This window comes from Pelobates fuscus, chromosome 7 (genome assembly GCF_036172605.1).
Source record: "Pelobates fuscus isolate aPelFus1 chromosome 7, aPelFus1.pri, whole genome shotgun sequence".
NCBI lineage: Eukaryota > Metazoa > Chordata > Amphibia > Anura > Pelobatidae > Pelobates > Pelobates fuscus.
The window spans coordinates 18088084-18160172 of NC_086323.1; the positions used below are offsets into that span (position 1 = coordinate 18088084).

At 43.5% G+C, this 72089-nt stretch overlaps 1 protein-coding gene across 2 annotated transcripts; it reads left to right on the top strand.

Moving 5' to 3' along the window:
• The first annotated feature begins 7582 nt into the window (after nt 1–7582).
• LOC134568980 (potassium voltage-gated channel subfamily C member 3-like) lies at nt 7583–48608 on the top strand. Of its 2 annotated transcripts, none has more exons than XM_063427746.1 (3): nt 7583–7632; nt 26959–27478; nt 47755–48608. In XM_063427746.1, exons 2-3 carry the CDS (start codon nt 26990–26992, stop codon nt 48559–48561), a joined length of 1296 nt encoding a protein of 431 aa, XP_063283816.1. In that variant the 5' UTR covers nt 7583–7632; nt 26959–26989; the 3' UTR covers nt 48562–48608. The 2 variants fall into 2 exon arrangements, with proteins under 2 accessions (XP_063283816.1, XP_063283815.1); XM_063427745.1 differs by lacking the exon at nt 7583–7632 and adding an exon at nt 7857–8091.
• The last annotated feature ends 23481 nt before the right edge of the window (nt 48609–72089 follow it).

The window sequence follows — 72089 nt, forward strand, 5'->3', positions numbered from 1 at the left end:
TTCCAGAAGGTCAGTTGTTGGGTATTTGACAATACCATTCTCCTGTAGCTGTTCTTCATCCATGGTGGCCCATAGCTTTGCCATGGGCCCAAGATCATTCCATGATCTTGTCTTCAATTTGGTAACAGGAATATGCGGGATAGCAGTATCCCAATGGCGGTAGAGGTAGTTAAGTTGTTGAGGTAGTTGGATCAAGACCATGCTATTGCCTTCAGAGTCACAATAGAAATCTTGAGCAGTGAGCTTCACATCAGTCCAGTGGTAAAGCTCATCTTCATAGCAAGGTTCGGGAGTAATGTCTGGTTTGTACCACATGGTACAGAAGGCGTAATCTGGGCCTTCACAGAGAGGCTTCTCATCTTCATAAAATGTTAAATGTGGATGCATGACTTTCTTGATACATCCACAAAGTAGGTAAATGTAGGTTTCATCTGTGATAAATCCATAATAGGTACCCCCCTCAGGGAGTGGAAGAAGAGTGGATGGGTTAAGAACTTGACATCTTTGGATGGAAATGTTGTCAGGTAGAAGAAGATGGCACTGGAGGCGTAGGTGTCTGGCTGGAGACACGTGCTTGAGCTGGACTTGGTTGATGATGGCAGAAATGTCATGAGGAGCCAAAACAACCAGAGGGTGGCCAAGGACCAGGTCTGAGGTTCTTTCTATGAGCTCTCTTGCAGCAAAAACAGCCCTGAGACAGGAAGGAGTCCCTCTGGCCACAATGTCCAGTTGACATGAGAAATATCCAATAGGCCTCTGGCGGCCTCTTAAGTCATTAGTTTGGGTGAGAACTCCTGTTGCGTGGCCTTGTCTTTCAGAGACAAATAACTTGAAAGGTTTTGAGTAGTCAGGTAGGCCCAAGGCAGGAGCAGAAGCAATGGCACGTTTGAGAGCATTGAAATTGTCCAGAGCTTCATTAGGCAAACAGAAAGGGTCAGACTTAAGTGCGTCATAGAGAGGCTGCATGAGCAGGGAGGCTTCTGGGATCCATGCTCTGCAGTAGGAAATGAGGCCTAGGAAGGCATGGAGAGACTTTGAAGTCCTTGGGGTTGGAATATCCAGTACAGCTCTCACCCGGTCCCGGGTAAGATGTCTGGTACCTTGAGATAGGCAATGTCCAAGGAAAATTACTGAGGGTTGGCAGAACTGTAGCTTGATGAGCGAAGCTTTGCATCCTTGTTCTGCCAAATAACAAAGCAGACTAATTGAGCACTTTTCAGTAGTGGGTATATCATCTCCACAGAGCAGCAGATCATCCACATACTGGAGCAGAACAACTTCTGGGTGCTCAGCTTGCCATGGGTCAAGGATGGTGGCCATGGCCTTTGCAAATTGGCTTGGTGAATTTTGTGCCCCTTGGGGCATGACAGTCCAGGTATATTGTTGCATTTCATGGGTGAAAGCAAACAGGTATTGGCAGGATGGGTCCAGTGGAACACTGAAAAAAGCATTTGCTAGGTCAATGACTGTGAAAAATTTTGCGGATGGTGGGACTCCAGAGAGCAGAGTATGGGGATTTGGTACAAGAGGGGTGTCCAGGACGGTAGCTTCATTAACAGCACGGAGATCCTGAACCATCCTGTACTTCTCAGGCTCACCTTTTGGAGTTTTCTTTTTCACAGGGAATAATGGGGTGTTGCATTCAGATTTACATTTCACTAGAGCACCCTTTTCTAAGAGTGCCTTGATGTGGGTAGAAATGGCAGCAGCCTGTGCTGGTTTTAATGGATATTGTGGTTTTCTTGGTAACTTAGCTCCTGGAATAAGCTTTACCACCACAGGGGGAACATTTAGGTGACCTATGTCCTCTGGGCCTGAGGACCATAACTTGGCGGGCACCTGTGTTTTTAATGCCTCTGGGAAATTGGACCTTAATTCTGCTGCTTTCTCACGGGGCTTTTCTAAATGCAGCATTAGAGGCAAGGAGCACAAGGCTGAGGTGTCTGATTCAGATAGGGGTGTGGACATTTCTACTTGCCCATCCGGGGTGAAGGTGATAGATGCTTGCAGGCGTGAGAGAACATCAGCACCTAACAGGTTAATTGGGCATGTGGAGGATACCACAAAGCGAGCTAGCAGGCTGGAGCCAACTCGGAGTGGAGTTGTTAAAGGGCTATGTCTCGGCTGGCCATCCACTCCAACACAAGAGACATCAATATTTGACAAAAAGGATGGGTCTGGCAGGTCTTGCTCTCGCAGAACACTACGGGCTGCACCTGTGTCAACTAGGAATGTGGTAGGGTGGCCTTCAATGGGCAAAGTCACTGTGGCAAGTGGCCCCCCCTTATCCCCTGTAGACACTGCCATTACAGGGGTTACAGACACAGGCTTGCCAATTTCCTAATCATCGGGTTCCTCAATTATCGGAACCTCTTTCTCGGCTTTGGGGGCCGGGGCAGGCCTGGATGGTTTTCTTGGCTCTCTCTTGGGTTCTGGGCAGTCACTTTTAAAATGTCCTTTGGCTTTACAATTAAAGCAGAAACCATCCTCTGGTTTGGTGCCCCTGGGGACAGGGGTACTGCGTGATACCATAAGAGGGGCAGAGCTTGGCCTTCTGGGGGTCTGGGCAGATTCTAAGCCCCTAGCAACCAAAAGTAGGGTATCCAGGGGAACAACCTTATATTCAGGGCGTGCAGCAATGATTCCCTTGCGTATAGAGTCTTTAACACCTTGGACAAACGCACCTGACAGCATTTGTGAATGAATCTTGTCAGTAAGATCAAACCCCAAATCTGTAAACATTTGATACAGTCTTGCATGAAACCTTTCCACTGATTCTCCTTTATCTTGAATAACATCAGTAAGGCCAGCAGCCTGATCTGCAAGTTTGTCCTTAGCCCATTCTCTCAATTGGGTGCAAAAAGTTACTCCAGAGGGGTAATCAACATCGCTGCTGAGCAGATCTGTACTGAGGTGTCGGGCCATGCTTGGCCAATATGCATCCCCTGCTTTAATAGCACAAATGCTCAGTAGATCACGCCATGCGGCTGAATAAGTCTTTTGAATTTGAACTATCCCTCGGTAGAAGGGCATAGGCTGTTTTTCTGGGTCAGGGAGTGATTTCATTAGAGCACTAGCTTGAGTGGGATTGAAAGCAACATATTTAGGAGGGGCCCGTTCTCCCCGACCCTTGTGGCCGAAGGGATCATCGATAGAACGATGAGTTGGGGCTCCTGCAGCAAGCTCCGATGAGACATGGGACACCCTGTCCATCTCGTCATCATCGAATTCTATGATATTGGCTCTCCTGCGCGGTGCAGGGCCCGCATGAGGTGAAAGGATCGGTGGTTGGGATTGAGCCCCAGATGCAGGGGTGGCTAGCGAGTCATAACCTGGGGACAGGTAGTCACCGGGGATTACCGGCATCAGGGCTGAACTGGGGTCCGCCATATTGGAGGCGGGGAAAGGAGTTGCTTCAGGATTAAGGGAAGAAGCGGCGGCCATGTTTGATATGGGCACTTCCGGGGCAGACTGAGCCGGACTGGGCATGACCGGAACTTGGGGAGTGGCTTGGGGAAAGGGAGGGTAACCAGGGTAGGGCAGGGCCATGGGATATGGGAAGGGGTAGGGCCAGGCAGGGGAGGGCAAAAGAGTAGGGTGGGCAGGTACGGTTAAGGAGGTAGGATATTGGACTGGGGCGGAGCTGGTTATGGGAGGAGTCAGGACGGGATTAGTGGGGATGGATGCAGAAAGAGGAGTAGCAGCAAGGGAAGGAGGGGTAGTTAGTTGGGCGGGTGCTGATGGAAGGGGATTAACCATGGAGAGGGATTGCAGGGAGGAGGTGGCAGATGAGATGTTAGGAATAGGCATAGAAGGGAGCGTGGGGATGGCTGAGGATGATGGGACCGTTAGAGAAGGGGAAGGGGTAAAGAAAGATCCGTCAGAATTCAGGACCGGGCAGACAGGGGAGGTGATGGGATGGGATTCGGGAGGATTGGGAGTGGGGAACATGGTCAGCTGGCTATCACCTATGGCTGACTGAACCTTGGGGATAGACATCCCCTGGGCGCCATTTTGGGGCGCTGGCTGAGGGTAAACCCCAGCAACACAATTTTTATGATACACAAACAATTTCACACCTTTGTGATTTATCTCTTCCTCAACCCAACCTTCTAACTGAATAGCCTTCGCCACTCTGTACCATGCTTCAGCAGTCTTTAATAAATCATTATCTGTAAGCTTGCCTTTCATTTCTGCTAGTAACTTGCGCCAACTTTCTGGTTGCAATCTTCCACATGTCGGTACAGCAATTTTACATACTTTTGCAATCTTTTCAACACCTTTTACCATCTCTTCACCCTCTCTGTTCTCTACTAAATCACATGCTAACCAGCCCTTACTGGGCTTATCTAAATCCTGTCCCATAGTCCCTTTACCCCTATACCAGCGTCCTAGATATAGAGAGAGAGAAGGAAAATTGAACAGGAACGTCTACAATGCTCGACTGCCACCTGAGAATCGTGGGACTTTCCCAGGTGCGTCTTCCCAAAACGTAGACTAGTCACTGAATCCGCCTACCCGGGGTGGTAGACACGGATTGGAGCGAGGTGAGAAGTGTGTGACCAATCACTTCTCTTTTAAGAGGAATGGGAGTGGATAGTATAATAATATAGAAAGTGTAGGAAAGATGAAAGGCAAGGAAAAATCCTTAGAGACAGACACAGGAGTACATGAGACTCCTCATTAAACAAACAAGACAACAATACAGTTGAAATACAGTGCATGCATCACAGTTCAAATAAAACCAACAGTAATTCCTTTCCTTTACTCGTGTGCTTACTCCAAAGTCACCTCCCTCAATCCCGTAGTATCTTACTACCAACGGCCAAGGATAACAGCTAACACCGGTCCGAAATCCATATGCCTCCCTCGACACAGCAGCCCACTAATAGTGTCTGCGCTACCCTCACCCCTGTAGTGCCCCTATAAAAACCCACTTTATAAGTCCCACTACTCCGTGGTGATGAAGACAGCAATGCCTGCCCGAATTCACACACCACAAAAATAAAAATTGGAATAGCTCCAGCTCAGCGCTCAAAGCTGGAGGGTACCACCACTCTGCAAGCAGAGTAACGTGCACAGAGAAGCTAGCTAGGCTATCAAAGTGACACAAGAAGGATCCCCAGGAAACTATGAGTCTACACAATCTCCACAGATCCAACACACCTCTTTTTCCCTACAGCCCCAGCCACGAGGCTCCTAAAAGAGTTAAACAGGAAAAGATGACCCCCAGGAACACATCCACAGGTCAACCCCCCTTTTTCCCTACAACCACAGCACCGTGGTTCCTAAAAGGGGTAAAACAGGCAACAGAAGACCCAGGCAAATCCCCTCAGGTCCACCCCCCTTTATCCCAAAAGGGGTAAAATACAAACAGATAGACAGATATACTGAAGACCCAGGCAAGTCCCCTCAGGTCCACCCCCCTTTATCCCAAAAAGGGGAAAACAAGCAAGACAGAACCCCAGGCAAATCCCCTGCAGGTCCACCCCCCCTTTATCTCAAAATGGGGAAACAGGCAAACAATTCAAACACAATTCAAACACACCCAGGCAACAGATAGACTAAAATGCAGGTAAACAAGTGAGTAACGAGACACCGGGCAAGATATTACCTGTCTTTGATGTCCTCCCGGGAAGCAGTCACAGACACGTGGACGGGTCAATCAAAGGGGCCGGAACATACCGGTGGCTCTGCAGAAGTCTCTACCGTGTACCTGGAGGTGATCAATCTCCTTTCCTTCCCCCTGGATTCCTCCGTCCACCCTTGTCTTCCTTAGGACGGCTCACCGGCCGGACATAGCCCGATGCCCCACGTTGGGCGCCAAGTTGTTATGGTACTTTTTAGCAGTAAACCAAACTGTTTAAATGTCTATCTGTTCCTGTCCAAATCAATAAAATAAATTGCGTATATACGCTGAAGTAATTAAGTCTGACACACAAGGTTCAGGTTAAAATAACTTCGAGAAAATTTATTGGCAAGTGATTAAAAAGCGGACGCGCAGGTCCTTTTAAGAGACATTTTACGTCATCATTGATTATTAGAATATCAGCAAATAAACATCATTAATTGGATTAATTGTTAAGTGTCGGGATTAGTGTCCACCTATCAATATTATTAATTGGCTTGAAGACTAAGTGGTTAGTCCCGTGTCCACCCACCAAGAGGTGGGATTGTTCTGGACACGGGTGGGGGACAAGGGGTCTTGAGCGTCATTTTACACGGTCGGTGATCTCAGGCCTCGTGGCCAGGTGCAAGGTCTCTTATGAATAGAACATTTCATTACTACTGTGTTCTCATGGCCTTCAAACTATACTATGTTGCAAATCTAAGGAAAAGTCAGCAATTTCTGTGTTAATCATGTCTTTATAGAAAATACAGTCTTTGTTCTATTGTATTAGATGTGCTGGGAAATTCTGTCATGTAAGGTAGTTTTAAAATGAACAAGTTAGGTTATGAGGACAAAATGGAGTATTGAAGAAGTCAGGTTAGGAGGACAAAATGGAGGATTGTCACAGTATGAAGTTAAAATGGAGTTAGTGCAATAATTGAATACAAGTACAATAAGGTTTTTTAAATAATCCCACATCACTATTAACATTACATAATAATATGGTTGCTATTCCCATGGTGCCCTTCCTGTTATATTCTTATACCCTACCTCCTCTGGATTGTATGCTCCTTTGAGCAGGGTCCTCATCAACCTATTGTTCCTGTAAGATTTTGTAATTGTCTCATGTAATTGTTAAATTTCACCCTTTCTAATATATTAAATCGCTGAGGAATAAGCTGTCACTATATAAACACCAACATTAAAAATAATAATAATGCTCGCGCTAGTTCTTAAGGAATGTTTAATTTGTCCTGAAAAATAAGAGTTTGTGTCGGTCACGTTTCTTACAGTTTGCTTTAGCTTTGTAAAGACTTATTGTCTTTAGTGTTATACTGAAGACCTTTACAGTCTCTGTTAACATTATTTGTCTATCTGCGGGCAGGAAGGGAAGATGAACAGATGGATGAGTTCATGACGTTTCTGTGATTTTTCCACAATATCTGTATGTTAAAGTTAATTAGAATCATCAGGAATCTTACGATGAGAACTTTCTAGGGTTAGTATTTTAGCCAAAGTTTTGCGATTCTATTTTTCAATTCACTACAAGTCGGTGTTTAATAGATAAGATAATTCCTAATTTAATTTTTTTTGGGGGAAAAACAAAACATCGAGAGAATCGAGATATTAGAAGTAGATGATTTAGCGTTAGTTATTCTGTAGGCTCGTTGTAGTATAAAGGTTGTGCCCAGCTCAAGTTATGAATGGGTTAATACACCAACGTGCTCAGAGATCTCAAGCAATGTCTCACTAAGCGATTGCATTTGTGCCTCTTATCCGGGTATTCCTAACATTCCATTCCTTCAGCCCAGCTGCGTTCATTTACCTTAATAATTACTACAGCTGTCCACAGTCCTGTGTGTGTGTGTTTGTGTAATACATTTTTGCTGATTTGCTAGTGGGCGTAGTAAGTCACATTTCCTGCAACTCTGTTTTTGCCCCCCAAAATATTTTTTTTCCCTTTTTCAACCCCCCCCCCCATTTATTAAATCTTACAACACAGATGCTCCAATAACAGGAAGGTAAGAGTGCAAATTGCTCTACTTGTCCCTCTCTGTTTGATGCTTGATAGAAAGCTCACGAATTTTGCATCACATAATTATTTGCTAAGGGTTAATTGCATCCCAGTAGACTTCAGTGAGAAGATTGTATATCCTTTGCAAGTTTTTTTTTTTCTTCAGTCACGGGTCGGGCAGGGTTGTAAATCAGTGGTTCACAAACTAGTCCTCAAGGCAGGGCACAGCAGTAGGCTGAGTTTTGTCAGTATCGCCATTGGAACAGACTTGGAACAGATGCTCATATCCCGCACTGTTATTGTGCTTGGGGGACTGGACTGGGAACCAAAGCTGTACAATACATTCACTAACCTGGAAACTCGGGAGAATTGACGAGAAACCTGCAACTTTTTGGACCTAAATAGCTGATCCGGAAACCTTGTGAAGTGAAATAGCGATTCCCTTACAGTTCAGACTGTGGTTTTGGTAAGTGCTTCACACATTTTAGTGTTCAGAGTGGGGTTACTAACTTTGGTCCCAGCTGGGAAACAGTCCCTGCTGGTAAAATAACGCATGGCAGAAATTGATGTCATGGGTACTTAAAGGACCACTATAGTGCCAGGAAAACATACTCTTTTTCCTGGCACTATAGTGCCCTGAGGGGGCCCCCACCCTCAGGGACCCCCTCCCGCCGGGCTGGATGGAGAGGAAGGGGTTAAACTTACCTCTTTCTCCAGCACCGGGCGGGGAGCTCTCCTCCTCTCCTCCCTCTTCTCCTCCTCTTCGGCTAAATGGGCATGCGCGGCAAGAGCCAGTCTCATAGAAAAGTATTCTCAATGCGTTCCTATGGACGCTGGTGATTTTCACAGTGAGAAGCGCCTCTAGCGGCTGTCAATGAGACAGCCACTAGAGGCTGGATTAACCAATTTATAAATATAGCAGTTTCTCTGAAACTGCTATGTTTATAGAAAAAAGGGTTAACCCTAGATGGACCTGGCACCCAGACCACTTCATTAAGCTGAAGTGGTCTGGGTGCCTATAGTGGTCCTTTAATGTGTTCCCTTCCACTCTTGTTTTAATGCCCACTTCACTCTCTCTCCCTCCAATCTTTGGTTCTTCCACACACCACATTTCCTAGCAGTTTTTGACATCTTATCCATCAGTTTCTCCTCCCCTCTGACATGCGGTGTTTCCCCTTGTGATGTTTCCTTCCTCATAAATTGTACCAGGGCCCCTTAAACCTTTTGTCTTGTTAATATGTTGTATGTCAGATATCCCTTTTCCATCATTGTAAAGCACCGCGGTATATGTTGGAGCAGGGCCGCCATCAGGGCATGACAACCATAACAGTTGTCATGGGCCCGGCGGTCCTGGGGGGCCCCGAGCCCCACATACTGCTGCAGTAAGTAATGGCTGAGCTGGGGAGTTAAACAATCTCCCCAGCCAGCCTGCACTCAGCAAGGGGCCCGCACAGCCGTCCGTGGGCCCCTGCTGCTACTAATCATCTCCTCCGTGCAGGGCACACTGAGGGACAGCTATAGGGCCCTCCCAAAGACCCCACTAGGCTGCCCCTCAGTGTGCCTGTCTCAGAACACAGCCTCACTGAGCTGCCTGTAACACTGCTCAGGGCAGCTCCCTGCGGCTGGTTCTGCAGGAAGTGACATCACCAGTCACAGTGCAGAGTGAGCTGTGCGGAGCTGCCCTGAGCAGACTTACAGGCAGCATGTCAGCATTGTGAGGTTCCTTCAGAAGAGGACCACCAGAGAGGTAAGGTTTGGGAGCGTTTTGGGAGCACTGCATCCCCTGCTCCCTCTGCAGCCCCAACTCCCTCTGCAGCCCCTACCTCCCTGCTCCCACTGAATTCCCTACCCCTCTGCTCCCACTGCAGCCCTTACCTGCTGCTCCCACTGCAGCTCCTGCCCCCTGCACTGTGCGCAATGGTAGAGTTTTGCTTTTGGTAGTGGCTAGTGGGCTACCCAACTGCTCCCACTGCAGCTCCTATTACCCTTTGCACCCACTACATCCTGTCCCTCCTCTGCACCCACTACAGCCTCTATTCACCCTGTACCCTCTGCAGCCCCTTCCACTCACACCCTTTACAGCCCCTTCCTTTCGGCACCCTCTGCAGTCCCTACCCCTTTGCACGCACAAACATAAAGGGACACTATAGTTACCAGAACAACTAATTTATATTATACAGCTTAATGTAGTTGTTCTGGTGAGTATAGTTTACCACTGCAGGGTTTTTGCTGCAAAAACTGCCTTTTCAGAGAAAATGCAGTGTTTACATTGCCGCCTAGGAACACCTAGGCGCTTCCTGTGTCAGTGTTGCAAAATGTGCAGCACTGACATTCAACATCTCTGCATGTCGACGCTGAACGCTTGTCATAGAGAAGCACATATATATATATATATATATAGCGATTTTCGCTATATATATATGTGCACAGAGGGCCCCCTGCTACCTGTACGATGAAGAGGGGGCCCAGCAGCACACTCTGTCCTCCTTTACAGCTGCTCTCTGTCTAACTTTCCTGCACCCTGCGGCCGCCAGAGCGTTGCCACGGGTTACTATGGCAACGCTCCGCACAGCACGCAGGCCTGTCTCGTGAGACTTGGTCATAGAGGAGCTGGAAAGGAAGACAAAGTGTGCTGCTGGGCCCCCTCTTCAATGTACCGCGGCTGGCTCCCTCCACCATGCCACTGGATCAACAGGAAATGCGATCTCCCCCCTCCCTGGCACGGTAAGAACCAAGGAGGGGGGAATAAAATTGAAATAAACACAAATAAATAAAAAAAAATAATACTCCCCTCCCCCCTCTTTTACACACACACTGAATCCTTACAAGCACACTCTGCACTACACACACACACTACATTCACTCAAGATACTCTGCACTACACACACACTACATTCACTAACACACTCTGCACTACATTCACTCAAGATACTCTGCACTACACACACACTACATTCACTAACACACTCTGCACTACACACACACTACATTCACTAACACACTCTGCACTACATTCACTAACACACTCTGCACTACATTCACTAAACACACTCTGCACTACACACACTACATTCACTAACACACTCTGCACTACACACACACTACATTCACTAACACACTCTGCACTACATTCACTAAACACACTCTGCACTACACACACACTACATTCACTAACACACTCTGCACTACACACACACTACATTCACTAACACACTCTGCACTACACACACACTACATTCACTAACACACTCTGCACTACATTCACTAACACACTCTGCACTACATTCACTAAACACACTCTGCACTACACACACACTACATTCACTAACACACTCTGCACTACACACACACTACATTCACTAACACACTCTGCACTACACACACACTACATTCACTAACACACTCTGCACTACATTCACTAAACACACTCTGCACTACACACACACTACATTCACTAACACACTCTGCACTACACACACACTACATTCACTAACACACTCTGCACTACATTCACTAACACACTCTGCACTACATTCACTAAACACACTCTGCACTACACATACACTACATTCACTAAACACACTCTGCACTACACACACACTACATTCACTAACACACTCTGCACTACATTCACTAACACACTCTGCACTACATTCACTAACACACTCTGCACTACATTCACTAAACACACTCTGCACTACACACACACTACATTCACTAACACACTCTGCACTACATTCACTAAACACACTCTGCACTACACACACACACACTACATTCACTAACACACTCTGCACTACACACACACTACATTCACTAACACACTCTGCACTACACACACACACTACATTCACTAACACACTCTGCACTACATTCACTAACACACTCTGCACTACATTCACTAAACACACTCTGCACTACACACACACTACATTCACTAACACACTCTGCACTAAACACACACTACATTCACTAACACACTCTGCACTACATTCACTAACACACTCTGCACTACATTCACTAAACACACTCTGCACTACACATACACTACATTCACTAAACACACTCTGCACTCACTACAAACACCACATTTACTAAACACACTCTGCACTACACACACACACACACACACTACATTCACTAAACACACTTTGCGCTACAGACACACACTACATTCACTATACACATTTTGCTCTACACACACACACTACATTCACTATACACATTTTGCACTACACACACACTACATTCACTAAACACACTCTGCACTACATTCACTATACACTCTCTGCACTCACTACAAACACTACATTCACTAAACACACTCTGCACTACACACGCACTACATTCACTAAACACACTTTGTACTACACACACACTACATTCACTAAACACACTTTGCACTACACACACACACACACTACATTCACTATACACACGTTTCACTCACTACAAGCACACTACATTCACTACAAACACACTACATTCACTATACACACTACATCCACTACAAAAACACACACTCTGCATTCACTATACACAATCCTACATTCACTACACACACACTCTGCATCGAATGCATGCATACAAACATTACATACATTACACAAAACGTACAATCTGCATCCACTATACACACTGTATCCATGACACACATACCACATCCACTATACACATTCTACATCCACTATACACACTGCATCCATGACACACATACCGCATCCACTATACACACACACACACTTCATCCTTGTGGGCGGACTCGGGGCTGGCCCCGGGGGCCCAGATCTTGAGCTGTGTCAGGGGCCCTAAAATTTCTGATGGCAGCCCTGTGTTGGAGCTATATTAATGTAAAGATAATGCATTGCAAGTACTTCTGACCTGAACAAAAAAGTTTAGTTAATTCACGAAATTGTAACTTGATCCGAGTAACAACTCAGTTGTTCAATTTAAGTCAAAATGGAAAAACAAATCCCCCAACTCAGTCTAGTGGGAAATTGTTTCCAAGTCAGCTGGTTTAGTCAATTTTCCTTTGTTGAGCTTCATGTTAGTAAAGTTTTCACTAAACAAGAGATTTGATCATTTTTTTATTTTCATTTTTTTACCAAAGCAAATAGCTAGGTCTAAGTTTTGCAGTTTTTTAAGTTACGCCAAACTGCTGTTTAGTGAATAACCCATTAATTTTTTTCTGCATAAGCAAGATAAGATAAGATATAGTTCTGTTAATTTAATTACATTAGTAGTCTAGGCCGCATAACCAAGGCTTAACAGAGTGGTGGCTACGAGTGCTGGCTGAGCCTGTGTTTTTGTTAAACTCTCCTTTAATGGATCCTTTATTCATGTTTTTTATGCACCGAGTAGGTTATAAGACGTTGTAGCAGAACAGCTTCTCAAACTGCATCAGTTTTAAAACCATGCATGTGTGTGGAGTTCAGAGTGCCCGGCTTGTACTTTGTTTATGTAATTAATTTGTGAACTCCATCGCCTTCTACAACACAAAATTGGACTGCATACATTGTAAGATCTTCTCTTGGTCCTCAATGAAAGCAATGCTGCAGGAGGTCTAATAATTAGCACAATAACAAACAATATTAACACTAAGTGATATTCTAAATAACATTCTGTGTCTGCAGCTCTTAACGAGTCGTCCCTAATGAAATAGTGATTGGGATATGTATACTGAAACAGGGAGAGAGCCTGAGTGACCTCTTCACAGCAACCCATCCCCCCACCCATTCAAATCCATCCATCCATCCATCCATCCACCCATTCAAATCCATCCATCCACCCATCCATCCATCCATCCATCCACCCATTCAAATCCATCCATCCATCCATCCACCCATTCAAATCCATCCATCCATCCATTCATCTAGCCACCCATCCATCCATCCACCCACCATCCACCCATCCACCAACCAATCCATCCACTCCCACCATCCACCCACCCATTCAAATCCATCCATCCATCCACCCACCCATTCAAATCCATCCATCCATTCATCTAGCCACCAATCCATCCATCCATCCACCCAACATCCACCCACCCATCCACCAACCAATCCATCCACTCCCACCATCCATTCATCCATCCATCCACCCATTCAAATCCATCCATCCATCCACCCACCCATTCAAATCCATCCATCCATCCACCCATTCCAATCCATCCACCCACCCACCCATTCAAATCCATCCATCCATTCATCTAGCCACCCATCCATCCATCCACCCACCATCCACCCACCCATCCACCCATCCACCAACCAATCCATCCACTCCCACCATCCATCCATCCACCCACCCATTCAAATCCATCCATCCATCCACCCACCCATTCAAATCCATCCATCCATCCATTCATCTAGCCACCCATCCATCCATCCACCCACCATCCTCCCATCCACCAACCAATCCATCCACTCCCACCATCCATTCATCCATCCACCCACCCATTCAAATCCATCCATCCATCCACCCACCCATTCAAATCCATCCATCCATCCACCCATTCAAATCCATCCACCCACCCACCCATTCAAATCCATCCATCCATTCATCTAGCCACCCATCCATCCATCCATCCATCCACCCACCCATCCACCCATCCACCAACCAATCCATCCACTCCCACCATCCATCCATCCATCCACCCACCCATCCACCCACCCATTCAAATCCATCCATCCATCCACCCACCATCCACACATCCATCCATCCACCCATCCACCCATCCATCCACCCATCCACCCACCCATCCACCCATCCACCAACCAATCCATCCACTACCACCATCCATCCATCCATCCACCCAAACCCTGTTTCAGATTAAGATTATCTGCTTTATGTACAGGTTCATTAAAATCTAAGTAAACCTTATTTGCTATCTATAGAAGTTGAATGTTAATCCATTAAAGCCAACTCTAATGTATAATATTAATGTATTAAAGTTGGCTAATTATGGATTAACATTGTATGTTCAGAAAGTAACAATTGAGATTTATTTCGGTATCATTGTACATTGTACATACACTAAGTGCAGGGTGACTCCAACTCAAAGTTCGCCCACCCAAACCCATCCACCCATCTATCCACGCATCCAAACCCATCCACCCACCCATCCATCCATCCATCAATCCAAATCCATCCATCCACCAACCCACCATCCATCCATCTATCCACGCATCCAAACTCACCCACACATCCATCCATCAATCCAAATCCATCCATCCACCAACCCACCATCCATCCATCTATCCACGCATCCAAACTCACCCACCCATCCATCCATCAATCCAAATCCATCCATCCACCAACCCACCATCCATCCATCTATCCAGCCACCCAAATCCTGTTTCGGTTTTTGTTCAAGTTCATTAAAATCAAAGTAAACTTTATTTGCTATTTATAGAAGTTGAATGTTAATCCATAATTAGACAACTTTAATGTATGTTGATTTTAAATGTAAGAGACAATGATTCATTAAAGTATTACTTCAGAAAGTAAGAATTGAGATTTATTTCGGTATCATTGTACATTGTACACTAAGCGCAGGGTGACTCCAACTCAAAAAAGTTCACACTTCAAAACGGATGTCTGATTAGACTCATTTTAATTTGTAAAAAAGTTTATTTATTTTTTTAACCCCTTAAGGACTGGACTGTTTTTGCGATGTTGTACATTTGCGACAGGCATCTTTTTGACACTTTTGTGGTGTTTGTGTTTAGCTGTAATTTTCCGCTCTCTCATTTACTGTTCCCATACAAATTATATATTGTTTTTTTCAGGACAAAAGGGGCTTTCTTTACATACCATTATTTATATAATCTCATGTAATTTAATTTAAAAAAAATGAAAAAATATGATAAAAAATTGAAAAAAAAACGTGTTTTTTGACTTTTACTTGGAAAATCTTTTACTCATCTACAAAAGCGAATGAAAAAAACTGCTAAATAGATTTAAAATGTTGTCCTGAGTTTAAAAATACCCAGTGTTTACATGATTTTTTGCTTTTTTTTGCAAGTTATAGGGCTATAAGTACAAGTAGGATATGGCGGTTTCAAAACATACATTTTAAAAATGTATCACTCGTGGCATTGTAACACTATTATCTGTCATAAATCTCTGGAAAACACTCCACATGTATATATATTTTTTAAAGTAGACAACCCAGGGTATTCATCTAAGTATATTTTGACACTTTCTATGCATCCATTTTACCACCAGTCTATGCCAAACTTCACATAGGTATTTTTTTTTTTTTTTTTCACATACATTGCAATTCAGGTATAAACTTACAGATCCTGTTATGTCTTGCTGCCAAAAAACACACTAATATGTGTTCAGCAACATCTCCCGAGTACAGTGATACCACCCATGCATAGGCTTGTTGAGTTGTTTGGGGGCTAAAAGGCCCAATTTGGTAGGTGCGCATATCCATTTTCCAACTTGGAATTTTGACATGTAGTCAACCTGCGCACATGTCCTATTTGGGACATTTGTAAAGCCGGCCAATGTATTTTACCCCCACCAAACCATATATTTTTGGAAAGTAGACACCCTAGGGTATTTCAAATGGTGGTTTTTTAACACTTTCCATGCACTAATTCTACCACCAGACTTAGTCAAATATTTAGGTAGTCCTTTTTTGTGTGTTTTTTTTCACACACATTGTACTTTAGGCATGAATTAACAGATCGTGTTATGTGTCACTGCCAAACAACACGCCAATATGTGTTCAGCAACATCTCCCGAGTACAGTGATACCACCCATGCATAGGCTTGTCAGATTGTTTGGGGGCTAAAAGGCCCAATCTGGCAGGTGCGCATATCCATTTTCCAACTCAGAATTTTGACATGTAGTAAACTGGCGCCCCTGTCCTATTTGGGCCAATGTATTTTACCCCCATCAAACCATATATTTTTGAAAAGTAGACAACTCAGGGTATTTTGAATGGTGGTAGTTTAATACTTTTCATGCAATAATTCTACCACCAGCCTTTGGCAAACTTTTGGGTAGTAATTTTCTTCGTGTTCTTTGACACATACATTGTACTTTAGGCATGAATTAACAGGTCCTGTTATGTATCACTGCCAAACAACACCCCAATATGTGTTCAGCAACATCTCCTGAGTACAGTGATATCACCCATGCATAAGTTTGCTGGGTTGTTTGGGGGCTAAAAGGCCACAATCGAGACTTGTACATATCAGTTTTTCAACTTCATATATAGGTATGCTTGGCCTATCTTCAGTTTGGCATATTTTTGCATCCCCCAGTTAATGTTAACATCATGAAAGTTAATATTTTTATAAAGTAGACATTCCAGGGTATTGTATATGAGGTGTTTTCACATCCTTCCCCCAACCATTGTGCTAAACAAATTTCAGAGAACGTGCATGGTGGTAATTTTTAAATTCTGCTTTTTATGCACACGTCATCTGGTTTTGGCCAGCCAGTTATATGTTACTACCATAAAACTTTTTTAACCAAATCTGCAGGTATCAAATGCACCTTTAGCAGCATTCTCTAAACTAACTCCTGCAAAAAGAATCTAAGTGGAGATTTGGGGGAAGGAAACTGACTAACTATAATGTGCTGCTTTCAAAAGAAAAAAAAAACAGTGCAAAGGGGTGTCTGTCGTTTTCCCTTTTTTATAACAGACCCAGCAACATTTCAGGGGATTTGTGTTTTTTTGCAGTTGGCGGTATCTTAAAAATAAAATGTCTGGACTCCTCTGGCACCGTTGTTCAAACTTCTCCAACCATCTCCATAAATTATTGTGGAAATCAGCTTGAACTGAAATTGGAGAAAGGTGTTTCTTTCTGGATTTATTTTTTTAAAGAGTAAAAATGAATTATGTGTCGCTACTTGCATCAGGTAGATAGCCACCTTTTTATACCAGGTTTTTGTCTTTCTTAAGATAAGATATGGCTGCGTCAGCTAATCAGCCAAATAAACACCCCCATGTGCATTTTATAAGCCCTGATGCAAACAGGTTTGGTCTGTACTCTGCCTCGGACAGTGACGTCTGACATGCTTTCGTCATGGATGGTGGTTAGTATATTAACATCCTTCCTGTCCTTAAATTTTATTGCAAGCACTTTAGCTTTGTGCAGACCTTTACATTCACTTTTTTTTTTTATTTGGCCTCTATAAAAGGTCTGGGAAAATCCTTGGCATATCTTCTCACAATGCCACAGGCCAGTATCTAGAAACCCTAAAGAGTTTGAAACAAACGGACAATGCTATAAAAGTTGTCCACATAAAGGACCTGGGTCAAAATCGGACGCAGTGTCAGTGGCGTCAGAGTCTGACTAACACAGAGTTACTAACACACAATTTTTTTTTTTTATACTAAAAACAGACTAAAACTGATAAAAACAAACTAAATGAGACTAAAACTTCCGTTAGCAGCAATCTGTAAGCTAACTCCTGCAAAAAGAATCTAACTGGAGATTTGGGGGAAGGATACTGACTAACAGAAATTTGCCACTTTCAAAATAAAAAAAATAAAAAAATCAGGAACAAGTATTATAAAAATGTATTTTCTGTGTGGTAGACCTTAAAACATGCTCCGATACACAGTCCAGGTTTGGTAGGGCAATCGGGACAGTGAAAAGGGGTGTCTGTCCTTTTCCCTTTTTTATAACAGACCCGGCAACGTTTCTGGGGATTTCTTTTTTTTGGTGTTGGCGGTATCTTAAAAATAAAATGTCTGGGCTCCTCTTGCACCGTTGTTGGTACTTGACCATCTCCATAAATTATTGTGGAAATCAGCTTGAGCTGAAATTGGAGAAAGGTGGTTCTTCCTGGATTCATTTTTTTAAAGAGTAAAAATGAATTATGTGTTGCTACTTGCAACAGGTAAATAGCCACCTTTTTATACCAGGCTTTTGTCTTTCTTAAGATAAGATAAGGCTGCATTAGCTGATCAGCCAAATCAACACCCCCCATGTGCCTGTTATAAGCTCGGATGCAAACCGGTTTTGTCTGTACCCTGCCTCGTACAGTGACGTCTGACATGCCTTCGTTATGTATGGTTGTCAGCATGTGCACATCCTTCCTGTCCTTAAATTTTAGCGCAAGCAGTTCAGCTTTGCACAGGAATTTGCAATCACCTTTTTTTAATTTGGCCTCTATGAGCGGTCTGGGGAAATCCCTGGCATTTCTTCTTACAGTGCCGCAGGCCAGTGTCTGCAAACTATAAAGAATTTTAAACAAGTGGACACTGCTGTAAAAGTTGTCCACATAAAGGTGGTAACCCTTATTGAACAAGGGGGACAGTAGGTCCCAAACCAGTTTCCCACTTGTCCCCAGAGAGTCAGGACAGCCAGGAGGGTTCAGTTGAGCATCTTTCCCCTCATATATACGAAAGGCAAATGTGTAGCCACTTTCGCTCTCGCACAGTTTGTATACTTTAATGCCATACCTAGACCGCTTTGAGGGGATATACTGTTTGAACCCTAATCTCCCTTTATATTTCATTAGGGACTCATCAATAGATACATCTTGTTGGGGGGTATAAACTTCAGAAAATCTGTTCTGAAGATGGTCTACCAGAGGGCGAATTTTATGAAGCCTATCATATTGGGGGTGATCTCTGGGGTGACAGAGCGTGTTGTCGTTGAAATGTAAGTATCTCAGCAGCAGCTCATATCTTGGTCTAGGCATTGTTTGGGAGAATATAGGAGTCGAACAAATTGGGTTGTTGCTCCAGTAGGAACGGATTGATGGCTTCTTTATTAACCCCATGAGCATGGTAAGCGCCCAGAATTTTTTAAGTTCAGGGACATCTGTGGGGTGCCAAGCATGCTCCCTGACTGTATAGCTACCTGGATTCGTCTCAATAAATTGACTAGCGTATAAATTAGTCTGGGAAACAATCTCCTCCCAGATGGTATCCCCTAAAAATAGCTCAATATATTGTGTAGGGGAGAAGTCAACCACATTCACATTAATGCCTGCGTTGGCACTAAAAGGGGGGATGTTGGGCTCAGCTGACTGTGGAGGTACCCAGTCCTCCTCCACATTTGGCGTAGCAGGGGGAGCACAGCTTCTTTTAGCAGCTGGCTCACACACAGATGACGACATGTCACTAGATGTGCTGCTAAACTGACCTGGGTCAAAATCGGATGCAGTGTCAGTGGCGTCAGAGTCTGACGCCAAGAAGGCATGCCTCCTCCAAGCTGTACATGCGCTGCATGTTTCACACTAACAGACTAAACTAACAAAATACTAAACACAATTTTTTTTTTATATTTTTTTTTTTATATATATATATTTTTTTATTTTTTTTTATTTTTTTTTAACACTAAAACAGACTAAAACAGACTAAAACAGTAATCCCTAAACTAACTCCTGTTACAAAAATCTAATGGAGATTTGGGGGAAGGAAACTGACTGACTACGACAGACTACGACAGACTACGACAGACTACGACAGACTACGACAGACTACGACAGACTACGACAGTCTAAGACAGTCTAAGACAGTCTAAGACAGTCTAAGACAATCTAAGACACAGATCTTTAAAATAAAGTTAACCCTTAAGGGCAAAAAAAAATACAGACAGTACCAATGCACTGTCTGTAACAGATCTGGCAGGGAAGGGGTTAAAAAGGGATTTTTTTTTTCACTACAGATACTTTTGACAACTCTGGAACAACTGCTGCAACAATATATCACGATCTCTGTCTCTCTCGCCTCACAAAACGCTACAGAGGGGAGAGAGGCAGAGATCAGTGTCAAAGTGAGTGTTTGTAACACCCACTTTGACACCAGCCAATTGTGAGCGATCGCGGATCGCTCACATGCCGCAATTGGCTGTTACTATCTGCCTGGGATGCCAGGCAGATAGTAACAGCGTGATTTCGGCGGAAGTTTTCGCCGATCGCTCCTGCCGCCCGTTTTCCGTTAGGACGGTTCAGGACCGTCCTCGGTCGGCAACGCAAAAATGCCGAGGACGGTCCTGAACCGTCCTGCGTCCTGAAGGGGTTAAATGGGAACGACTTCATGAATATTCAGTACATGTGGATGCTTCCTGGTTTCAAAATATATATATATTTTTTTAGTTATTTTTTATTGTACTTTTATTTTAATTTTCCAAATGTTTTTGCTGTCACCATAGGGAATACATTATCACAGTAGGCAACTCTGTTCCACCATGTTTTATCAATAGTTGCAACTCTCTGTTTACTTTTTTTAGCCATCACTTCCAATTGTCCAGGGGCAGACTGAGAACCCTCAGGGCCCCCGGGCAAAATAAATCAAGGGCCCCCTTACAGGCCCCACCCATACTCCGCAGCAAGCGCCACTCTTGTCCCGCCTCCATGCACCGCCTCCAGCCACACCCTACACAATCTTTAGACACAAGGAACAAAAGTGCAATAATCCCTTTGAGGCCCCAGTAGAGACTACAATTGAGGGCTAATGGGCCATGGAGGGGGGTCTTTCTAGCAGAGGCTATCTCAGTGTCCTTTAGAGAGTGTGTTAGAAAGAATCCCCTCCAGGCCCCATTAGAGACTACAATGGAGTCTAATAGGCTTGGAAGGGGGTCTTTCTAACAGAGGCCATCTCAGCATCCCTGCTGGAAACAGTCGTCTCCAGGCCTCAGTAGAGACTACTGGAGGCCATGGAGGGGGAGGGGGGGGGGTCATTCTAGCAGAGGCTATCTCAGTGTCCTTTAGAGAGTGTGTTAGAAAGAATTTCCTCCAGGTCCCAATAGAGACTACAATGGAGTCTAATGGGGCCTGTAGGGGGGTCTCTCCAACACTCCTATTCACAATATAGCAACACAACATAGCTTGCTGATACCTAGGCCAAGTTGGCTCCTCTTACCTTAATTACTGTTGCTGGCTGGCAGTCTGTGGGCTTGCTGGAAGGCTGTGGGCTCACTGGCTGCGGCTGGCAGGCTGTGGGTTTGCTGGTGTCAGGATCGGGACAGGGATCCAACACGCAGAGTACAAACAGGTGGTAGGTACGTATACCGGACCTTAGAATGGCCGGACTTAACGTAAGGAGTAAGTAGAGAATGGTCTAAGAACAAGCCGAGGTCGAGGGAACGAGAGGACAGGTAAGCGAGAGACAAGCCGAGTCAAAGTTTATCTGGGATTGGTCAAAGCTGCATTTCTCCAATTTGCAGTACAGGCCATGTTGAAGAAGCTTGCGCAATACCCTTCTGACTTGTCTGTGGTGAGTCTCAATCTCTCTAGAGTGTATAAGTATATCATCCAGATATACAATAATGCAGTCATGTTGAAATTCTCTAAGAACTTCATTGATCAGGTCCTGAAATACTGCCGGAGCATTACAGAGACCAAAAGGCATCACTGTGTATTCATAGTGCCCATAACGGGTATTAAACGCCGTCATCCACTCGTGTCCCTGCTGAATTCTCACCAAGTTATACGCCCCTCTGAGATCTAACTTGGTGAAAATCTTGGAGCCTTTTAGACGATCAAAGAGCTCGGTAATCAAAGGAATTGGGTAGGCATTTCTAATGGTTATTTTGTTCAAACCTCGATAATCAATGCAAGGTCTTAGTGTACCATCCTTCTTTTTAACAAAAAAAAACCCAGCCCCGGCAGGGGAGGAGGATCTCCTAATGAATCCTTTTTCAAGGTTCTCACGAATATACTCCTCTAAGACTAAGTTCTCTTTAGTGGACAACGGATATACATTACCCCTGGGGGGCATAGTACCAGGTAGTAGATTAATCTTACAATCAAAAGACCTGTGTGGAGGTAAAGTATCAGCATTCTTTTTGTCAAATACTGCCTTTAAATCCAGGTACAGGGACGGTATTTGTACCTCTGTAGAGTAGGTAGAATTAATCGGTGTGTTGCGCAAAGTGGTGACACTGTCCGTAAGCACCTGTCCTGACAACCCTGACCCCATGAGATTATCTCCCCTAATTCCCAATCAATAATAGGGTTATGTCTTTTTAACCAAGGATACCCCAGGACTATGGGAACAGAAGGAGAAGAAATAAGCAATAAAGATATGTCTTCCTCGTGTAAGATACCAACAGTTAATTTAACGGGTATGGTTTCACGGAAAATAACAGGCTCAACTAAAGGACTACCATCTATGGCCTCAACGGCCAAAGGTGTCTCCCTTAACTGGGATGGGATAGCGTGTTTGGTAACAAAAACTTGGTCGATAAAGCTCTCAGCAGCTCCGGAATCAATCAATGCCATAGTTTCTAGTACTCCCTTCTCCCAAGTTAAAGAAACGGGTAGCAGAAGCCTGTGATCTTTATAATTAAGATTAGAGGACAAAATAGAAACACCCAAGGCCTGTCCTCTAGAGAAACTTAGGTGCGAGCGTTTCCCGAGCGATTAGGACAATTTAGGCGTAAATGACCTCTGACTCCACAGTACATACACAACCCCTCCCTTCTTCTGTACTGTCTCTCCTCTTCTGAGAGTATTGCCTATCTGCATAGGTTCTGGAAAAAGTGAGGTTGTGGATTCAGAACTTTGAAATGAAGGAGCTAGTTTAAAGGAAGGTCTACGGTTTCTCTCTCTCGTGTTCTGCCTCTCTCTTAAACGTTCGTCAATGCGAGAAATAAAAGAAATTAAATCCTCCAAATTTTCAGGAAGCTCTCTAGTAGCAACCTCGTCAAGGATTATGTCTGATAACCCGTTTAAAAATACATCTATATAAGCCTGTTCATTCCACTTAACCTCTGCCGCCAAAGACCTGAACTCTAGTGCATAATCCACAAGTGTTCGGTTATCTTGTCTAAGGCGCAACAGTAATCTAGCTGCATTGACCTTTCTACCTGGAGGGTCAAAAGTTCTTCTGAAAGCAGCTACAAAGGCATTATAATTATATACTAACGGATTATCATTTTCCCACAATGGATTGGCCCATCTCAAAGCTTTCTCAACAAGTAATGTGATAATAAATCCAACCTTCGCCCTATCTGTAGGATAGGAGCGGGGTTGTAATTCGAAATGGATACCTATTTGGTTTAAGAAACCACGACACTTCTCTGGAGAACCACCATAACGTACAGGTGGAGTGATACGGGAAGAAGCACCTACAGTGGCTACCTCTAGACCTGAACTCGCAGGAGAGATAGAAGTATTACACATCTCCTCTGGTTGATTACCAGAACGAGATAGTAACGCCTGTAGTGCTAGAGCCATCTGGTCCATTCTGTGATCCATGGCGTCGAACCTAGAGTCAGAAGGACCAACCTGAGTGTTTGTACCTGCAGGATCCATTGGCCCTGTCGTAATGTCAGGATCGGGACAGGAATCCAACACGCAGAGTACAAACAGGTGGTAGGTACGTATACCGGACCTTAGAATGGCCGGACTTAACGTAAGGAGTAAGTAGAGAATGGTCTAAGAACAAGCCGAGGTCGAGGGAACGAGAGGACAGGTAAGCGAGAGACAAGCCGAGTCAAAGGGTAACAGAGGTAAACAGGGTAGTACAAACAAGCCGGGTCAGAACCAAAGAGACAACTAGAATACAAGAGCACTGAGTGACTAGACAGGCTAGAACCACGACAGGGCAATGAGCAGATGCCGAAAGCCTTACTTTATACCTTGATTCTAGAGGGTAATCACGCCCCCGACGAGTCCTGATTAGTGCTCGGGACTTGACTGACAGGTCGACCCGGGTTGGTGTCATGACGTCGACTACTGAGCGTCGCGTCATTTAAGGAAGTGGATCCCTCGCGGTCGGCTTGTAAATGGCCGAGAGAACCGCGAGGAACGGAAGAAACAACCCCTCTGGGAGGATAAACGTCTAAGTCTCTCACCTCCTCTGAGGTAGAGACTACAGGTACCCTGACAGCTGGCAGGCTGTGGGCTTGCTGGCTACTGCCGGCAGGCTGTGGGCTTGCTGGCTGCGGCTGGCAGGCTGTGGGCTTGCTGGCTGCGGCTGGCAGGCTGTGGCTTGCTGGCTGGCAGGCTGTGGCTTGCTGGACGGCAGGCTGTAGCTTGCTGGCTGCGGCTGGCAGGCTGTGGGCTTGCTGGCTGTAAGCCTGTGGCTTGCTGTAGGCCTGTGGGCTGGCTACTGGCCTGTGGGCTAACTGGTGGCCTGTGGGCTGGCTGGCTGGCTACTGACCAGCCTGTGGGCTGGCTGGTCGGCCTGTGGGCTGGCTGGCTGGCTGGCATGTGGGCTGGCTGGCTTGCTGGCTACTGGGGCACTTGTAGATTATTTAAAGAAATAATCCATGCACAATAACCACTACTGCTCTGTGTAGTGGTTATGGTGCCAGTAGGTTTTTGACAACTTACCTGGGGCCTGCTGGGATATGAGGCTGTAGTAGGGTATAGGAGCAGTGGTGCAATGTGTGAGGGGTGCAGTGTGTGTGAAAGGTTCTTCTTACTCCCCCTCCCTCTCTTCTTACTCCCCCCTCCCTCTCTTCTTACTCCGCCCTCCCCCCTCTTCTTACTCCCCCCTCCTCCCTCTTCTTACTCCCCCCTCCCCCCTCCCTCTCTTCTTACTCCCCCTCCCTCTCTTCTTACTCCCCCACTCCCTCTCTTCTTACCCCCTCCTCTCTTCTTACCCCCTCCTCTCTTCTTACCCCCCTCTCTTCTTACCCCCCCTCCCTCTCTTCTTACCCCCCTCCCTTCTTACTCCCCCCTCCACTGTAGCGTGGCCGAGCTGCTCTGCTGTCCGCGGTGCCCGGCCGGAGTGATAGGAAGGTGCACACTGAGTGTGCACTTCCTGTGAGTCCGGCCGGGTACAGGAAACAGAAACTCCGTGCGGAACAGGAGTTTCTGTTTCCTGTACCCGGCCGGACTCACAGGAAGTGCACACTCAGTGTGCACCTTCCTATCACTCCGGCCGGGCACCGCGGACAGTAGAGCAGCTCGGCCACGCTACAGGGGAGGTGAGAAGCAACTGCAGCCGCCTGAGCGCTCTTAACAGAGCGCTCAGGCGGCTGCAGCATTTAAAGGGCCGGCCCTGAACTCGGCCGGCCCCCTCAGAGTGTGCCGCCGTGCCCCCTGATGGTGGGCCCCCCTCCTGGCCGGGCCCTCGGACCATGCCCTAGGTGCCCGACCGGTCAGTCCGCCCCTGCTCTTGTCTCAAATCCCAAGCTATCCTTTAGATTGTAAGCTCACGGGCTATCTAGCTTTGTATAAAATAGCTTAAATGGCTAGATCTCAGCTTACGGGCAGGGCCCTCTCTACCTTTTGTATTTGTCTGTGGATATTGTACGTTCTCCACTAATTATACAGCTATGCGGAATCTGTTGGCGCTTTATAAATAACAGTAATAAATAAATAAATGTACTCCTATTATACTGTTATATAATGTGGTTTCATACCACATCAGATTGAATTCAGAGCCCACACGTACGCTACTTGTTGCTCCATTGTTCTGGTTAATTCTGTGTTTCTTGGCATAGTTACCGTTTGGATAATACTGAATGAGACCAACATTTGAATTTCAAACCCTACTTATTTTCATTCGTTTAGGAGTTCAGACAATTTGACTGTGACCCAGACCAGACCTGGGAAGCTAATAATGAAAAGCCCAGAACATGCCAAAGTCCTTCAAACCCAGGTCCTTATTTATAAGGAGCTCACAGTAAAGGTATGATGGTGCATTGTGTCGTCTGAAATATTACCTGTTTTGCTGTGAGCACCCTATAAACTAGTAACTTGAAATTCAAAGCTTTGGACTCTTCTTTTATTACATAGTTGTTTTTTTGTTTTTTTTTAGTGGAACTGGTATCCATGCACCCTTTTGAGTATGTGCCCTCTTTTTTATCTGTTGCATATTACCAGGCACATCGTGTGACCTGATCTTTTAATTGTGTTTAAAAGTGCCCATGTCTTTAAACATACACAGTGGCGTACATACCACGGTCGCAGGGGACGCAGCTGCGACCGGGCCACTTACTCTAGGGGGACTGGCTGCAGCCACGACTCCTGCAACCTTGGGGCGCCTGGATAACTTATGGGCCAGTCTCACCGGCCCTTGTCCGCGGTTCCCGATGTTGGCAGGAGGGGAGAGCTGTGCTATGCTACTCCCCTCCTGCCTGTGTGTAGCATGGCCAAGCGGTCTGACAGGAAGTGCTCACTGACAGAGCACTTCCTGTCAGACCTGGAACCATGGCAGAGAAATGCTGGTCCTGGAAGGGAGAGAGAGAGGTCGGAATAGGACACAGGTAGAGAAGGGGGGAGAGAGGGAGCAATGGGACACATGGAGGGGAGGGCGGAGAGGTAACAATGGGACACATGGAGGGGAGTGACTAATGTGTTTCAAAATGTAGCCACAATACATCTGTGTTGCAATCATCCAGTGCGTTATCATTGATGGATGTAGGAAAATATACAGGAATTTTCTTCTCATTTCAGGTGTAGTACAGGCTGACTCCACTCCAGAAATATGGATGCCCCAAACAGACGCGTGGTTATCAATGTTGGTGGGGTTAGATTTGAGACCTATGCCAGCACTTTGCAGACATTCCCGGGGACAAAGTTGTCCAACCTTGCAGAATCCACGGCCTACAGTACTAACGACTATGACCCGCAGCGAAATGAGTTTTTCTTTGACCGGAATCCTGTGGTCTTTGGCTATGTGCTGGATTTCTACAGGAACAAGCATCTCCATTGCTCAGGAGATATGTGCAGATCTGTGCTAATGGAAGAGCTAAACTTCTGGGAGGTGAACAGTAGACAGATGCCCTATTGCTGCTGGCTGAAAATTAACAACATGGTCAGCAATTTAGAAGATATTGGCATGTCGGATGAGGTCTTGCACCATGACCAGCAGCTCCTTGTCCAGACTGATAGGGTGAATTATGGCTGGCGTGCTCGGTGGCAGCCAAAAGTGTGGACCCTCTTTGAGATGCCCTTCTCGTCACTGACCTCTATGGTAAGCTGGCTAATCTTTACCTACACTAGGGACCATGAGTTATTGTCCTCTTTCTCACTTGTTGTTCTGAAATATAGGGGGATTCCTTTGATCTCACCAATTTAACCATACATGATTATTCACTAAAGTTTCAATTTAGGTCAAAATAGCTGAACTGGAAAATCCATTTGTGCTTATAGTTTGGCTGCTTTGACCTTTGAATTTGAAGTTCACTTTGAATCCTCACTTTAGTAAATAACCTAATAGTGTGACATCCCACTGGGGCAAGCACAATAGCCAAGTGGGAAAGTAAATCAAGGAATAAAAAATAAAAAAAGACATTTAAAGCATTAAAAATCGGACAAATCAGAGGTATTTTATATAAGCTATTAGAAAGACAATAATGCATACAAAAAGGCGATTAGATTCGCTAAACTATGAAATTAGGAAGTGATAGCCAAAGAGAGCAAAACCATCCCCAAAGCATTTTTTTAAGTACGTAAACTAAAAAAAAAAAAAATTGAAAATGTACGTACACTGAAAACCAGGAAAGGCAGACATTTTTAATAACTATCTCTTCTAAGTATACATTAAGGAATAACCTATGGTTTAAGCGATGCAAATGATTGCTGCAAAAAAAGTGCAGAAAACATTTGATTGGATGACTCAAGACAAGGTGCTGCAGCAACTAAAGAAAATTAATATAGACAAAGCTCCAGGCCTGATGGTATTCCTCCACGAGTACTTAAGGAACTAAGAGTACCTCTGTTTTTAATCATTCAAGATTCTTTTCTTTCAGGAATTGTACCGGAGGATTAGAGGAAGGCAGATGTGGTTCCTATATTCAAAAAGGGTTCAAAATCCTTATCTAGAAATTATAGACCTGTGAGCTTAACTTCTGTGGCTGGAAAAGTATTTAAAGGGTTATTAAGGGATAATATTCAGGAATTAATTGAGAAGAACATTGTTATCAGCATGGTTTTATGAAACATATGTCATGTCAAACTAACTTACCCTGTTTCCCTGTAAATAAGACATCCCCCTAAAAGAAGCCATAGCTTATTTTCGTGGGATGTTTATAATATAAGACCTACCCCAAAAATAAGCCCTAGTCGCTAGATTGCAAATCTATGTTCGGTGACTTTTCACTTAACATAGATTTGCAGAATTCTATTCGCAAGTGAGCTAATCTATGTTCAGGAAAGTTTCCCCAGACATAGATTTGCAGGATTCCATGCCCTCGTGAACAGGTCCACGGTCGGGGGATTTGCTTTCTAGCACATGCTTGCTACTGGTTTTCCCAAATAAGGCAATCCCCTGTAAATAAGCCCTAGTGTGTTTTTTTTTGGGGGGGGGGGGGGGAAGTTATATAAGATCTGGTCTTATTTTCGGGAAAACATGGTAGTTACATAAGAACGAAAATATATAAAGACTAGAGGTGAGACTAGGAGGTAATAAAATATTGAAACCTCTTAAGTCTACCCTTTAAGAGAGGGAGAGCAACCCTAATATGAAATAATAATAATATTAAAACATCACATCTTTTAATCAATGCTCTTAAAGGGACACTCCAGGCACCCAGACCACTTCTGCCCATTGGAGTGGTCTGGGTACCAACTCCCACTACCCTTAACCCTGCAAGTGTAATTATTGCAGTTTTTTATAACCTTGCAGGGTTAACTCCACCTCTAGTGGCTGTCTAGTAGACAGCCACTAGAGGGAACTTCCTGACTCATAGCACAGATTATCTGTGCTAGAGTGTCGCTGGACATCCTCACGCTGTCTGAGGACCTCCAGCGTCGCTCAATTCCCCATTGGAAAGCATTGAAAAGCATTTTCAATGCTTTCCTATGAAGAGCTCTAAAGCTCTAATGCACGTGCACATTGCCGCGCATGCGCATTAGGTCTCCTCAGCCGGTGGGCGGGATCAGTCTCGCCCACTGACTGACGTAATGAAGAGGAGGAGCGGCGGTGGCCCAAAACCCCCGCCGAGGGACATCGGTGGGGGTCTCAGGTAAGTGACTGAAGGGGTTTTCAACCCTTCATCAACCGGGGATTGGGAGGTTACTAAATTGTTATTAATAAGAAAAGGTCAACAAAACTAAGTATAACAAGTGCAGCTAATGAATAGAAGAAAAATAGATAAAAAGAATCAATTCATCCTCAAAATGTTGTCATTAATGGTACATTTTCAATCTGGACAAAAGTGGTAAGTGGTGTCCCTTAGGGTCCTTTTTGGGACCGCTTCTATTTTACATATTTATAAATGATCTTAAAATAAGCAATGAAAGTCATGTTTCAGTGTTTGCAGATGACCCAAAGCTCTTTAACCCCTTCAGGACGGAGTCAATAGTACACGTTCTGATCAAAACAAAACGTAAACAAAACCTGGAATTTGCGCTATATGTCTGTTCAACCGTAATTCACCTCTTTCACCCACACTTATTATATATCATTTTGCTCAGGAGAAACGGGGCTTTAATTTCATATGAACTATTCATATATGAAACATAACTTTTTATGTCTAAAATTAAAAAAAAATGTGAGAAATTAAGATTTGAAAAAAAAATTGTAGTTCTGTCTGACATTTTAGCGGCAAATGTCATGATATTATTCGCTTTTACTGCAATAAAATGCACTTATCTGTATTCAGCAATGTCTCACAAGTAAAACAGTACCCCCCATTAGCAGGTTTTATCGTGTTTTGGAAAGTTACAGGGCCAAATATAGCACATTCCCTTTTTCATTTTTTTCACATTAAAATTTGCCAGATTAGTAATGTTACCTTTGAGGCCGTGTGGTAGCCCAGGAATGAGAATTACCCCCATGATGGCATACCATTTGCAAAAGTACACAACCCAAGGTATTACATAGAAACATAGAAACATAGAATGTGACGGCAGATAAGAACCATTCGGCCCATCTAGTCTGCCCAGTTTTCTAAATACTTTCATTAGTCCCTGGCATTATCTTATAGTAAGGATAGCCTTATGCCTATCCCACGCATGCTTAAACTCCTTTACTGTGTTAACCTCTACCACTTCAGCTGGAAGGCTATCCCATGCATCCACTACCCTCTCAGTAAAGTAATACTTCCTGATATTATTTTTAAACCTTTGTCCTTCTAATTTTAGACTATGTCCTCTGGTTGTGGTAGTTTTTCTTCTTTTAAATATAGTCTCCTCCTTTACTGTGTTGATTCCCTTTATGTATTTACATGTTTCTATCATATCCCCCCTGTCTCGTCTTTCCACCAAGCTATACATGTTAAGATCCTTTAACCTTTCCTGGTAAGTTTTATCCTGCAATCCATGAACCAGTTTAGTAGCCCTTCTTTGAACTCTCTCTAAGGTATCAATATCCTTCTGAAGATATGGTCTCCAGTACTGTGTACAGTACTCCAAGTGAGGTCTCACCAGTGTTCTGTACAATGGCATGAGCACTTCCCTCTTTCTACTGCTAATACCTCTCCCTATACAACCAAGCATTCTGCAAGCATTTCCTGCTGCTCTATTACATTGTCTGCCTACCTTTAAGTCCTCAGAAATAATCACCCCTAAATCCCTTTCCTCAGATGTTGAGGTTAGGACTCTTTCAAATATTCTGTACTCTGCCCTTGGGTTTTTACGTCCAAGATGCATTATCTTGCACTTATCCACATTAAATGTCAGTTGCCACAACTCTGACCATTTTTCTAGTTTACCTAAATCATTTGCCATTTGGCTTATCCCTCCTGGAACATCAACCCTGTTACATATCTTAGTATCATCCGCAAAAAGACACACCTTACCATCAAGACCTTCTGCAATATCACTAATAAAAATATTAAAGAGAATGGGTCCAAGTACAGATCCCTGAGGTACCCCACTGGTGACAAGCCCAAGCTTCGAATATACTCCATTGACTACAACCCTCTGTTGCCTGTCACTCAGCCACTGCCTTACCCATTCAACAATATTGGAATCCAAACTCAAAGATTGCAGTTTATTGATAAGCCTTCTATGTGCAACAGTGTCAAAAGCCTTACTGAAATCTAGGTAAGCAATGTCTACTGCACCACCCTGATCTATAATTTTAGTTACCCAATCAAAAAAATCAATAAAATTAGTTTGGCATGATCTCCCTGAAGTAAACCCATGTTGTCTCTGATCTTGAAATCCATGTGTTTTTAGATGTTCAACAATCCTATCCTTTAACATGGTTTCCATCACTTTCCCCACTACTGAAGTAAGGCTTACTGGCCTATAGTTGCCCGACTCCTCCCTATTACCTTTCTTGTGAATGGGCACAACATTCGCTAACTTCCAATCTTCTGGGACTACTCCTGTTAACAATGATTGGTTAAATAAATCTGTTAATGGTTTTGCTAGTACACCACTAAGCTCTTTTAATAGCTTTGGGTGTATTCCATCATGTCCCATTGACTTATTTGTCTTTACTTTTGACAGTTGAAATAGAACCTCTTCCTCTGTAAATTCACGTGTAATAAATGACTCATTTATCCTTTTTTTTTAACAGAGGTCCCTTTCCTTCATTTTCAGCTGTAAATACCGAACAAAAATATTCATTGAGGCAGTCAGCTAGACCTTTATCCTCATCTACATACCTTCCTTCTTTTGTTTTTAATCTAACTAATCCTTGTTTTACTTTTCTTTTCTCATTTATGTATCTAAAAAAAGTTGTGTCCCCCTTTTTTACTGACTGTGCTATTTTCTCCTCTGTGTGTGATTTGGAAGCTCTTATAACTTGCTTAGCCTCTTTCTGCCTAATCTTATAGGTCATTCTGTCTTCCTCGCAAGTGGGGTATGTCCAGTCTTTTTTAGTAGCCACTTAGTCACAAACACTGGCCAAAGTTAGCGTTCATGTGTATTTTTGTGTAAAGAAAGCAAAAAGCTAATACTTGGCCAGTGTTTGTGACTAAGTGGCTACTAAAAATGACTGGACATACCCCATTTGCAATACCTTAGGTTGTCTACTTTTGCAAATGGTATGCCATCATAGGGGTAATTCTCATTCCTGGGCTACCATACGGTCTCAAAGGCAACATTACCAAACTGGCAAATTTCAATGTAAAACAAATGAAATGCAAGCCTTATATTTGACTCTCTAACTTTCCAAAACACCATAAAACTTGTACATGAGGGGTACTGTTATATTTTCAAAACAGTAAAACATATTACAACAATAATAGCGTCAGTAAAAATGCAGTTCGTGTGTGAAAAATGCAAAAAACTTCACTTTTACTGAAAATATCATCATTGTAATACAATTTATCATTTTGAAACACTAATTTTTGTGTTCCGCGAAGTCTCCCGAGTAAAATAGTACCCCCATGTACAGGTTTTATGATGTCTTGGAAAGTTACAGGGTTAAAGATAGTGCTTGCGAATTACATTCTCTGCACTGTCTGCCTGGGTTGTCAGGCACGTCAATCAAATTGTAATTAATTAAATCACATAATTATGTTAAAAGATGACTTAAATATACACATAGAATTTTAATATATATATACATATATATGTATTTAAATTCTACGTGTACACTTAAGTAGTTATTTATGTAATTATATATATTTATGTGTATATATATTTATTTGCGGTTATTTGTATTTTATATATTATTATTATTATTATTATTATTATTGCCATTTATATAGCGCCAACAGATTCCGTAGCGCTTTACAATATTTTGAGAGGGGGGGATGTAACAATAAATAAGACAATTACAAGAAAACTTACAGGAATAATAGGTTGAAGAGGACCCTGCTCAAATGAGCTTACAGTCTATAGGAGGTGGGGTATTAGAAACATTAGGATAGGAAATATCAAGTAGGAGTGAAGCAGAGCTGGAGGAGAGAGCAAAGCACTATCCCATAGGAGAGCAAGAGACAGGTATGTAAGGGAGAGATTACTCTGGGAGGCCATACGCTTTCCTGAAGAGATGGGATTTAAGGCCCTTCTTAAATGATTGAAGACTAGGGGAGAGTCTGATGGCAGTAGGCAAGTTATTCCATAGGAGAGGAGCCGCCCGTGAGAGGTCCTGCAAGCGTGAGTTGGCCGTACGGGTGCGAGCAGCGGTCAGGAGGTGGTCGCGGGCAGAGCGGAGGGTACGAGGAGGGGCATACCTCTGGATCAGTGAAGAGATATAAGAGGGGCTGGAATTGTTCAGTGCTTTAAATGTATGGGTTAGCATTTTGAATTGACTCCTATAGGATACAGGGAGCCAATGTAAGGACTGGCAGAGGGGCGAGGTGTGAGAGGACCGACTGGATAGGAAAATCAGTCTAGCTGCAGCATTCATTACAGACTGTAGCGGGGCAGTACGGCTTTTGGGGAGACCAATCAGGAGAGGGTTACAGTAATCCATGCGGGAAATTACTAGAGCATGGACAAGCTCCTTGGTAGCATCTTGCGTAAGAAAGGGGCGGATGCGGGCTATGTTTTTGAGTTGGAACCTACAGGACTTGGCAACAAACTGGATGTGAGACTCAAAGGTGAGACCAGAGTCAAGTATGACGCCAAGACAGCGCGCTTGTAGGGATGGACTCATGTGGATATCACTGACTTGAAGGGAGAGTGAGAGAGGAGGATCAGTATTAGGAGGAGGAAAGACAAGGAGTTCAGTTTTAGAGAGGTTAAGTTTGAGAAAGCGTGATATAGATAGATATATATATATAGCATGTCATTCTAAGTGTATTTTGTTACCAATATATATATATATATATATATATATATATATATATATTAATAGCAAAATACAGTTAGAATGAAATTACATATGTATATATAATTTATTAAATGTAAAAAAAATATATTTTATTTATTTTATTGATTTATTTAATATTGTAATTATACGTGTATATATAAATATAAAATATATATAGATGTAACGTCATTCTAAGTGTATTTTAATACTAATATATATATATACTTATATTAACATTAAAATACACTACGTATAATGTTACATATATATAATATGTTTATATATATATACACACACATTTAATTTACTTTAAAACCTGTTTAATATTTTTTTTTAACACTACCCTCCAGCAGGGGGACTGTCTGACATTTCAGACAGTCCCCCTGCTGGCAGATCCACAGCCAGCTATAGGGGGCCATGTGATCGGTCTTTGAGAGCGATCACATGGCCACTGGGGGCCTCATTTGCCGGGGAGGGCTGCCTGGGCTGTCAGGCAGCCCCCCAGAAGAGGATCGCGGCGGAGGTGAGTAAATCCTGGCTCCAGGGGTTGCAAGCCGTTACGGCGTTTTATGCCGCCTCAACGGTTTTAAAGCCTATTTAAATGGGGACGGCATAGAACGCCGTAACGGCGTTAAGGGGTTAAAGTAATACAAGGTGGGCCAGATATTACTTCGCTGCAGAGAGATTTATATAGATTGGGGGACTAGGCACTCAAATGGCAGATAAAGTACTGTAGAAAAATGCAAAGTTATAAACTTTGGGGTAAAGAATGCAAAGGTAACTTACACCCTAAATGGTAGTGAATTAGAGATAACAAGAAGGATTTGTGAATTGTTATAGACCATAAACTAGACAACAATGTGCAATGCCAATCAGCAGTGGCAAAGGCCAGTAAGACATTGTCATGTATTTCAGGATGAGAATATAATTTTGCCTCTTTATAAATCAATGGTAAAACCACATCTTGAATATGCTGTGCTATTTTGGGCACCTAAAGAAGGATACTGTGGCACTTGAAAAAATGCAGAGCCGGGCTACAAAATTAATAAAAGGAATGGAATGTTTATTAAAAAGGTTAACAAATTTAAACCTCTTTAGTTTAGAAAAACAGTGCCTCAGAGGGGATATGACACATATCATACAAATATATCCAGGGCCAATACAAACCATTGTCTGGAAATCTATTCACAAACAGGACTATACACAGGACACAAGGTCACATGTTTAGACTTGAAAAACTGAGATTTAGTCTAAGGCAAAGGAATGGTTGTTTTTTTTTTTACAGTAAGAACAGTAAGGATGTGGAATTCTCTGCCTGAAAAAGTGGTTCTATCAGAGTCTTTACAGATGTTTAAACTATATGCATACTTGCAAAAACATAATATTCAAGGATATTAGTTATAATTTTTAAATTGTGAGATAATAGCTTCTTGAACCAAGGGTAAATCTGACTTCCCTTCTGGGATCAAGAAGGACTTTTTTCCTAGTTTGTTGCAAAAGAAGAAGTGCTTAATGTAGCGGATTCTGTTGGGCTGTCTTTAACGATTCGTGAAATAAGGTCACTTTCATTTCATTTGTTTTATGTATACCTGTACAGGGAGTGCAGAATTATTAGGCAAATTAGTATTTTGACCACATCATCCTCTTTATGCATGTTGTCTTACTCCAAGCTGTATAGGCTCGAAAGCCTACTACCAATTAAGCATATTAGGTGATGTGCATCTCTGTAATGAGAAGGGGTGTGGTCTAATGACATCAACACCCTATATCAGGTGTGCATAATTATTAGGCAACTTCCTTTCCTTTGGCAAAATGGGTCAAAAGAAGGACTTGACAGGCTCAGAAAAGTCAAAAATAGTGAGATATCTTGCAGAGGGATGCAGCACTCTTAAAATTGCAAAGCTTCTGAAGCGTGATCATCGAACAATCAAGCGTTTCATTCAAAATAGTCAACAGGGTCGCAAGAAGCGTGTGGAGAAACCAAGGCGCAAAATAACTCCCCATGAACTGAGAAAAGTCAAGCGTGCAGCTGCCAAGATGCCACTTGCCACCAGTTTGGCCATATTTCAGAGCTGCAACATCACAAGGTGTGCAATACTCAGAGACATGGCCAAGGTAAGAAAGGCTGAAAGACGACCACCACTGAACAAGACACACAAGCTGAAACGTCAAGACTGGGCCAAGAAATATCTCAAGACTGATTTTTCTAAGGTTTTATGGACTGATGAAATGAGAGTGAGTCTTGATGGATGGGCCCGTGGCTGGATTGGTAAAGGGCAGAGAGCTCCAGTCCGACTCAGACGCCAGCGAGGTGGAGTACTGGTTTGGGCTGGTATCATCAAAGATGAGCTTGTGGGGCCTTTTCGGGTTGAGGATGGAGTCAAGCTCAACTCCCAGTCCTACTGCCAGTTTCTGGAAGACACCTTCTTCAAGCAGTGGTACAGGAAGAAGTCTGCATCCTTCAAGAAAAACATGATTTTCATGCAGGACAATGCTCCATCACACGCGTCCAAGTACTCCACAGCGTGGCTGGCAAGAAAGGGTATAAAAGAAGAAAATCTAATGACATGGCCTCCTTGTTCACCTGATCTGAACCCCATTGAGAACCTGTGGTCCATCATCAAATGTGAGATTTACAAGGAGGGAAAACAGTACAACTCTCTGAACAGTGTCTGGGAGGCTGTGGTTGCTGCTGCACGCAATGTTGATGGTGAACAGATCAAAACACTGACAGAATCCATGGATGGCAGGCTTTTGAGTGTCCTTGCAAAGAAAGGTGGCTATATTGGTCACTGATTTGTTTTTGTTATGTTTTTGAATGTCAGAAATGTATATTTGTGAATGTTGAGATGTTATATTGGTTTCACTGGTAAAAATAAATAATTGAAATGGGTATATATTTGTTTTTTGTTAAGTTGCCTAATAATTATGCACAGTAATAGTCACCTGCACACACAGATATCCCCCTAAAATAGCTATAACTAAAAACAAACTAAAAACTACTTCCAAAAATATTCAGCTTTGATATTAATGAGTTTTTTGGGTTCATTGAGAACATGGTTGTTGTTGTTCCATAATAAAATTAATCCTCAAAAATACAACTTGCCTAATAATTCTGCACTCCCTGTATTGTATGACTGATTGACTGATTTGACTGATTGTTTGGTAAAACCACTCCGTTCGTCATACGAACAAACTACCGAACAATCAGATCACCCCAGAGAGAAGTGTGCCCCTAGTTTACCTAACCGCAGTCTAACCGCAGTCTAATTAGCAATTACACGAATGCTCTGTGTGTGTTCCCTGGATGGCCGCTGTTCGGCATATGAACACGTGGCGGTGGCCATCTTGCCATACGAATGCTCAGCGGTGTTTGGTCGTCGAGTGTCTGGAACCCAAATCAGACACATGACTACGAGAACACCGCTAAGACCTCCAGAGTTCCATAAGTACCGGACCAAACGCACGAACAGCCCACCGCTCGGTTAAATGAATCCCACGAACAAGGGGATTCATACGAACGTCAGTACAGCTATGGATGGCAAGGATTTTAGCATCTTTTACCCCACGAACAAAGACCGACCACCAGGCCAAAATGTATGGAACTAATTTCGGCTACTGCCTCGTGGGCGGTCGGTCAAATGAACACTTCCACCTAACTCCTGAACCCCTGGTCCAAATTTAGGGCTCCATCTGGTATATTTGAGGTACATTCAAAAACAGGGGAAAACCATGTACTGTATAATGTAATTATCTGTTAAGCTGAGGGGAGGAGATGTGTGGGAGGTAATGTGTAAATGATTGCTACTGTACTAATTATTTTGGGTGTCTCCTTTGCATGGGAGAAATGCTTATAAGCTGAGTGTGTGGAATAAATCTACAGTTCTGCTCCTGACACTGTGTGTCGTCCAGTTATTGGGAATCGTGATGGGATATTACTGGATTATTTTATTTGCTATTGCTGCTGTTAAGCCTGGATTAACTTCTTGTTCCTGCATTACTACTTAATACCAGCGGAGAAGTCTATGGGATATTAGTGCTCCGCTACATTGGTTGGCAGCGGCGGGATCCAGGATCCACAAAGAAACATACACAAGGGAAGACAATAATATAAATGAACTGTGGATGGATATTGATTATTCTATACTAAAGCGGTCCACATTAAAAGACACAAGCAGCCAGCGATTCTTGTATCTGAAGTGATGGCGGAATACCGAATGGATGGTGGTTCGGTTCCCGAACGGAGCGGTTTGGCGAATGAACAGGAACAATCTGAATTTCAAAGGCAGCTACAATTTAGGCTATCCTTTTATGGGGAGAATCCACCAGCGGTCCAGGTGGAAGTCCAGGAGTTTGAGTTGCAGCAGAGAAACTAACAAACCCCAGAAAGGAGCCCAGCAGTCACTACGATCCAAGAGGGTAACCCAAAAATACCCTACCAAGCTTTTAAAACGTATGTGGAGGCAGAGGAAGACATAGATGCCTTCCTCCAGGACTTTGAGAGACTATGTGCCCTGCATAAAATCAGCCCAGAAGATTGGGTCCCCATCTTAGCAGGTCGGCTAACGGGGAGGGCAGCAGAGGCGTATCGCACCTTGCTCGACGAAGAAATTCATAATAACAGTCGGGTAAAAGAGGTAATACTGGCTCGGTATGCCATCACACCAGAGGCAACTCGGAGGTTGTTCAGAGAGCTGAAAAAGACAGAGAAAGACTTGCACGTCAAGTGGGCTTGCCGACTACATCGGGCAGCTCTCGGATGGGTACAGGCCAACGAAGCGCGGTCCATGGAGGACCTGTTGCAAATGATACTGTTGGAGCAATTTTACAATGTGGTCCCGACAGATGTTCAGGAATGGGTGAGGGACCACAACCCTACATCCCTCACTGAGGCGGCTAGGAAAGACGATGACTACCTGGATGCCTGAAGGCAACAAAAGCCTGTGGTCATCAGGACAGCAGTAAAACCCCTAGGGGGAACCAGCTATCCCTCCAGCGCAACAGTACCACCTCGGCAGTTGCCACCAACCACACCAGCCGCTTCTCAACAGAAGTTCCGTCTGCCCAGCTCTGTGCAATGCCACCAGTACCAGAGGTGGAGACACTACAAGCGGGACTGTCCCCAACTCAGAGACCGATCCACCTGGATCCGACCAGGTCCATCACCTCGAGCAGCCGCACACTGTTACCAAACTAAGACACCAGCACCCTATGGCTCTACAGTTCCAGTCACCACCGTGGAACGATGGGAAGTGCTACACGAAGCCAACCCCCTCCAGGCGAATGCGTATAACAGCCAGCATTATTGACAAACTGTATACCTGGAGGGAAAAGCCGTACAAGGGCTCCACGACTCAGGAGCCACCATAACTCTTGTAAAAAGTCACCTAGTGTCTGACAACGCAAAGACCAACAGAACTGTAGCCATAAGGGTAGCAGGGGGAGCTGTGTACCGGCTATCTACAGCAAGGGTTCATTGGGGAGCGGGGTCTGGAAATGTGGAAGTGGGGTTAATGCCGCAGTTACCAGCGGAGGTTTTGCTGGGGAATGATCTGGGAAAGCTCACATCTGCTTTTGAGCCCCAGGTCCTGGCCACAGGAGATCACTAGACCACACGAGATCACGAGATCACTGAGCCCCAGGTCCTGGCCACAGTGGTCACTAGACAACAGGCCCGCACCCAGGACCACAACACACACCTGGAGGTTCAGGTAAGAGATCCTTCCCCTTCCTTAGAATGTGTCCCATGGTCCCCCCATAGCGAATTTGAGGCAGAGGTGATGACTGATACACAATCACACACCCCCTATGGACCGGTGGGGGTCATCCCGGTCCGCCCCTATGCGACTCTCCAGCAAAACGAGGAGAGGGAGACAGAGACACAGAGGCCTGAGCCTAACGATAATGAAGCCCACAAAATGGCGGATGTACTTTACGCTGCAGGCCCAGGCAGCGTGGCACAAGAAACAGAACTCAGACTGAATAAAATCTTCGATGCCTTTTGGAAGAAATTAGAGGCTCACACGAGACCCCCCGCTCCTGATTATAATCCACACTGGGGCCCACATCGAGCTGATAAACAGGGGGTAACGATACCCAACCCCAACTACAAACACGCAGTCAACCGTCGCCTGCAAAGGGCAATCGGGGGGCCTAACACCCAAAACCTCTCCAAAAGCAGCAGCAGGCTGAAGCCAATAATTGAGACCACGCGGAAGGTACTTAAGGGGCATTGGTCTGAGCAACCTACCTTAAAAGCACACAATCAGCATGAGACCCGACAGAGCAATCCAGAACAGAAACGAATGGTGAGCCGGCGGGGCGGGAGGCCCGACAAGAAGACCGCGACAGAGAGACCGGCCAAGAGCTGCAACGGCCTGCGACACAGACGTGAGGAGTGCAGAGCAGGGGGAAACGCGGAAGGGACTCTATGCGCCACTACAGGCTCGATGCCCCGGGACACGGGGACCACACGCACCCTTACTTCTCATTCATGCAGCAGGTCACAATCATCGCAGCTATTGGGACTCTTCCAAACGGGCATAGGCTGATCTTAAGGCATACAGCTACCGGACTGCCAAAAGACCTCAGGACACGAATACACCCCATATTGGCCTCAACCAGTGGTATTTTGAGACTGATCTTATGTTCCTTCTTTAATGTGTTTGCCTGGACTTCCACCGACTACTCTGCTCTTAGGACATAATGTTGTTACTTCCACATAGGAAGCTGCCATTGAGACCCAGAGTCACAGTCGCAGTATAGTCTGCCATTCTATTTCAGCATGTTTATAATTGTTATTAGTTCTGTTTCTAATGCCTACATCATTGATAGGATGCCCTAGTTACTCCACAACCATGCCACCGAAAAGCAGTTGTGTTAACAGTTATTTGAACCAGACCAGTGAACAGTTAACCCTCGATAACGCAGAAAATACGTGTGCTTAGATTATGCAGGGACGCTACCGTGACGTATTGGCAAGATGAAGCAATGTTTTTGTATGTTCATTGGCACCTTACTGCCTATGTATATACAGCATACCATGTCCAGGCTCCACACACAGACTTACCTCTGCCACACTGTAACACAAGCTACCACTCCTCAAACACACTAATTTTCCTAACCCAGAGTCGATGAGCAACACCTATTTAACCCTACTCTACCTTCATGCAAACACTGTTCAGTTAAGCTTTAAGTATACAGATATATACACAAACGTGCGCACTCTCATGCCTCTATCTAACCTTTTGCTCCTCTTGAACCACGCTGCTGTGGCATATGTTGAAGTGAATATATGATCTTATCTTAGACTATCCAGGGAGCGCAGAGGGGACATCACTAGATGTTAGTCAACTAAATACTATCTGCACCCATGTGTCATATGTTATATAGATCAAACCAAAGCATGTTGTATTTCTACTTTTATGCTCGTACTAACCTATTATCAGTCTAGATAGCAAAGCCCCACGTAACAATGTATGAAAAGCTTAGCCTAGACCTTGGTCTCTAGCTTACTGAATATTTCTCTCATAAAAAAGAAAATGTGCAATGTATATGAAGCCACACTGATGTTTTTTCATTGTTTATTAATATAAATAAAATGTTGAAATATCAGATAATGCTAATGTTGAAAAAAAAATATATATATAATAAAAGAAATACAATATATAATAAAATAGTGATAAAAAGTTATAAACAATACACTTAACGCGTTTCTCCTAGGATAGGCTTTATTGTTGAGCTGCTTAAATAGGGTTAGGATTTTGAAAATAACGGGTTTGTGACATCATAGTCACATGACCAATTAAATTTATTTTTTTTCTCTTTATCTCTTTTGGCTCCAACAAAATGGCAACTGCCTGGATAAGCTGGGGATCCAAAAAAATGGTGGACAATTAATTTGTATCACAAAGATAAAAGGGGCAGTAGCTCCCTCTACAGGCAAAAAACTGGAATAACACATACTAAAAGAAATAAGAGGAGCAATAGCACTTGACCTCTGCACTTGATCCATAGGCGGGGATACACAGGAGCTGCATTGAAGCTCCAGGAAAGTGTGAGTGCACATCTTTTATTTTACTTATCACCACTACAGTTTTAAATACTACACTATTATTCCTTCTCTGGTTCTCTTCACATGTACCTTGTCAAGGATTACTGAAGAGGTGATCACTGACCCCACATTGCAAGTATATAGAGACAAGGTCACCTCTGACCAACCCAGGGCGGAGGGTGAGAGATTTATCTGGGACAAACAGTTATTGTACAGGGAGTCGGATAAACGGGTAGACGGGTCAGACCCAATCATCATTAGACAACTAGTGGTACCGCAGCGGTACCAAGCCAAATTGCTCCGGATAGCGCATGACATTCCGCTATCCGGACATTTGGGGGTCAGTCGCACCCGGTACCGTCTGACCCAGAATTTCTTCTGGCCATGAATCAGTCAGGAAGTAAGGAGGTATTGAAATACCTGTGATACGTGCCAGAGAGTAGGGAAGAGAGGGGAATGTCGGAAAGCTAAATTGCATCCGCTCCCCATAATTAAAGAGCCATTCAGCAGGGTAGCCATAGACTTGGTAGGACCTCTTCAGAAGCCTAGTCCCTCTGGTAAGAAATATATTTTGAAAGTGGTGGACTATGCTACCAGGTATCCAGAGGCGGTGGCACTGACCAACATCCACGCCGAAACCGTAGCTGAGGCCCTCATGCAGATTTTCTCCCGGATGGGGTTACCCAGGGCACTCAATTCACTGCGGTGGTCACCCAGCACCTCTGAAAGTTCTGTGGCATTAGGCCCATAATCAGTGCCCCCTACCACTCCCAGACCAATGGGCTCTGTGAACGATTCAATGGTACATTGAAACAGATGCTCCGAACCTTCGCCGAGACCCATCATGACTGGGAGCGATTCCTACCCCACCTACTCTTCGCATACCGAGAAGTGTCGCAGGAATCTACCGGGTTCTCCCCGTTCAAATTACTATTCGGGAGGAGAGTAAGGGGCCCGCTAGATCTGGTTAGAGAGCATTGGGAGGGAGACCGTAGCTCAGACGGTACCCCTATCATACCATATGTTGGCATTCCGAGACCGACTAGAAGAGTTGACTAGATCGGTAAGGGAAAACCTTCAGGCGGTTCAGACTCGCAAGCGCACCTGGTATGATCGGGGCACCAGGGACCGTAGCTTCCAATTTTAAAACCTGTCCGACATGACAAGTTACAGACCGCCTGGCAGGGCCCTTAAAAAGTGGTGGAACAGAGATGGGACACCATGTATATAATTGGTCCTGTGCAGGGACCGGAGGCCGACGCATGCTCCATGTGAACATAATGAAGCCCTACCAAGAACGCTCCAAAGAGGTGACCGCGATCTGTGCACCCACCTCTGACAAGTGTGACAACCTTCCCCTCCCAGACCTTCTGGGAGACGGTCGGTTGTTCGGGGATTTAGGGGAGGTTGCACTGGGAGACCGGTTGAGCCCACAGGAGCGTACCGAGGTACAACAGCTGCTAAGGAAGAAGCAAGACACCTTCTCCAATGTACCTGGTTACACTCCTCTGGCCACTCACCTGGTAGAGACCCCAGGGCAACTACCCATGCGCTAGTCCCCCTACCACATTCCAGAGGCGGTACGGGAGAACTTGCGCAAGGAAATTGACGAAATGCTCCAACTGGGGGTGATTGTGCCATCGGACAGCCCCTGGGCCTCCCCAGTAGTTCTCGTACCCAAGCAGGACGGTATGAGCCACTTCTGCATGGACTATCGGAGGTTGAATGAAAAGACCGTGTCCAACGCCTATCCTATGCCAGGGTAGACAAACTGCTAGATCGGATGGCCAGGGGCCAATACCTCACTACTATTGATCTATGTAAGGGGTATTGGCAGATCCCCTTGGCCCCAGACGCCATCCCTAAGTCAGCCTTTGTCACCCCATTCGGCTTATACCAATTTAACCCCTTAAGGACTAAACTTAAGGTAATGCCGTTTGGGATGAAAAAGGCTCTGGTTACCTTCCAGCGGATGGTGGACCGACTCCTAGATGGGTTCCAAGACTACACCTGCACTTATCTTGAGGACATTGCCATCTTCAGCAATACCTGGCAGGAGCACTTGGCTCATATAGGAGCGGTTCTAGACAGGATCAGGGAGGCAGGCTTAATGTTGAAATCTGCCAAATGTAGTATAGGGATGGCCGAGGTCCAGTACCTTGGACATCGAGTGGGTTGTGGGAAGCAAAAGCCAGAACCAGCGAAAGTAGAGACCGTAGCCCAATGGCCAATCCCTGAGAACTAAGACCAAGGTACTAGCTTTTCTAGGGACGGCAGGGTACTATAGGAAGTTTGGGCCCAATTATAGCGCCCTTGCCAAGCCGCTTACTGATCTTACCCGGAAAATCCTTCCCCGCCAAGTAACCTGGACCCCGGAGTGTGAGATGGCATTCCAACACTTGAAAAATGCACTGATAAATGCCCCTGTCTTGGCAGTTCCCAATCCCAATAAACGTTTTCTTCTTCACACAGACGCTTCTATGTTTGGATTGGGGGCAGTACTGAGCCAAGTCGGGGCCGATGGCGGAGAACAACCCATGGCTTACATCAGTTGGAAGCTGTTACCCAGAGAAGTAAGCTACGCCACCATCGAGAAGGAATGCCTGGCTGTGGTGTGGGCCCTGAAGAAATTGCAACCTTATTTGTACGGACAGCTCTTTTCTTTGCTCACGGATCACAACCCGTTGGTATGGCTAAACCGGGTGGCTGGGGACAATGCCAGGCTGCTACGCTAGAGTTTGGTGCTACAGCCCTTTGACTTCAATATCCAGTACCGCCCGGGGAAACAGAATGGAAACGCAGACGGGTTGTCTAGACCAACTGACTTGGAAAAATGATCCGTGAGCAACCCCAGACATCCCCAAGCCGATCCGTGCTGGATCAGACTGTGTATGCCAGCTTGTGGGCAAGGGGGAGCAGTGTAGCGGATTATGTTGGGCTGTCTTTAACCATTCGTGTAATAAGGTCACTTTTGTTTCATTTGTTTTATGTATACCTGTATTGTATGAAGCATTCGTCTGATTGTTCGGTAAAACCACTCAGTTCGTCATACGAACAAACTACCGAACAATCAGAGAGAAGTGTGCCCCTGGTTTGCCTCCCCGATCGGTGCTAACTGCAGTCTAATTAGCAATTAAACTAATGCTCTGTGTGTGTTCCCTGGATGGCTGCTGTTCGGCATACGAACACGGGGCGGCGGCCATCTTGCCATACGAATGCTCAGCGGTGTTTGGTCGTCAAGTGTCTGGAACCCAAATCAGACACTTGACTACGCTAAGGCCTCCAGAGTTCCATAAGTACCGAACCACACGCACGAACAGCCCACCGCTCGGTTAAATGAATCCCACGAACAAGGGGATTCATACGAACGTCAGTACAGCTATGGATGGCAAGGATTTTAGCTTCCATTCCTGAACCCCTGGTCCGATCTGGGTGATTTTTGAATATGTTGTTCACCCAGATCAGGGCTATCAGAGGATACCAAATTTAGGGCTCCATCTGGTATATTTGGGGTACATCCAAAAACAGGGGAAAACCATGTACTGTACAATGTAATTATCTGTTAAGCTGAGGGGAGGAGATGTGTGGGAGGTAACGTGTAAATGATTGGCTACTGTACTTATTATTGTGGGTGTCTCCCTTGCATGGGAGAAATGCTTATAAGCTGAGTGTGTGGAATAAATCTTCAGTTCTGCTCCTGATACTGTGTGTCGTCCAGTTATTGGGAATCATATTACTGGATTATTTTATTTGCTATTGCTGCTGTTCAGCCTGGATTAACTTCTTGTTCCTGCATTACTACTTATTACCAGCGGAGAAGTCTATGGGATATTAGTGCACCGCTACACTAACACATTTTGTTTGCCTTCTTTTGAAACAACAAAAATGTGAGGAAGGGACGGAGCATCAAGCAAGACGTGTTTGAGTGGAGCTCCGCAACAGAGACTAGAAATCAAAAGATTAACCTACTTACCCAGCTCCCACGAGCACCGACATACCCAGCCCCCAACAGCTGACACTATGGGGCGAATTTTCTTTTTAAAAAACCACACACCGGAGGCCCGACACCAGCCTGATATCAGGCCTTCGTTTGACAGGCCGGTCCGGCGGGAGACCCCCAAGATGGCGCCTGCGGTGCTGAGCGAGGACGAGACCTCAGAGGCATCACACGAGGCAGAGCGAACCGTGGAGCATCCCCTGGCTAGCGGCACCGACAGCGAGTACGACTCTGGGGATGACTCATCGCCAGCTACAAAAAGAGACATTAAATGCCTCCTGACAGAATTGAGGCAGATATGGAAATCAGACCTGCGGGCGACACAGGCTGAGATAAGCACCCTAGGAAAAAGACTCACTGCAGTGGAGTCCAGGGACGGCGAAAGAGACACACACAGCCTATAAACAGCCCGGCAAGAGATACAAGTCCAAAAGCTTACCAAGACTGTGACAGTGCTGGAGTCCAGGCACAGAAGGAAGAATATCCATCTCAGAAGCATACCAGAACTGATCTCAGGGGATGACCTCCTGCCCTTCCGCCACCGCATGCTGACTCAGAGATGGTGACGTCCGCTTTTACAGATCCGAAAAGCCGCCTCTGCCCCAGCGGAGGCGCCCAGAGACATAATTGCTGTCACTAAGAAAATTGCGGCCAGATCCGCTATTATGTCCCGCTCGAGAGAGCTAAAAATAGTGAAATTTGAGGGCTGCAAGGTAGTTATTTATGGGGATCTCCCGATCGATGTGCTCATGGCGAAACGGCAACTAGGCCCAGTTGCGGGAAGGCTACGGGAAGGCTGCGGGAAAGCTATGGGAAGCAGAGATCAGGTATAGGTGGGGAGCGGACGGGTCACTGGTAGTGCAGAGGGGAGAGGAAACACTCACCTTACCCCCAGAGGGCAACCAGGAGACATTCCTCCAATGCCTGCAAGTGACAGGCACAACACCGAAACCGGCCCATAAAGCTAAGGCCAAGGCCAACACTCACCGCTGACTCGCCACACCTCACACGCATAGCCGAGACACAAATCACCAAACTAACCAACCGCTGACTGCTGTAGCAGACAAGTAAATTAAATGAACTAGCACCACCAGACACATGTGAAGAGTTAGGCACACTGTATTATGTTGACGCGACTCTAACCGATAGCCACCAGTAGATAGGGGGATAATGCCCCATGACAGACCACACCAGCATACAGGGATACTGAACGAAGGCCCCTACACTGAACATATATTGTGCATAAAAGAGACACAAAGAATATTCTGCCTAAAATATGTTGTTGCTGGAATAATACAGACGGACCAATGTTGGTACCACCCTGTTATTTTTATACCCTGTTATTCTTATACCATGATACAGTTGTATTTCTATGTACAGTAATCCAATAAAAAATAAATAAATAAAAATGTTAGGAAGGCTGGACTTTATGGACACATGTCTCTTTTTAGACTATGTAACTATGTAGCAGTCTGCTTTCATAGATAATTCCATTACAGTATGAAACTTAATTTTGATGTTTTCACTCTTATATCGTTACAGTGTGTCGCAGCTGTGTCACTTCTTTTCACCATTGCAGCTATAGTGATCTTCTTTGAAGAGACTAAAGAGTATTTTCTTTTTGAGTTGGTGAACGAAACATCTTATTCAGACACTGAATACTTTTCCCTGAAATATGAGTTTGATTACCGCAAGGTGTCCTATTTGCTTTATCTGGAACTTGTTTGCATCTTCTGGTTCATTTTTGTGTTTTTCATACGTTTCTTTTTCTGCCCGGACAAGAAAAAATTCATCAAAAATCTTCTCAACTGGGTAGACTTCATATCTCTTTTCCCAGTCTTTGTGGAACTGCTGGCAAGAGGGGAAGTCAAACCAATGCATGACTTATGGAAGGCCCTAGGGTTTCTTCGCACAACCTACATTCTCAAGTTGATCAGAATCATTCTACATATCGAAGGCAGTCTCATTCTGAGGGTCCTCTCTGGGACTTTGAAGGCAATTATGAAGGAAATCTTCATTCTCTTGCTGGTCCTGGCTTCTGAAGCACTGTTTTTTGCTACTTTGGAATTCTATGCAGAATGTTCTGATATAGCAATAAATCATGAGTCCTGCAGAGACATCTACGCGTCCTGCTGGTGGGCTATAATCACTCTGACCACAGTAGGATATGGAGACATATATCCTGTGACCACTTTTGGCAAAATTGTATCAAGTGTAACAGCCATTTGTGGCATCATGACCATTGTGATACCAATCCCCATCCTAATGATAAAGTTTCAACATTATTACTCCATAGCTTTAGCGAAGGAAAAGCTAAAAGATCACAGGCACAAACAGCAAGGATTATAATTCCAATGAACCAAAATAATATTTACAACCCCTAGAGGAATAGAACCATTTGCAACAAATAGTGGATAGTCGTACACAAGATCAAGTATGTCTTATGAGCGTAAAGTCTTTATGTTTTTAAAAAACAAATCTAGTCCCAAAATGTCAAGTCATAGGAATATCTATGCGGTTTTGTGTGGCCCTACATACAATGTAGCCTCTATTATCTATAAAACACTGACAGGATTTGTACACCGGCTTGAGGCTTCCTGAAAAATGTGTAGATTAATTTTTTATTTTTATTTTTTAATTTGTTTATTTTTATCTTAAACTCCTGCACAGCCCATTTCATTAAAAAGTTGGTCAGCCAAATAAGATACATCCAAAACAATCAGTTAGAATATATTCCTCTTCATACGGAGTCTCCGTATTCAACCCTTGTCCTCCACCTTTTGTTAACCTGTAAATGACTGACATCAAAGTATAGAGCAATATGACTGTATGGATGAAAACCAAGACTGGTTAGGATATTTGCATGGAGGAAGGGAAGAAAGGGAGTCCCTGAGGAATCAGTGCCTACTAGTCCCTAAGATGTAAATATATTACCTTCTGATGAGGGATCATGGGAGGCAGGTCCGCCTATAGTACCCTTATATAATGATACACTAAAGAGGAACAGTTAAATAGTTAAGTAGTTCCCTTCTGATTCACACCAGTTAGTATTTTGTCCAGCCTAGCTGGATATAATTTCCCCATAATTCTCTGTAAATCTATGCCCGGACTGTCAAAGGCTGCACATAGGAAGTCCTTGAACCTTTGGAATTTGCATTGGATTCCAGACACATCCAAATACAGAATAGGAGGATTAAAAAAAGACACTCAACCTCAACAAACAGCTAACCTATGGGTTTATATACTAAACATCATTTTAAAAATGTGAAAACCAAACTTGCTAAACGTAGTCCAAAATGATTTGGAAAAATTCAGTGGAAACTATAGGCTACCAATACAACCTCCCCCCTCTCTCCTCCCTCTCCCCCATGGTGATGAATGAGTTAACAACCTTTTTCTCACTTACCTAAATCCAGAACCTAGGTCCCTCTGCTCTGGGTTAGGCTCCTCCTTCCAAAAAGTCAGCTGACATCGGGGGCCTGTTGCGCATGCGCAGTAAGCGCCGCCATAGCATTAGGACAACCTTTATAGGAAATCATTGCTGTAATGCACAGCATGAGGACGTCCAGTGTCAGGCGTTCAAAAGCCTCCTAACGACCCGGAAGTCCCCCTAGTGCCTGTCCAGTCGGCAGACACTAGAGGTGGAGTTAACCGTGCAAGGAAATTATTGCAGTTTCTCAATAACTGTAAGTGCAGGGTTAACCTGTCAGGGACACTGCACCCAGACCACTTGAATGAGCTAAAGTGGTCTGGGTGCCTACAGTGTTCTTTTAATTCTTCTTTAAAGGATTCCAAATATAAAGTTTCATTGTTTCTAATCACAGCATTTTCACTGCAATTTATTAGAAGCTTTCACTCAGTTACCAGATAGATACATGTTCAGTAAAGGAAAAGCCAACAGACATTTACCTCCACCCAGTATATTATACATACACATATTACAATCATACATGATATGTTAGGCAGTAAGCTCACAGTGTTCTTATACCAGTTTTAATGTAATGGTTTTTATTCCACTAGCATGCTTAATTAATATATAATTGCTAATATTAATAATGCTGAATGTACAGAGATATTATGCTCTCATTAAAGCAGGCCTTTTATGGTTTTAATGTAATAAACATTTCTATTAAATATAGCTAATGCTGTATTTTATTTCTTATTCCTTTTCAATATGTGTACACTACAGTCACCAGAACAACCACAGCTTATTGTATTTGGTTTGGTGAGTATAATCATTCCCTTCAGGCTTTTTGCTAAAAACACTGTATCTCTACTCAGATGGCTACTACAGATGCTTCCTGGGGCAGTGCTGCATAGCATGACTACTGACTACCTCTGCATGGAGACACTGACCTTTCCTTATAGAGATGCATTGATTCAATGTATCTCTATGAGGCGATGCGAATTGGCCAGCGCTGTGTTTGACTTGTGCTGGCTCTACCCCTGATCTGCCTCCTTGACAATCTCAGCCAATCCTGTGGGTAAGCATTGTGATTGGCTCAGAACAACAATTCTCATGATGTCAGCTAAATAGGCAGATTTGGGGCAAAGCCAGCAGCTGCAGAATTGAACAAGAGTAAGATTTTTCTATATTTAGGGGAGTAAGGAGGGACCATGGGGGCTAGATGGTGTTTTTTACACAATAGGGATCAGGAATAAATGTTTGTGTTCCTGACCCTATAGTGTTCCTTTAACCCCTTAAGGACACATGACATGTGTGACATGTCATGATTCCCTTTTATTACAGAAGTTTGGTCCTTAAGGGGTTAAGCACCGTAACAACATTTCATTGTTGTGCAGGTTATGGAGCAGATATTTCCCTTTACCCGCTCTGCCTGTTAAGAGTCTTTTCTAACTGCTGAGAATTATGCAGCTATAAACTTGCCTTGAGGAGATAAATCACAATGAGGACGTTACATTGTCTCCAATGAAGTCTCAGATCTGACAAACTTGCATGTGTGGTGTGTTCTGCGCATGCACAATTAGGATGGATGTAATTATTAGGATAGCATGAGATTATAGATTGATCTCTGCATACACAGACCATGAATTTGCTATAAATAGATCCTGTATGATGAGTGAAACTGCATTGGGAGAAAATGTATTTATCCCATAAACCCCTGAATGACATGGATGTACAGGATAATAAAAAAATAAGAAATTATAACAATGAGAGGGATTGATTTATTCTCTCGGTCATAGATGAGGTTCAATCCCTGTGATCCTTCTTCTTGAAGATCATTTAATTTCTTTCTCCCTGAAGACGAAAGCCTGGTTACAGTCAGCTTCTGTTAAGCTCTACCTTCCATTTCTGATAATGGTGCCTTCTCAATTCATCAATCAGTATTGACAGAAAAAATGATATGCTAGCGTTTAGGTGTAAATGGCGTCCAGTAACCTATGTTACTCTAGAAACACAAGTACAGGGGAACAAAGCTACAGCCTCTTCATTCTCTTCCATGTTGTTATGGAAAAGGAAACAAGAAGGTGGTGACTGGGTCCCCAGCTTTCAGGACCATTTGCTGTTCCAAGATGTGTTTATACCCTTGAGGTACCGAGATGGACATGAAAGTACAGCCAGTCAGTTATAATGTGGGTTTCCTCTGGGGTTTACTTGGTCTGCCCTTCCAACGTTTCAGTGAAAATTGAAAATGCAATGATTCAATATATTGGGCGTTCTTGTCTACTGCAGACACTAAGGAATCCTGGGGCCCCCTGTGTGATTTATTTTCCTTATTGAGAGGGCCCGCCATGCATCACACAAGGAAAGATTAACATAATTATAAATGATCTTGAAATAGGCATTGAAAGCCATGTATCAGTGTTTGCAGATGACACAAATCTTTGTAAAGTAACAAAATGTGAGCAGGATATTGCTTTGCTGCAGAGGGATTTGGTTAGATTGGGGGACTGGGCACTAAAATGGCAGATGAAATTTAACATAGAGAAATGCAAAGTTATGCACTTTGGGGTTAAGAATGCACAAGCAATTTACACCCTAAATGGTAGTGAATTAGGGCTAACCACACACGAGAAGGATTTGGGAATTGTTAACAAATTAAACAGCAAATTAAACAGTAACAAATTAAACAGCAATATGCAATGTCAATATGCAGTTGCTAAGGCCAGTAAGGTTTTGTCATGTATAAATAGGGGCATAAATTCTCGGGATGAAAATATAATTTTGCCTCTTTATAAATCGCTGGTAAGACCACACCTTGAATATGCTGTGCAATTTTGGGCACCTGTTCTAAAGAAGGATATTATGGCACTAGAAAAAGTGCAGAGACGAGCTACAAAATTGATAAAAGGAATGGAGCATTTTAGTTATGAAGAAAGGTTAAAAAATGTTAATCTTTGTTGCCTAGGGCCACTGCGGCGAGGCTTATCGCTGGCCCTGCACCCAGGGACGCATTGATGGTGATCTAACTAGCATGGCTATTTACGGTATGATAGATGTAACCTAGTAATAATATACTCGACATAACCTGTTCCCTAGTACTGAGCACTCACGAGAGCAAAACGCACAAGGTATAAGAAAGGATACTAATGTTGTTTTGTGATATATAGCTACTAGCATCCCCCTGTTTACCTTTAGGACATAAGCAGCCTACTATAATCTGTGAATATCTGCAACGCTACTTTGGTTGTATTTTGTTGTGTTCTGTTCGGTGGTTTCTGGAGCGAATCCAGCCTGACTTGCGCTATATTTGCTCAATGCATGTCTACGAAATTGAATTGTATACTGTTTCTCCCTTGACAGCCTAACTAGACAGGCATTGCTCTTGGTTCTACTATGTTTTTGCTAAACGACAAGATAAAAAAGAAAAAATGAGGCATCGCCATTCCGGAAATGTAATATTTCAAAGCTGACAATGTCTTAACCCCCAATTGTAAACCACTTATACGTTTCCCTACTTCTCTTATGTACTCTATCATATATGCTTCAATAAAAGAAAGATTGACAAAAAAAAATAAAATGTTAATCTGTTTTAGTTTTGAAAAAAGCGGCGCCTGAGAGGGGATATGATAACATTATACAAATATATTCAGGGCCAGTACAAACAATTATCTGGAAATCTATTCATAAACAGGGCTATACATAGGACACAAGGTCACACATTTAGGCTGGAAGAAAGGAGATTTCATCTAAGGCAAAGAAAAGGTTTTTTTACAGTAAGAGCAATAAGGATATGGAAATCTCTGCCTGAAGAAGTGGTTTTGTCAGAGTCTATACAGATGTTTAAACTGCAATTGGATAAATACCGTATTTATCGGCGTATAACACGCACTTTTTCTCCCTGAAAATAGGGAGAAAATCATGGGTGCGTGTTATACGCCGATATCCTACATTTACTTACCTGTCTTGAAGCGTGGGCCGGCTTCACAGCGCGCACCGCGGAACTGGAACTTAAATTTCAGGTTCCGGTTTCCAGGGGGACTGAAAGGAAGTGTGCACACTATTGTGTGCACACTTCCTTTCAGTCCCGCCGGTACTGGAACTTAAATTTCAGGTTCCGGTTTCCGGCGGGACTGAAAGGAAGTGTGCACACTATTGTGTGCACACTTCCTTTCAGTCCCGCCGGAAACCGGAACCTGAAATTTAAGTTCCAGTTCCGCGGTGCGCGCTGTGAAGCCGGCCCACGCTTCAAGACAGGTAAGTAAATATGGGACAGAGGGAAAGTGCACTAGGGGACACTATGGGAGGGGGGACACACTATGGGGTTGGAGAATACTATGGGGGGGGAGAATACTATGGGAGGGGGGAGAGAATATTATGGGGGGGAATACTATGGGAGGGGGGAGAGAATACTATGGGAGGGGGGAGAGAATACTATGGGAGGGGGGGAGATTACTATGGAAAGGGGGGGGAACACTATGGGATGAGGGGGGGGAATACTATGGGAGAGGTGGAAATTTCCTGGAATTTCCTTCTGGAAATGAGGTGCGTGTTATACGCCGGGGCGTGTTATACGCCGATAAATACGGTACTTGCAAAAACATAACATACAGGGATATGATTTCTAGTTAGTGGGGTATTAGCTGCTTGATCCAAGGAGACATCTCACTGCTATTTTGGGGTCAAGAAGGAATTTTTTTCTAGTTTATTGCAAACTTGGAAGCGCTTCAGACTGGGTTTTTTGCCTTCTTTTGGCTCAACAGCAAAAACATATGTGAGGAAGGCTGAACTTGATGGACGCAAGTCTCTTTTCAGCTATGTAACTATGTAACTATGAAAGAGAGTTATAGCTTTTAGAGATATCTTTATTTTCTGATTATAGTTTGTGCAAAAAGGGAGGGATACAGCCATGACCATTAAGAATTGAATAGACTACCTGCTAGATGACCTGTTTTTATTTTGGGGAGCACAATTTATTAATAGGGAGCTGTCTTGGGTGATACTTTTTTAGAACAAAGTATATGGTTTGAACAGACGAAATGGACAAACAAAGTACATATTTCATAACAATGATATGAGCGTTGGACAACCTTGTTGAAAACAAGTCTTTGTAATATACAACAGTGTTTTACCACAAGAGGGCGCCGTTACCCTATTGAAATAATAGCTGGGCTCATTCACGTAATCACTTCTCTTTAATTTAGATTTTAAAATTCTCTCTCCACATGAATTATTTATGTTACTGCATAAATACATTAGATACACATGTAAAGATAACTTGTGAAACGGCATTAAAACATCAGCAAATGCAAATACATTATATAAAGAGAGTTTACAAAATATTGTCTTCTGTAATTGTCACAAAAATTGAGTTATTTTAGCTGATATCACTAAGTCCCCCAAACTTTTATTTTTATTGCATCATAATTATCTTTTGACGGCTCTGGAAGGAACAAATACCCAGATTTTGATGGTTAATGGGCCGTTAGGAGACAAACCGACGTTTTAAGATGGTAGCATGATCCATCCATTAAATTTAGCCCCTACTTCTTTTATAGAAACCCTTCCTCCTGTCCTGGAAGCATCATGAGACATTGTGAGACACCTTGATCTGACACAGAAAGCCTGACTCACATCATTAAATGTTCTTCGGGAGAGAGTGAGTGGGAGGAGGAGACACAGACCCAGATTACCGTTAAGCTCTGTGTAGGCTGCCTAGGCCTCAGACAGGGGTTTCGGCTCTAAGTGGACCTTCATTGAGCAGGCACAGAGATAAAAAGATCTCCCTGCACTCTCTTCACAGAGGGAGTGTTGTGGTCTGTACCAATATCATGAATAGACCACTTTATGAGCACCTTCATGGTTCCACTGCACTTCTTGCCCAGAGCGCCCAAACCATGAGGAACTCTTAAAGTGATTTGCAACCGATATTGATTCAGATCAGGAAGCACCAGACCTCAAGGGATCCATCTCTTACTTCACTGGACCATCACGGAAGCTAAGCAGGATATTGGGGGGGGAGTGTGGAATACACATACACAAAACTTCTATACACATACAAATCAGCCACCACACATACAACTCTTAACCAGCACGCACAGACACACTCAGCCCCCCCCCCTCATACAGCTCTTCTCCACACAACACTCAGCCATTACAAACACATATCACTCACAAAAACAGAGTCCAGGGACAAGGGTTAATCTGGCGCCGTGCTAAGGGCCTGGGCAACCTTAATCCGGCTCTGAAGGGACAGGAGAGAGGGATTAGTCAAGCACCATGACATATTAACCGCAAACCTGAAATATTAACCCCGCACTGCACTATGCTTTATGAACCCCTGAACCATGATGCTGCATTAAAGGGTTAGTCCAAACACCATGACTACTTCAGTGATTTGAAGTGATCATGGTGCCTGGAATCTGTTTGTTTCTGTTTGAGTTTGAAAAATGCAGAGATATAGCTCTTTGCTGCGAGAGGTGTAACTCCACCTCTTGCAGTGCCATTAAAGCAGGATTATCCAGTTCAGAACAAGTGTTCCTGGCAGCTTATGTTAATTCTGTGCATTTGGACAATATGCCGTCAGTGTGCACAGCATGTCAGAGACAGATAACCAGTAGTGGCACAGACCATGCTGCCCATGTCCTCCCCGCAGCCCGCTCCCTGAGGTCCGTTAGCCTACAGCGGGGGAGAAATGGGCGTGGGGGAAAGCGATGTCACCAGAGGAAGACCAGGCTGCCAGTAGAACTTGGTCTTGGCTTGGAACTAAGTTATGCTTTATTCTTTTTGTTGTTTTTTTTCACTGTTATGGATGAGAGACCAAATCAGAAAGTATTACTCTGACCACAAACAGTGTTTTATCAAACCGTGTTATGGTAAGAGTAACCATTGGTTGAACATCACACCTGGAGTGTTAACACTGCATCTACATCATTAACCTCAAACATGCTGCTTTCAACTTGAACGTGTTATTTTTCTCTCAGTATTCAGGAAACTCTGATGCAATACAAAGCAAGACAATGTTAAATAAACAAATAATTATTCGTAACATACCGATATACAAGGTTAACAATAAAGTCGTAGAGGGACAATTTAATGTGGATAACCTTCGAACCTCCAATAAATCTGCTGAACATCCAACAAATGTAATGGTGGGTGACCCCAACGCTGATTTATACCTTTATGATATCGCGGTCTTCAATCGAGATTCTGGAGTTTCTGCGCGGTCTGCAGTTTGGGGACCAGCTTGCAATTCGCAAAACTGCAAGCTGAGCCACTCATTATTGATTGACAGTTATACAACATCTGATGGGCATAGTAAACCTTACACCCAATCCATTTAGTGACCCATCTTTCTTTGAAAGACCTTCTTCTTAATGCTTTTACACTGGTTTACAGTCCCCTCTTTTTCTCTATCTACATGTCATGATAGAAGAAGGTCTACAACCTCAGATGGTAGCGGTCCTTTAACTATCTGTAGTTATATAGACAATCCTTAAAGGGACACCCAGACCGCTTTATCTCAATGAAGTGGTCTGGGCCCAGTAATCCTGTAATGTTAACCCTGCAATGTAAAACATTGCCGGTACAGCTATATTTCCATTCCAGGTTAAATGCACCTCTAGTGGCTGTCTTCCTAACAGCAATTAGACAGCATTTCCACTGTGAGAACAGAGTCAAACTTGGCTCTCTCACAGTTAACCTCCCCAAATACTTCTCAAGGAGAGATACTGAATAAGTGGAGCGCAAACATAAATAGCTAATAGAGAGCCTAAGTATACACCCAAAAGTGTAAAAACCAAATATACTCATAGTATTAATGGACTGTCAAAAGGTAGATCGTTCCCATACCTAGAAAAAAAGAGAAAACACAAATATCCAATAATGGTACAGTATATCGATATAAAGTTGCAATGTTCATAAAACTAAAAAGTGTATAGTTGATGTATCAAAATTAAACAATGTATTACTATAACACGCTAAAAATGTAACTGCTTACAAGATCACAGTGAGCGAGTTTGTGCGGGCAAAAGCTCCGCTACTCACAAGTGCTTGTTTTTATGGGATCCTGTGGAGGTCGACACTGGTAAGATACTTGGTCTCCTCGCTCATTCACCGATCTCTGCAGCAGCTCGCCAACCACAGTTGGCTTTGAGTTCACGAGTTTTATACTTTTTATTACATACACTTCTCACGAAGAGCCTTTGATTGGAGGAGTGCAGTGCTGGGGCATGGGACTGGACAAGAAGACAAAGAATTTTCATGACTTAACGGGGGGCGGGGGGGGGGCGGGCAGATGAGGTGACTGCAGGGACTGGATCTAGTAAGAAATACTCTTTATAAAAATGTTAACATTTATTTTAGGAGGTCCTTGAATCTAAATGTCTAAATGCTGACGAGAACGCTATAGCGGCAGGAATAGAGGTTTATATTCTCTTACAGTATTCCTTTAATAATAGGGGGCTAAATGGATTTCTAGTGAAATATTGTAGTAAATCCCTCATATCTCAGCTAGGAAATCTAGTCAGCTCTTTGGAATAGAAAAATGTATCTTCTTTTAAAGGTCATAAAATAATACATAAATTTTTTTATTTTACTGACCTTTCAAAGATGTCATCAACTCGTCACAGTCATGGTGCGTATAGAATGCCCTCCTATTCACCTTCCCGTGCTTCACAAAACATTGTCATGATACGGTTCAATACCTATAAATAAAAACTCCTAATCTAGAATGTTACCAGAATCATTTACATATCTTACTCTCTTTTTCTCCCCTAAAAAACCTACACGGGTTTACCATCAGCTAATAGATTTAACATCGAGTGAAGTCAGCCAGGAGAGATCAATCAGATTTTGTTCTTTGAGATTAAGTTTCAGATTAAAATAATATTCACCATTCATATCGCAGTTTAATGTTTCGCTCTTGTTTTACGACCACAATCCTTATCTCTTTTTCCACAGCCTACAAATTCAGAGCACCAAAATAAGGAGGGTGAAATGTATCAAGGATGCTGCCTTATCGTTTGGAGAATGTCTGATCTTCAGTAAATCAAATGTCTGACAACACTGATAAATATCAAATTAAAGTGGGACAAGACTCGAAAAGCAATAACCTTGTTTTTAAATAAACACCCAATAGATATAAATTCTCCATATGCAATATTCTTCTAAAGTGCACCAACTGAGTAAACACTATAATTAAAAGTGTTATACCGAACAAAGTGCCTAGAGGCAATTAAACTCACACTTCACCAAACTCTAAAGTATACCATCATGATGCGTACTAGTTTATTTAATTTAATAGTAAAGTAAATTCCGTACATACATTATTTACAATTACCAGAATTACTAAGAAATGCATAGATTGGGAGAAAACCCTAATTAGTAATATTGACCTCACCCACCTGTCAATCAATTATATTACACACAGTGGGTCTTCTTGCTCTCCAGCACAGCACTGTCAGGATAGGTAACCCTAAAACGCAGAGAATAGGTAAGTAGTAAGCTAACAGGAGGTAATAAAGACACAGAATATATGTAGTACCGGACCTTAACATAATGTCCAAGATGGGCAAAAATAGTAAATTCAAGAAAACAAGCCGAGGCCAAGGATTCCAGATGTACCCAAAATGATAAGACAAGGCAAGGTAAGGGATACTAGGACATCATAGGTCAGACAAAGCCGGGTCAGAAACAGGAAGACAGAATCAATATAAGAACGCATTCTTGTGTAACGAAAACCACGACAGGACACGCGCTGCTCGGAAGAGGATAATATACATAGGAAGAACTAAATTTCTGTTAGATAGCATCATCACCAGGCACCAGGTTACACAATGTCGGTGTAACTGGGAAGGGACAGTAGGAAGTGTCCCTTAAATATAACCTAATGGAATTTTATTATAAAAGAGTAATGTTTTGCAGTGTCCGGTAACTTTATTATGTATGCAGAACATGTGGGGTTGCCAAAGTTACCTGGCAACCCTGCGGCCTCTTTGACATGTGACGCACACTCATACACTGACAGACATACACTCACTAACAGATACACATTCACTGACAGACACACACATTCACTGACAGAAACTATCTTCACCGTGACAGGAAGGGATACAAAACCAGTAGTTTGGTCAGGCAGAGTTCGATTTTGGATGTGGCCAGAAACGCTGCACTCACCTGAGCACACACTGCATACTTTGTAAAAGGTTTTGGGCAATAAATACAACAAGCTAAATAGCGCACTCAACAAAAAGCTACAAAGATGCAAAACTGAAAAAAAAGCTAGAAAATATGTAAAAATCTATAAATAACCTTAATAAAACACAGTTGACAAAAAAAAAAAGACATTCAAACCTTTTTGGAACAGATAACTAAATAAATTGATAGATTTTCTCCCCGTACAGTGTGGGCCACTGTGGTCTATTTGTCAGTAAATGGCATTATTTTGTGCTGTTTACATGTGAAAGCAGTGAGATATTACTTGGTGTACAGATTAAACACGAAAGCAGGGAGATTTCACGGCTAACTGGCCTTTCACTTCTAGTGAGTCTGAAGATAAATGCAAACTCTGTTACGAGAGACGGCCGCTCCGCGCTCTGCGGGATGTAAAACGCATGGGCTATTGGAATGAATGGCCCCGGGCTTTTAATCCAGCATAAGCCAGTGAAGAAAATACACTTTCATTTTAATAAAACAAGATGTGTGAACGGTTACAAGCTGTGTGTGGGAAGCGAAATAGCTTGAGGCTTCGGAGCACCAGAAAATAAAAATGCGAGATTTAAACACAGTTCAGCATAAGAAGGATATTCTCTGCTGTTTTCTACAGAAAACATACACTCATGGAACTCACTCTCAGCCCACTGCTAGGCAGAGGGGTTAATCTAAAGAACTGCAAGCATTAGCGACGTAGAATTGGACATACTGTCCATCTTGGCTATACAGTCCCTGTAAATTCTCCACATTTCCCTGTTTATTTAATAAAATAGGTTTGTTTACTACAAAGTTATGCATTGTGTCTCTCAGAATATTGACCACCAGGATTACACCATGCATTGAGAAGATTTAACATTTATGGCAAACATGCCTAAAACCCTAGAAACCTACCTCTGTACATTGGTATAACATCGGGAGAGGGTATGACGTTCACCCACATATCACTCCTTGGGAAAAGCCTATTCCATGCATTGCTATTCTGATCATATTTCCTCAATTCTGCCAGATTGATGTGCTGCTTGCTTCAGACTCCATCCCATATCTCTGCAGGAATCCAATGGAGACATAGTTTAAAAGAAGGTTTTAAAGGGATTCTCTGGATACTGATAATGAAGTTAAAGAACATTGCAAAATAAATGAAATTAAAAAATACATTTAAAATTACAAAAACATTACTTGCCTTAAAAATGTTTCTGGGAGCACTGCTTAGTGCAGGGGATAGGCAACTTTCGGCATGCCATATTTCGTGGACTACAACATCCATAATGCACTAACAGCTAAAATGCTGGCAAAGTAGTGCACACCTTCTGGAGTGCCGAAGGTTGCCAAACCTTGGCTCAGTGGATCCTTGATAGGCTCCTTTCACACCAAGATGAGATGTTCTAGTTAGGATTTATTTTATTCTGGAATGATTTTGTCCCGTACACCGCTGCTCACAGCTCTCTCTGCAGTTGTGCTCTCTCCAATGAGGACAGAGTTCATCTTCTCTATTATGTCTGTGGCACGCACACATTGCATTGCTCAATATGTTCAAACTTGATAGAAGGCAATCCAGAGTAGGTTCCAGCTGCAATCTTTAAGAATCACTGCCATTAAATCCAAAACCGAGGGTAGGCTCAATGTGCTCTAAGAGCTCTGTACTTTATGTAACGCAGTGTGTATAGGCTGATCCTATACAACCAACGCAGGAGTAAGGTGATTGGTGCATTTAAATCACAGCCAATGCTTTCAACAGCCTATTCAACAGGTCATTTTAGGATAATTGTGGAAACTGAAGTGTGGGGTCCAAGAAAGACATTTGCCAAGGTTTGCCTTGTTACACGTAGCCGATGCACAGTACATTTTAAAACAGTGGGCAGTTTTATTTTGGTTTTCTCTCATCACAACTTTCTATAACACTGACGTTAAAGGTACACGCAACTGGAAACATTTTTTTATTTTATTATTTTATAAACAATTTAGTAGATATTCCCCAGTGAAAACATGAACACATCTAATTTTGTATTATTTCATTGAGATATCTGTATAGAAAACAGCTTGCAAAAGCCTCAAATCGTATGTCTGCAACCTTTGCAAGCCCTCCCCTTCAAACCCCGCCCAGACTTCCTGTGGCTGTCCAATCACAGACTTCCCAATGCAGCTCAATGAGATGTCTTTGCAAGGCAGGTGCTCTGGGCAATTTATCCTCACTGAGCTAAACAACCACGAAGTAACAGGACCAGGCAGATCAGGAATGATAGCCGGGGGGAGGGGGGGTGTAGCAAGGTTAATTTCTAAAAGTGCGAATATCTATTGAAATCTGCACATTTTCACATTTCAGCATGATAAAGTGCTTTAGGTGTGTGGAGTGTCCTTTAAATGTGCACATTTTACATACAAGTTTACATACATCATATGCATAACATACATAATAAACACCTATCTTTAAAAAAAAATAAAAAAATACAAAACCAAGTGAACAAAACACCACATTGTTCCTGATTCTGGGCATTTTTTTCCTGTTCTGCAAAAAGCACTTCAAAGCGAGCAATCATCATATAGATGGTATTGAAAGAGTTAATCTCTTCTTCCATTGAACTCAAGCTCTGGATTAGAGAACAATGGAAACATGATTTGTGGGGAAAGCACAGAAATTCCATTAGCAGAAGAATTTATTTCTCTCAGTCTGGATAATTCACACAATAAAGTGGTATTTTATATGATAGACCCTGTCACCAGGTCCCTTAATGAGCCCCCAAACCCCCACTGACAGCACATAGCTCCATATGCAATGCACCCCGATACCTTAGGAGCCCACTAACACATATTGCTAATTATTACATTACATAACTCATTTGTCTTCTTACATTTTCATTTTTTTTGTAATCCTATTTGTACTTTCTTTATGGTAAGATAGTAAACAACCCATTGAGTCTTTCTGGTCACAAATATAATTGTATAGGAGATAGGAAGAGACACGCATGCAAACAATTCAATAAATCCGTATTTTCACATAGACAATCCTCACAGCAAACAAATGACCTCCCACCTGGACTGTGAGAAGCTACGTCACCATGCTGTATTTCTCTGCATGATTTCAGATTGTTACCATTTATATTTACCGACATCCAAGCTGTAACATAGAGTCGTTGCTCCCAGAAGCTGAGAGGTGTGAAAGTGTCATATCAAACACAACAGGTCTTTCAACTCTCAGATCCTTTTAATAAAGTTTAAAAAAAAAAACACATGTGAAAACTTAAAATATACTAGGAAAGCCGCGCAGCTACTGTGACGAACTGCGGAAACTGAAAAATCTAACATGAAAACCGAAGCACAAATTTTAGGTTAAAAGAAAAATAGTTTCGGCCATAAACGAATGTATTAGTTTGAAATAAAAATCCTTTTTATTCACACCCAAACAAACTTAATTACCCGGAAACTAAATTATTTTCTTGGAAGAATGGATTTGTTTATGGACAAAAATATATCTGTGCACAAGTCTTCCAAAAACCAGTTGGGCTGAAGAATTTTACTAATTTGGTTATTTTCGTAATCCGCAATTCCCTCGTCTGCTCTCTCCAATTCCTGTTTTTTTCCAATGATGAGACTTACTGGTGCAACTGTCTGTTCCTACCTCCTATTATGTCATCCGGCAGGTTTTATTTCTTTGTCTTTTCAACCAATCCAATGATCTTCATAAAGGAGCAGTGGGAACCAAAAACACGTTCTAATCGAATGTTTGCTGTGAGAAGCATTCTGAGGACGTGACGTGTGACAACTAAGTTTGTTGGTGTTATTCACTGAAATGGGAATTTCAAATTTAAGGCCAACGTAGCTGAATAGAAAGCTGTCAGGAATAGCGTTACCCTAACACGCAAACCTAAAGGTAACAGTAAAGGTACACGTATCGGTCTTTAGAGTGTCCGGGTTAGTGCCTGAGTCAGATATATGACATGTTGGCAAGCAGACAGAAAATAAACAATAGACAGGCTGAGGTCATGATTACAGAAATGCACATAATCGATAGCCAGGCCAAGATCAGGATAACAGAGAGCAAGAATAGTCAAACAAGCCAAGGTCAGAAAACAGATAATCCAATAAACACACTCTTAGGTAACAAAAACCATGACAGGGCAAAGAAACAAGGACAATCAGGAAGTATATATACACTATACTGGGTAGTGATTGGTCACAGAGAACCGTGATGTCATAAGCATGTACTCATCATCAAAAAGAAAAAGAACGGGACGGGGCCTGACTGCATGTCACCACTGCTCCCGTGTCTATCCTCATATATTACCGATTCTCGACGAACAAGGGCGCTGACCCGGCTTATGGTGGCTACCAAATGTCAAGGGACACCGGGAGCAGCGAGTGGATACCACACAAGTGGACTGAAGCACCGGCACTGACTGCTCGGTGGTTGAGGCCTACAAGGGGTGTAGATAAAAATACCCCTCTCTGTCTCATTGGAGATGTCTTTGCCAGAGGCTCGGAGAAGCCGGGTGAGGGGTCGGTGAGGGAACCACTTGGGGGAGGCTGCCATGACGTTGGCAGACGGGCATTCCCTCCAATGGCCATTGGAGTAACTAAATGACCTCCATTTGTTAAATATAAATAGGGATTTGGGAGAGAACACAGGTAACTTTTTCTTTGGTTTTTACTGTATGTTTTGGGGCTGATGTGTACTGTGGTCGGTGCTGCCGCCCAGGAGTGATGGGAGTGAGCGCGAGACTTAAACTCATGGACCGAGCAAGGAGGGCATTAATCAGAGAGGCAGCACATAGACCTAAGGTAGCTCTGGAGGAGCTGCAGAGTTCCACAGCAGAGACTGGACTATCTGTACATAGAACGACAATAAGCCGTACGCTCCATAGAGTTGGGCTTTATGGCAGAGTGGCCAGAAGAAAGCCATTACTTTCAGCAAAAAACAAAATGGCACTTTTGAGTTTGTGAAAAGACATGTGGGAGACTCCCAAAATTTATGGAGGAAGGTGCTCTGGTCAGATGAGACTAAAATTGAACTTTTCGGCCATCAAAGAAAACGCTATGTCTGGCGCAAACCCAAAACATCACCCAAAGAACACCATCCCCACAGTGAAACATGGTGGTGGTAGCATCATGCTGTGGGAATGGTTTTCAGCAGCCGGGATTGGGAAACTGGTCACTTGAGGGAAAGATGAATGGTGCTAAATACAGGGATAATCTTGAGCAAAACCTGTACCACTCTGTGCGTGATTTTAGGCTAGGACGGAGGTTCACCTTCCAGCAGGACAATGACCCCAAACACACTGCTAAAGCAACACTTAAGTGGTTTAAGGGGAAACATGTAAATGTGTTGGAATGGCCTAGTCAAAGCCCAGACCTCAATCCAATAGAAAATCTGTGGTCAGACTTAAAGATTGCTGTTCACAAGCGCAAACCATCCAACTTGAAGGAGCTGGAGCTGTTTTGCAAAGAGGAATGGGCAAAAATCCCAGTGGTAAGATGTGGCAAGCTCATAGACTTATCCAAAGCGACTTGGTGGCTCTACAAAGTATTAACTTTAGGGGAGGTGAATAGTTATGCACATTTACTTTTTCTGTTATTTTGTTCTATTTGTTGTTTGCTTCACAATAATAATAATAAAAAAAAAATCTTTAAAGTTGTGGGCATGTTCTGCAAATTAAATGATGCAAATCCTCAAACAATCCATGTTAATTCCAGGCTGTGAGGCAACAAAACACGAAAAATGTCAAAGGGGGTGAATATTGTACAAGTGTATACTTTTTGGGGCAGGGTGATGGGGGAGGGGAGAGTTAGGCGAGGTCCCACACCTTTTTTCCCCAGGACTTGACCCCTGAGGGAGCCCCTAGAATACTGGGAATCCATTAGTTCCTGGATGTCGTATTCCTCCTCTCCATCAACCAGAACAGGAGGAGGAGAAAGGGTCATTAAAGTATACCTGTTGTACAGTAAAGGCTTCAATAAGGAGGTATGAAACACATTAGGAGTAAGGAGATTATGAACTATATCTAAAGCACAGGATACAGGGTTCACTTTACACAGGATCTTAAATGGACCGATGAACCGAGGTGCCATCTTTCTGGAGAGGTCTCGGAGATGGATATTTTGTGTAGTGAGCCAAACCCTATCACCCACTTGATAGGAAGGAGCTGCCCTTTGGAGACGATCAGTATAACGTTTCTGGAGCATGGCGTTTCTCTGCAGGATGGCATGAACCTGCCCCCAAACCTTTTGCTAAGAGGCCAAATGAGAAGATGACCGAAATGCCACCAGAATCATAGCCACGTAACAGACTGAATCATGATCTGACATCTGAACCTGCAAATGTGAAGGAGAAGGAGAAGGATGAACAACAGACAGGCATGATACATTCACAGTTAACATGGAATATATGAAAAATTAATCATCAACATCATTATCAGAAAGACTCTGAAGAAAACAGACTGTACCTGAATTATCTTATACAGTAAAAAAGAAATGCAAAGATGGAAGCAAAATGATGCTAGAAAATTGGTTATGGTGTCTCCTTCTTACAATCTGCAGCATTATCATAACATCAACCCTAGCTGTCGTTTTCACAGTGAGAAGCGTGGAAGCCCTCTAGTGGCTGTCAATGAGACAGCCACTAGAGGCTGGATTAACCCTATTATAAACATAGCTGTCTCTCTGAAACTACTATGTTTATAGAAAAAAGGGTTAATCCTAGCTGGACCTGGCACCCAGACCACTTCATTAAGCTGAATGGTCTGGGTGCCTATAGTGGTCCTTTAAGCATCCAATCTCACGAACATGACTTTCCACAATGGCTGTCAGATCTTGGTAAAAAAAAAATTAAGATAATTTTTGGGTGTTTCTGGTATTTTAAGCCACTACTAACTGTAGTTATTATATTTACTAATTGTAACTTAATGAATAAGTTGTCTTCTCCCTAACAGGACGAAGAAAGATGAATAAATGTCTTGTTTCCAATTATCAACTAGTCTAAAAAGATTGAGAGATTTTGAATACAAAAATAGTATTTTTAACATTTAAAGAGAATGTAATTTTACATATCATTGTGAACAAAGGCGGTTAATGCTGGTTCAAATTATCCTTATATATCTAAATCATATACAAGGGTGTTTATCTCTAAACAAAACACTGGAAAGATTAACTATGTTACTATTTCATCTATCATTATTATACAAAGTATAACAAATGTAAAGATTTTTCCCACAGATTTTACCTGTTAACATTTTTAGCACAACATCACCTGATGTCGTCTTATGTCTGTTAGTGAGATGTAGAGATGTTACCAAGATTCCAATACAGCAAAAAGAGGCGTTCTTGAGATACCACTTTGATTGCTGTATCAACATTTACTATTATGGGATCCATGTCACTTAAGTGAAATGTCTTGGAAATGCTATCAATTAATTTATTATATTGGAGAGCATCCAATCTATACACATCATAAACTGTGTAAAAATGTTTCATGAAAAAAAAAACAAAAAAAAAAAACAAGCAAAGACAAAAGACAAATACCAACTCCATCACCACGGTGATAACAGATGATGCTGATGGAATATCTGCAACCAATTATAGCCAAATACTTGGACTCTACAACCTATACTCTACAACAAGCATGTCAAAACTGCCCTGTGGTGGGAGGGGGGGCAGTGAGTTAAATTGGGGGGAGGGCAGTGTATTAAATTGGGGGAGGGCAGTGTATTAAATAAGAGTGCTGGGAGGAGGTGTAGTGTATTTGATTAAGGGGCAGTGTATTAGATTGGGTGGAGGGGGCAGTGTATTAGAGTAGAGGGGGGGCAGTGTATTGGATTTGTGGGCAGTGTATTAGAATGGGGTAGGGGGGCAGTGTATTAGATTAGGTCTTCATGGAGATGCGGATTGGCCATGCAGCTTTTTGCCACACATGCACAATAGCCTCCCAATGCTTTCCTATGGGAAAGCATTGGATTGGCTGAGATCATCAACTTTGTTGATCTCAGCCAAAGTGAATAACACTTCAAAATCAACAAGATAACATCATTTGTTGTTTTTTTACAGCTGTGCAACAGTATACATTCACCATTCAGTCCCATTACCAAACTTTTCTATAAGAGATATTGCAAACTGACAAGGTGTTAGAAATGTAATGTAACGGATTACCTGTCACCCCGACTGGGTACCTCCATTAAAGGATGCTCCTAGCGCTTCCTGAGGACTCAAAGCACTCCAGCAGACACCATAACCACTGTAGACTCCTTCAGGTAGCAGAACAGGAACAAGCTCTTACAAGAGCTTAGTAGTGATATACCAAGGGAATATGCAGAGCATAGCAATCCCTTGTAGCAGATTCCCCCAATAAGAGACGGCACTCCAAATTGAGGGTGAAGTAGAACTGATTTACTGGGGCTACCTGCCCGGCTTTTATGCAGGTCTCCCACCTGGTGGACACTCCCCTAGGGGACCAGATGGGAAACTGGGAAACATATTGGACATTGACCAATCACAAGCTTACAATCCCACAATGCATCACAATCCCTCCTCTCTGTCCTGGAGATAATTGGGAAGTAATCCAATTATCTCCAAGGACAGAGGCAAAACTCCATTAAACACATGGCAGACAAAGGACAATAAAAGACATAAAATGACATAGTGTTACATTTATCACATAGAACATACACAGTCTACCTATCCCCAGATAGCTTAGATCTGAGCGCACATTATTACCAGATAGCGCTCAGATCACATACATACAGTTCAATCGCCATGGAGCCAAAGTCTTTCATGCAGTCTTTCAGTATACGGCTGGGCTCCATTGCATAGCTATCTGGGGTAGCATGGTTTAAACAGAAAAGTACAGAATGGACCGGTGTTCAGATAATTGACTGCAGGTAGGAGAAGGGAGGTCGGCGGCTCAGCAGTGTTCGTGACTTTAACAGTCCGCAGAAAGGCACAAACCAGCCTTTCTACAGGAAAAAAGAACAGTGTTAAACATGGGGCCATAGTCCAGTGGCAGGAGGCGGGCGACCAGGCTCCTCCAGTGGCCAGTGGCGAGGTTGGTTCCGCCACATGTAACATATTGTTTTCCATACATGTTTCTTTAAGCAATAAACTCTAACCTACTTTCAGTGCATAATATGTTTACACCAATTTGTCTTAGCTTAATACAAAACAAGTAATGCAATAACATCTTCAAGGCTTTGCTACATAATCAGACTTTAGGAAGCCATCTTGTCACAAGTCAGGGAATTTCCCATGACGTGTGTACCCTTACCTTTTAGTATAAACAATAGATAAGATGTTCAGACTTTAACCCCTTAACCCCTTCCCGACTGCGGACGTATCAGGTACGTCTGGCAGAAAACAGTCCATAATGACCTTGGACGTACCTGGTACGTCTGCACCTATTTTGAGCTCTGGAAGCTCTGATAGTATAGCAGTGATGTACTGCATGTGATGAGTGCCTTGAGGGGTCCTGGCACTCCGTGCATATAAAATAATATATATAAAAAAATAAATATAAAATAAAGAAAATGATCAATATTAACTCCCCCCCCCTTTTTTTTTTTTCGAAAGGCAGTGAATCATGGGGCTTCTGGGGGCGTCCCTAGCATGCCGCATCATAAGGGGCAGGCTGGAGTCATACAATCACAGCTTGCCCCATTAGCAATTTCATCCCAAGTGTGTTCCCCATTTCTCTGATTAGTGTGGATCTGCCTCCCTCTCTTCACTTGTGTTTTAGTGTGAGAGAGAGAGAGAGAGAGAGAGAGATCTGTGGTTTAGCTAGAGAGATTTAGGTATTTATAGGTAGGGATTTGTAAAATCTTGAGACCCAAAGGCTCTTTTCAGAGCCATTAACCCCTGTCTTGCCAGTGATCACTATAATCACTGGCTCTTGCACAGCAGATCTTTTCTGCTGTTTGTGCCTTTTTTTTTAGGGGTTCATTTTTTTTGTGATCTTTTTTGAGACCCCAAAGCTCTTTTCAGAACGATTAACCCCTGCCCTGCCAGTGATCACTATACAGATCACAGGCTCTTGCACAGCATCACTTATTTTGCTGTCTGTTCATTTTTTCAGGGGTTATTTTTTTTTTTTTTGTGACAGGTCACTAAGTAAAGCAATTGTGATCATGGCACACGGGTCACGGAAGACAACCCGCGCTGAGCAGTCATATGCCACCCTTGCGCTAGAGTCTGACGCGTCTATGTCAGACTCTGACCCTGATTTTGACCCTGCCAGGTGCTCAGATACATCATCACTCGATACAGTGTCTACTGCTAGTGATGTATCTGGTGATGTTGTATCTGTGCCTGCTAGTCCCCCTGCCAGAAGGAGACGTGCTGCTCCAGCTGGCAGAACTGCTGAGGAGTGGGTAGTGCCTCATAACCAGAGGCCAGACATCCCATCCTTTACTGCAAATCCTGGCATTAATTTGGATGTCACAGGATTTAGCCCTCAGCAGTTTATGGAGGTGTTTCTGGGCGATGATGTATTGGGGAACATTGTCGCCCAAACTAATTTATATGCCCATCAATTCCGAGCTAAAAAACCGGACTCTTTTTTGGCAAAGCAGCAATGGGCCCCCATCGATGTGCCAGAATTTAAAAGATTCTGGGCATTGACTATGCTGATGGGCATCATAAAGAAGCCCTCCATCCGCTCCTACTGGAGCAGTAGCCCCATCTGCTCTACCCCCATTTACTCCCAATGTATGTCGAGGAAGAGGTATGAAATGATTCTGCATTTCATGCACTTCAGCGACAACAGCCTGTGTCCCCCTAGGGAGCATCCCCAGTTTGACAGGCTGTATAAAATCCGCCCCCTGATTACCCACTTTGCTGCCAGGTTTGCAGAGGCTTATACACCTGGAAGGAATATATGCGTGGATGAATCCCTGATGAAGTATAAGGGAAGGCTGGGATTCAAGCAGTATGTTCCTTCCAAGCGCTCTAGGTATGGTGTAAAGATGTATAAGCTCTGTGATAGCGAGACTGGGTATACTCAGGCCTTCCGGGTGTACGAGGGAAAGGATAGCCACCTTGACCCTCCAGGTTGCCCAGAACATATGGGAACCAGTGGCAAGATTGTCTGGGACCTGATATTCCCCCTGATGAACAAAGGGTACCACTTGTATACTGACAATTTTTATACAAGTGTCCCTTTGTTCAAGCTACTGTACTGTTTTGATACAGTAGCTTGCGGCACAATTAAAAAGAACAGCACAGGTTTCCCAGGACAACTTGCACGCACCCGGCTACGGAGGGGGGAGACCTCAGCTCTGCGCCAAGAGGAGCTGTTGGCAGTTAAGTACAGAGACAAGAAGGATGTGTACCTTCTTACCACCATCCACACTGAGGGGACTGTGGAGGTCCCTGTACGTGGCAGAGCTGAGAGAACGAGGAAGCCAGTGTGCATCAAGGCCTATAACCGTCATATGGGTGGGGTTGATCTGGCAGATCAGCTGCTGCAGCCCTACCTAGTTATACGAAAGACAAGGGCCTGGTACAAAAAGGTTGCAATCTACCTAATGCAGATTGCAACCCACAACGCTTTCTTGTTGTTCAAAAAAGCAAACCCCGGGACGCAACTGAGATTTTTACAGTTTCAGCTCCAGATCATTTCGGGGATTTTGTACCGTGATGCACCTGCTCCCCGGGCGGTGATGGGAGAGAGCAGAGTTGGGGCTACACATTTTATTTTTAAAATCCCCCCTACTGCGGCAAAACAGAGTCCCCAAAAAAGATGCAGGGTCTGTTCTAAGAGGTGGCAGAGAAAAGACAGTGTATATTACTGTCCTGATTGCCCTGGGCAGCCTGGACTCTGCATTGGAGACTGTTTCAAACGATACCACACGCTGGCCCATTTTTAATTTATTTTTTGCCGTTCAGTTATTTTTTTTTGGTGTCTTTTTCTTTGGAGGGGTTGTTACATTTACCCCGTGCATGGGGGGCATGGGTGTCCTTAGGAGGCCTCGCAGAAAACAACCCTGTAAGGGGTCCGCGGGCGGCTAGTAGGGGAGGCTGCTCGCAACTCGCAGCACTCACCCTCAGTCCATCGCCGCCCGCGGTCTCCCCTCCTCCTACCTGTCGGCGAGCAGCGTCTCCTCTCCGCCGCTCGCATCCGTCACGCCTCCCAGCGGCAGCATGTATAACGCTGCACGCTGAAAGGTCGTTGATTTATGCAAACGCCGGGGTCACGTGAGTGACCCGGCGTTAAAGCAACAGTACCACAATCACAGTGGGAGGCTTAGATATCTCCCACATGTGATTGTTAATTCTGATTGGAAGTTAT

What these genes read in the sequence shown, in the direction of transcription:
- LOC134568980 (XM_063427746.1), top strand. Translation starts at nt 26,990, where the DNA reads ATGGATGCCCCAAACAGACGCGTGGTTATCAATGTTGGTGGGGTTAGA. An exon ending in TCTCGTCACTGACCTCTATG is followed by an intron (nt 27,479 to 47,754) that starts GTAAGCTGGCTA and finishes ATATCGTTACAG; the next exon opens with TGTGTCGCAGCTGTGTCACT.